The sequence below is a fragment of the Lycium ferocissimum genome, chromosome 10 (genome assembly GCF_029784015.1).
Source record: "Lycium ferocissimum isolate CSIRO_LF1 chromosome 10, AGI_CSIRO_Lferr_CH_V1, whole genome shotgun sequence".
In the NCBI taxonomy this organism is placed as follows: domain Eukaryota; kingdom Viridiplantae; phylum Streptophyta; class Magnoliopsida; order Solanales; family Solanaceae; genus Lycium; species Lycium ferocissimum.
In genome coordinates this window covers 17,856,621-17,917,568 of record NC_081351.1, presented here as the reverse complement: position 1 = coordinate 17,917,568, position 60,948 = coordinate 17,856,621, and the positions used below count along the sequence as shown (strand labels likewise).

General features: G+C 34.5%; 4 protein-coding genes, 1 non-coding gene and 1 pseudogene across 5 annotated transcripts in view; 2 read left to right on the top strand and 4 right to left on the bottom strand.

The window, feature by feature from the left end:
• Positions 1-4,113: 4,113 nt before the first annotated feature.
• Positions 4,114-6,387, bottom strand: LOC132035143 (glutathione S-transferase U17-like). Its single transcript, XM_059425442.1, has 2 exons — positions 5,912-6,387; positions 4,114-5,034 (listed from the first exon to the last, which is right to left on the bottom strand). Exons 1-2 carry the CDS (start codon positions 6,281-6,283, stop codon positions 4,660-4,662), a joined length of 747 nt encoding a protein of 248 aa, XP_059281425.1. The 5' UTR covers positions 6,284-6,387; the 3' UTR covers positions 4,114-4,659.
• A 6,686-nt stretch (positions 6,388-13,073) lies between these two features.
• LOC132035286 (uncharacterized) lies at positions 13,074-14,938 on the bottom strand (annotated as a pseudogene).
• A 7,784-nt stretch (positions 14,939-22,722) lies between these two features.
• Positions 22,723-23,882, top strand: LOC132034673 (uncharacterized). Its single transcript, XM_059425050.1, has 2 exons — positions 22,723-23,124; positions 23,718-23,882. The coding sequence occupies exons 1-2, from the start codon at positions 22,723-22,725 to the stop codon at positions 23,880-23,882; spliced, it is 567 nt and encodes a 188-aa protein (XP_059281033.1).
• Positions 23,883-27,602: 3,720 nt separating this feature from the next.
• LOC132035142 (uncharacterized) lies at positions 27,603-30,421 on the bottom strand. Its single transcript, XM_059425441.1, has one exon. The coding sequence runs from the start codon at positions 29,734-29,736 to the stop codon at positions 28,024-28,026; it is 1,713 nt and encodes a 570-aa protein (XP_059281424.1). The 5' UTR covers positions 29,737-30,421; the 3' UTR covers positions 27,603-28,023.
• A 3,440-nt stretch (positions 30,422-33,861) lies between these two features.
• TRNAE-CUC (transfer RNA glutamic acid (anticodon CUC)) lies at positions 33,862-33,934 on the top strand. Its single transcript has one exon. It is a non-coding gene; the product is annotated as a tRNA-Glu (tRNA).
• Positions 33,935-54,872: 20,938 nt separating this feature from the next.
• The window catches only part of LOC132032639 (beta-glucosidase 40), a 7,961-nt gene continuing 1,885 nt past the window's right edge, over positions 54,873-60,948 (bottom strand). The window contains exons 2-13 of the mRNA XM_059422294.1: positions 59,910-59,976; positions 59,459-59,517; positions 59,257-59,332; positions 57,396-57,467; positions 57,190-57,277; positions 56,848-57,103; positions 56,502-56,617; positions 56,150-56,373; positions 55,981-56,012; positions 55,682-55,784; positions 55,483-55,591; positions 54,873-55,195 (exon numbers count right to left, since the gene is read on the bottom strand). Of these exons, the coding sequence (XP_059278277.1) occupies positions 55,021-55,195; positions 55,483-55,591; positions 55,682-55,784; positions 55,981-56,012; positions 56,150-56,373; positions 56,502-56,617; positions 56,848-57,103; positions 57,190-57,277; positions 57,396-57,467; positions 59,257-59,332; positions 59,459-59,517; positions 59,910-59,976 (1,377 nt within the window). The 3' untranslated portion in view covers positions 54,873-55,020. The remainder of the gene's footprint in view (positions 55,196-55,482; positions 55,592-55,681; positions 55,785-55,980; positions 56,013-56,149; positions 56,374-56,501; positions 56,618-56,847; positions 57,104-57,189; positions 57,278-57,395; positions 57,468-59,256; positions 59,333-59,458; positions 59,518-59,909; positions 59,977-60,948) is intronic.

Below are 60,948 nucleotides of genomic sequence, written 5' to 3'. Positions count from 1 at the left end.
GAATCTTAGAAAAGGTTCAGGTACCTGAAATTAATTAATATAAAGAGATCTCGATAAATTATGTCTATGGAACTGATCCAAAAGATCGTCGACGATGTGTATGATATAGCACTTGATATTATGATGATAATCTTGGTTTAAATTTGTCATGATACAAATAAAGGAAATGATTGGCCAAAAATTAAAGGGTGCAATTGAGGATTAGTGACTTCAAATACGAAATGTGAAGTTTTGGATTTGTAGTCCAATCATCTGAAAGTGAAAAGCCAATGGGGTACATTATCTATGATGCGAAAAAGAAATGATTAAACAAAAACAAAGTCGTTAGATATAAATCACGATTTATCACTAAGGTTTTTCTTTCGCAAAATCCTGGCATTGGTTATATGGAGACATATTCTCCTATGGTGGATGCAATCACTTTCATAGATTTTATTAGTCTAACAATGCATGAAAACTCGATATGCGTATGATGAATTGTTGTCACTATTGACATTGCTAGCTAAACAAGAAAATCTTTATGAAAATTCCTGAAGAATTCAAAGTGCCTGAAGCATAGAATAGTTCTCGGAAAATTAGTTCGATAAAGCTTCGTAAGTTCTTATAAGGATTGAGAAAATCAGGGTACATGTGGTATAATCGCCTTAGCGAGTATGTATTGCAAGAAGGGTACAAAAGCGACCCAATTTGCCCTTATTTTTCTATAAAGAGGTATGGATCTAAAGGTGCTATAATTATTGTGTATGACTGGAATATTATTTGGTACTCTTAAGAGTTTCCAAAAACAGTAGATAATCTACTGAATAATTTAAGATGAATGGCTTTAGAAAGACAATTTTCCTGGGCCTATAAATTGATCATTTGACAAATAGAAAATTTGTCTATCATTCAAGTTACACATAAAAAAATAACGATTCCATTGAATACCCCAGTGGTTGTGAAATCGCTTGATATAAACAAAAAAAATCATTTATACCTCATGAAAATGATGGAATATTTTAGTACACCAGGTACACGTATATATCTTGCTAATGGTATGATTATGAAATAACTTATTATATTAATGTATAGGCAAAATATAACTCCTACACAAATAAAATGTGAAGGAAATCAAATATTGACATGAATTTTGTTTATTATAACAGATATTGTCAAGATTTTGTTGTCTATACAAATGCAGGATATTTGTATGATCTACATGAAGTTTGTACGATCTTAGTCAATTATTTATATACACGTGGGTGTACGTCTTCCATATTATGTTATTCGATAAGACAGTTAATATTTGTCACTTGGGCAAGCCACTAAAAAATTCTAGTGACTCTGATGGAAGCGGAGAATAACTCAACACATTTAGGAAGGAACTGTGGTCTCTCCTTGAAGGCAAAGATTCCAACAATATTGAAAGCTAAGGCTGATGGAGACAGAACAAACACTTTCACCAAAATTCTTTTTCACACATGATCTTCAACAAAATGGTGAAATTGATGTTCAACAAATTCGGTCAAAGCGATAATTTGGCGAATTTATTTATTAAAGGGTTGCCAACATCAATATTCAAGAAATTGATCGGCATGATTGGAATATGTCAAAATGATGCTCCTATCAGGGGAGTAAAATACGCGCTGCACTCTTTTTTCCTTAACCAAGGTTTTGTCCCACTTAGGGTTTGGCATGGTATGGTACGGTATTTGAAACTTCGGTACGGTAATTTCAGTTTTCGGTTTCTAAAAATACTATACCATTACCATACCAAATTAATTCAACATGGTTCTGTATTTTAAAGTCGGTTTCGGTATTTTACGGTATGGTATTAAGGTAAGCCAGCAAGTTCCTCTTACTTTTGATTGGAAATCTCAATTGTGTGAGCTCCATAGGGTGGAATTGGGTGTTAAGGACTTTAAGTGCATAATTTCTCATGTTTTCTATGGGATAAGTCATGAGTTAGATGACGCATAAGTTGTTTTATGAAATGCTCGAACTAGATGTTGCGCCTATTTCATATTTGTTTGCTGACTCCTCTTACGTATCTGAAGGTCAGAATGATGAAACTATTATAGTGTTTGATCCTGGAGGTATTACAACTGATATGTTCTGTATTAGCTCCATGTAGTTTATTACGTCAAATTTTCCTTCGCTATTGACAGCTAGCTCTCAATCATGGTTACTAAGTGGGGATACAAGCATAGTGTTTGACTGGCTAAATCAATTGAAGGAGTTATTCGTTGGAGCCAAAATTGCAGTTAGTGCCTCGCTTCCTTTGTTTGTGTATTCTTTGGATTATTCTAAAATACAACTCGCTAATATTGCTAAGGCTGCGAACCACTGGAATGTGAGACGGTTTAATGGATTGCTTGATGTCTCTTTTGGAAGGACACAAAAATTGTTGTTGGTGAATTGCAGGATAGTTTCTTAGCAATTTTTTTGTTCTGAGGGGGAATCATTAATGGTGTAGTGACTTCCTTTTTACTGTTGATTACACCCTTAAGAACTTGGGCAATGCAAAATAGGCTAATGTTCTATAAGCAAGGAGATCGTGGTGGAAGGATGTTTGATCTTTTTGCAATTGTAATAAAGGATTTTATTCCATAGTATGCTTGGGCATTAAGGTAACATCAAACTTCTCATTATCGATAGAGAGCGGAACCGAGTTCTTTATTGAGTGGATGACCTTATTGAGTTACCAAAGTATAGTTGGTGAGATAATTAAACCTTTGCCTCATATTTCCTTAGTCGTGTGCTCCGTATAGATAAATCCTCTAGCCAAGTGTTTTGACACTAACATCTAAAGGTCATGGTATTCTTTGCAACCTTGTGAAAAATACCTTGATTCTATGGTTAGTAACTCCTAATACGGTCTTTTCTTTGAAGTTCTACTATCCCTCGCTATCATTTTGGTCTTGTCTACACCAAAAATTGGTTGTAATTTGATAGCATCTGATTCTTTCATGTCTCTTATGTTGAGTTCTTAAAGTAGAATCCATACTTGATGGTCTAATTAACCTCATGGTGATGTGCTTCAATGAGTCTTCTGTTGATATTAATAAGATAATAAATTCTCCTGAAGGTGTTACTGCATTTGGACATTATCGAGTGTGCTCTGAACATTCATATAATATTTGTTCAAGTTTGAATTTCAAGAATCTATGTAATTGCTACTGGAAGGGAGTTGCTAGCAACCTGGCTTATGGTGAAAAGCGATGATTCGTTAGTGCTCATGTTTACTTCATTGACTATACTTGTACATGTTTAGTGATTGGTGACAAGATTGCAAAGAAAGGAGGTAAGAGCGGTTAAGGGTTTAATTGATGCTATAGATTGACTCTTGACGGGATGCTTTGTGGATTCAAAACTTCATGAATGGGTATCATGGTTACTAATAGTTTTGATGCATCCTGCTATGGTGTTTGTCCTGAAATATGAGGATAAAATTTATAATGATTTAATGGGGAAGAGTATAGTTTCTTGGTGTGTATTAACCGATTAACTATTATCAAGGAGTGACCTTAAAACGGAGCTTTTTGGGATGATTGTGTTTGGCACCTATGCAAGGATTGAAAAATCTCTTGCTACAATTTCAATGATACAACAGACCGATGCGAGAGTTGATAGGTAGCCTGAGACGACTTCGGTGGACAAGCTCACACATTTGTGTTATAGTCGTTGGCATTGGCACTTTTGTGGGTGTTTAGGGTTACCTGCCATTTGGAAGTAAACAACCGCTAGCAACTAGCCATTGTCTCCTTCAACAACCTTGAGGACAAGGTTGATTTCAAGCGGGATGGATTGTAATGAACCCAAGGCACATGGGAAGCACGTGGCAATTCCCTTTTATATATACACTAGAATTGGCTAAAAAAAGGTTAGGCCTGAAATTGCTATTGCTAATTCTCTCTCTTGGTATCTCTGTTCTCTCTTTCTCTTTTTTCTTCTTCTTATTCCCTACTCCATTCCTCCATTGTTACATAATCCTCATTTGCTATTTGCGAGGGTTTATAGTTAGATTAGATTCATTCAATTGTAACCCTAGTTGTAACAGATTTGATTGTCTAATAAAATTCCCCAATTTCTTGATTCGATCTTCTCTTTTACTTCAAGTACATTACATGTTTATCTCTTGCGCTTATCCTTTGATTTAGATAGATATCTAGCGTAATATGTTACATGTTAGTCTATAGTCATCTCTTAGTATTAGTAGTGTTTTGATTTGAACAAGTTTCCCAGTACAATTAGTATTCTTCAGAAAACTTAGCATTTAAACTCCTCTTGATATTCAATATGACATTCAGTTTTCATCATCACTCAAAATCTATAATGTAAATTTTAAGTTTCTAAATAAAAAAGTATGATAATATCTTGTAGATAAATTAAAAAGGAAAGTACGACACATAAATTAAGACATAAGAAGTATGTCCTATGTATACATAGGTCACTTATAGCGAAGGTAATATTTTTAGATATATAATCCTTATTTTCTCAGTGGATCCAACATCTGATTCATCATTTGGCATAACCCACTACCGCTTCAAGTTACGTGTGCAGGAGCGAAAAGCTAAGTACTAAATAGAGTTACAGATACATTTCGGAATCCACTCTTTCAATTAAAAAACTATGACATTAAATTCTGGATCCACCATTGCTAGTAACATAATGCTCTAGCTAGTTTGCACTAGCACCTTGTTTTTGGGCCTGCAGTAAGCTATAAATCTCAACAAGTTTGTCTGGACTCAAAATGACATCCTTGACAACTTTCTCTGACAAGAACCTCTCAGCCCAACCAGCCAATCCTGGTGTTTGGGCTTCATATATTAAATTGAGGCCCAACATCATCTCCATTGCCCTTATCCACCCTAAGAAGCAGCCCAAAGTAATGTCAATATAACCAATATTGTCTCCACCAAAGAAATCTTTCCCTTTGCTACACTTGACAAATGCCTCTTCTAATAGGCACAACCCTTCTACGATTTTCTGTAATGCTGCTTCCTTTTCATCCTTTCCTACTGCCTCTCTCACTTCCAACATAAAAGGGAACCACTGATAATTGACCATGCATTTATTGTTGTTAGCTTAAATTTATCTCAACATCAAGAAATAAATAAGGCATAATAGTAGAAAAAAGATTTCTAGAGGCGATAACAATTGGTTGGAATTAAGTTTAAAGAGTGTTTCGCTAAAATTATAACTTAGACAAACTAGCTTATAAATACTTTTTAGCTTATCTGCACATTTGATAAACATAAAAAAAACGCATGTAAACTCAAGGTCTTATAAGCCAAAATTGGTCAAAACCCATAAGTTGGTCACCTTAAGCTTATAGTTTCACGGTTTATAAACACTTTTGGTTTGACCAAACCTTTTATAATACTATCCCTAATGTTTTTTGTAATCTTTTCTATGTGTGTTATTCGTCCCCTTTTATATAAAATACTTTAAATAATAAATCTATATTTTACATAAATAGATTTAAGATTAGTTAGTCATTTTACTATTAAAAGTGCTTATCAACAACTTTTTTACCAAACACACTTATTGCGTATTATCAGTTTCAACACTTCTGTTCAAACACGTAACTGCTTATTTATAAAATTAGTTTCAATCAAAAATTATTTTTCAGCACTTCATGCTTATCAGCTATTTTTAATCAGCTAACTCAAACAGGCTCTCTGTCATGTAAGTACGTTAACTGTGAGCCCCGTGTTTTGCTAAGAGTCCTTAAATAGTTTTACCTAAGATTTATATGCTAGTAGTAAATAACATAGAAAACGTCTAGTTCTATAAAACTAATTATCATCATGACTACCATCATCATCATTGACATTATGACACGAGTTTAAATTGAGTAACATAGACTCTGAAGATTCATATAATTCATGATTTCAACTTGTTTGGAATTAAGGCAAAGTTATTTTACCTTGTTTTCTACATAGGTAGCCCAAAATCTAGCAATGGCACGGTCATGGGGATCAGAAGGGAGAATGGATGGGCCATTAGTCCATGTCTCATCAATATATTGGACAATTACAAGGGACTCACAAATAGGCTTATTACCATGGATTAGAACTGGGATTTTCTTATGAGCAGGATTTGAGTTAAGGAGAAGCTCACTTTTATTGAAAATATCCTCTGTAATGAACTCATAATCCACAGATTTAATGTTGAGGGCTATTTCAACTCGATTCACAAATGGACTTGGACGTGTACCAAGAACCTTAATGCTACTTCCTGCCATATTGCTCAATTCAGTTCTTCTTAATGACTCTGATTGTATATTGTAATGAAACATACAAATGTGTAAGTGTACTTATTATGATTGGACAACTTTGGGATCCTCACATGTAATTGATAATTATCCTTCGGTAATTTAACGTATGATTAATACTAGGTTGACTTTGATTAAAACAAGAAGGGAGATTGTTCTATTTCTTTTGTCAACTTGCAAACAGCATATGTCCTATAAGTCCTGTGTTGTCACTTGTCAGACAGATACAAGGTAGAAGATATTATTAACTTTGATTAAAAAAAAAAGACCAAAATGACAAAAAAAAAAAAAATACATACAAAGAACAAGAAGAAAAGAATGAGTAACAGTTATCGCCATTATAATAATGACACCACATGTCACAAACTATGCAACACAAAATTTTCACTCGGAAAATGTTAAATTGTACCGTATTGATCGAGAGAATGAGTTGTTGTGTCAATATTTGACAATTCTCATTTCATGAGCTAACTTTTAAAATGGAGTTCGTCCCACAGTTCATTTTCTTTACAGAAAAGGTTAAATCGTCTATTAGAGTGCAAGGTTGATGAAATATGTTCCACTCATGAGAACAACCTTGTTTTCGCTGGAAACATGTTATGCAAATTCTTTTACAGAAAAAAGACTATATTTCGGAGGTGTGCCAAACAGACTCTGACTGCTACTTTCATTATGGAGGTTGAGTTTGTTTCTTATTTTGAGACTACCTCACATGGTGTATGATTGAAGATCTAGTTTTATTTTTGGGTTCAAAATTGTAGACTCGATCTCTAAGTCATTGAGGATATATTATGATAATGCAATTGTTATCTGAAGGATATTTTGACCATTTTATTATTATTATAATAATAATAATAATTATTATTATTATATTAAAGTGGCTGATTAAAGTGGTACGTTCAAGAGCATTTACCATCTTTCCGTTGTGGCCATAAAGTGGCAGAGAAATGATCTCTTTTGCTCTTACGTTTTGGTGCCTTAATAGGCCATTCTATTCTTTCACTATCTCATTATTCATATGAGTTATGGATGAATGTGGTCTTATTTTCCTTTGTAACCTCCTATTCATTACTCACCCTTATTCATTCTCTTTAGTGTTGTAACTCATGTAACCTTCAAATAATAATTCTTCCATAATCTACCTACTGTACTATCCCATTCATTTCCTATTCAATTCAAGGATGATTTTCCTAGCTATAAATACTTAGTCATCCTTACTTTGTGGGAGTAGAGATAAGAATATAGAGTGCATGAAAAGTGAGTTAGAAAAAAGAGAGTTTTATTCAGTTGAAGGAAGGTGTTCTTTTTGGTGGAGCTTTGGACTCAACATCTTATCCGGAGCTTGTTGAGTTATACGCCATGATCGGGCTGTTGTATCCTGGAGGGGACAAGTCAGAAAGATACTGCTGGACCGGTAGATTTGCTGCAGTGGGCTTGAATCTCCTTAAATAGAGCGAGATATCCGCGCCCCAGCTGAAAATATTTTTATTTCTTCATTTTGTTTTTCAAATGTAATTGTATTTTCAGTTGTAATTTCACCAACATTATCTTATGGCTGAGAATAAAATAAGTAGGAGTTGAAGCAAGCATATCAACATTAAGTATCTAGCCATAAAGAACGCGTTAAAGATAAGATAGTGATCATTGAACATAGCACTGAACTAATGTTAGTTGATCCTTTAACTAAAAGCATGCATATCATCAAAGAAATTTAAGAATCTTGTAGTCACAACTCACAATCGGACTTGGTTCACCGAGGCGGATGGAACACTATAACTTGGGGTTCAATTGAACTCCAAACTTTCGATGCGGGATATAAATTTATGTGTAAAACTTTACTAAAATTACAATAAATAGTATAGATGAACCCATAACTTTAGAAATATAATGGTTCAATGCTAAAATTTTTAAAAGGTTGAACCTCTAGAGATTAAATCCTAGATCCGCCTCTGGGTTCACCTATGTAATTTTTCATTGTAAAACGAATATTGATGAAACTCTATTATGTATAATATTTCTCATATTTGTTATTATGTACAAATTAAGTTACTTTTGAGAAATATCCTTTAAGACCTAGAATAAATGTTGAGTCTATTTACTAAGAAATATGGGGTGAAGTTTAGAGGCATAATGCGTAGTGGTTCATAGAAGATACTAATCACACCTAAAGGAATTATCATCACGTTTCATGTATTATATTTCACTAGTATACGTACCAGCGCGATGCGCGGATCGTTTCAAAGAAAAAAGAGGGAGAGAAGAAATACAAATTAAAGGAAATGTATATGAACCATGTGTGATATATTGCATATTTTATATTCTCATTTTTTGGATTAGTCTCATTACGGACTAACAGTTTCTTATGGGATATGTAGCTGCTACTACTTCATTACTGACCATTTCTTCAAATATTATACAGTCTTCTATACTCCAGCAACCAATAAAATGAAGACACCTCTGGAAAATGATATTGTTCATTGTCTTGCTTCCGAAGGAATTTATGAAAGCAAATAACATTTGTATCTTCTAGATCCCTGTACGCAACATCAAAACTTAGTTCTATCATGCCCTATTTCATAAAAAGTATGAATATTTTTGGCACCAATAATACAATCAAATAACGGTTAACATTTCACCTGTAACATAATAAAGCCACCATCAAAATAACAGATAAGCATAACCATTCCATCACCCACAAGGGGGAAAGAAAAAAATAGAACATAACAAAACAACATGGTTATTGTGACAGATAAATTAAAAAAAAAAGATCAATGTTAAATCATAACTACACCACCTTTAACATAAACAAACTCGGTTACGGAATATATACTGAAGTAGTATAAAATATAAACCTTGTATTCCAATGGCAAAGGTAGGAAGAAATCAACATATAGGAGTAAGACATTAACCCAGTTCACTTCTTTATTTGTGCAAGATTTATATTTTTCATCATAATTGATCCTTTTCTTCCCTTAAAATTTGTTTTTCCAGAGAGTGAAATAACAATTCACTTCTTCATTAGAGTAAGCTAGACTTAGTGATTTTAGTAATTAGTACTCACTATTTAATGTTCGTGCAATTAGAAATTAAATCTTTCTCTTCACATTTCAACATAAAATTTCAAGTTTTAATTTTAAGAATTGAAATTATGTACATGAAGATTATTAGAGTTTTGATCTCAATAATATCATTTAAACGTTCTCTTTTTCATATTGAAGATTAGATATCTCAAAGATGAACCCTGAAAACAAAAGACTATTTGAACCTATATGAAGATTATCTTGACTGGCAGTACACACTTGGCCAGCCAGATAAGATTAAAGGCTTCACAAGTCCAACAACAATATTTGTATAATAGGATTCTACAAAATATTTATTCACAATCTGACAATACCAATTGAAATATTAAGCAATATCAAATGAAAGTATTTTAATAACCTATGACTGCAAAGAAAATAGTTCTTTTATCTATCCTCATCTATTTAAAACTCAAACACTATTTAGTATTGAATTTTGAACCTAAAGGAAAAGAAACTTTTTCTATTCAACTTACATTACACTCTCCAGAACATATAAGCATCAAAAATTACAACTGAGGCTTAACCCAAACACCAACTACAGCTGAAAAAGACTCATTTGCTATTCAGAAACACCTGAAAAATCTTGTAGCCTAATGATCAGAATTAGAATAAAGTCATCAACTCTCAATATTAGATACAATATTATACACATACATTCTCTATAAATATTTACCACTTCACATGAAAGCAATTCCCACTATGTAATGGTCATTTGCAGAACAATGACAAAATTTATTATCGCTCAGTTTTTATATTTATAAAAAGCTAAATCACAATAATGGCATAATTAGATACTTAGAGAACAACATGCTATTATCTATAAATAAATTAAGTATGAACATTGTACCATATATGTACTTAATTCTTTTAGGATTTCTTATACTTGATGTAGACATGCTTACCATATCTTAAGTTAAGGTTGTAACGTTTCTGCTTGAACGAATAAAAATTGTTACATTTTGAAATGCTTTAAATTTTGGAAAACCCTTTGTTATAGCATCATTTTATATACTTCCTACTGATGTTTTCATATTTTGCGTAAATGCTAAAGTGCAATTAGAACACTCGTCTTTATTTAATATCTACAACCTGAAACTAATGCCTATCTTCAATTTAGATTCCAACATTTTATTTAACCTGATGACTATTTGATACTTTAACCCGATAGAAACTTCCTAAATCTCCTTCTCCGTGTCTTTTTTTTTTCTTTCAGTGAACTGATTTGCTGCTGCATATAACTCCTTGTATGCTGATATTTGCTAAGAGTTGCCACTAACACTTATTTTTTTGACCTAAAAAATTCCAATCAATTAACTTTTTACTTATATAACGTTTTAGTTGTGATAAATATTTAAAATACACAAACACAAAAGAAAAAAAGAAAAAAGAAAAAAAAGGATAGAGAAGAAACATAAACGTAAAATAGTGTTGGGTTTGCTTCTATAAATGAAAAATAGGCTATCAAAACATAAGAGCTTTAAAATTTAGTGTGATTCGTATAAAAATATTTCCCAGGCTATGAACAAAGAAAAACTATAATTATTGGATCAAGAAGTTAAATATGAAAAACGCGCACAATTAAACTTATTTAATTGTTGATATAAATCAAAATGGGAGAACCGTGATAAGCGATAAATAGACCACCTACAATCCTGCCGACAATTGTTCCTTCCTGATACTAAAAAAGAATAAACACAAACAATAAAGTTTCTTGAGAAAAGATGAAACATAAACATACCGTCTAATAATTGATGAAGGAGCCTCCCTTATGTACAAATGACTAACAAAAACTGCCAAGTCTCAGGCAGATAAGGAACTGTATCTCCATATCCAGTATAAACCTGCACACAGAAATCATATGAATAATCTATAAACTAAATTAAATAGACTGGAAAAATTAAATAAATTCACATTGACCTTTCAAATGTACAGTAAAATCTATAAGAAAATCTATCTACTGCTATTTTCAATGAAGATAAAGATATCCCCTTATCTGTTGATTTCTTCATTGCCTTCCCACTTCCCCACCTCCGTGTTAATATCTACTTCCCCACCTTCATGTCCCCGTTTGTTTCTCATTTCCCCCTTTTACAGTTGGTTTTGTCTAGAACGTGGCTATATAAATGTTTTAAAAATAAATATTAATTCGGATAGATTTTTTAAGATATTCCAATCAGTTAGTTTAATTTTTACAAAACCAAAAAAATAAATAAAAAAAAATTCAAAGTTTGAAGGAAATGCACAAACGTGGTCTTCAAGACCACTACTTAAAAACCAACTGTTCAGTTTTTTTTCCCCATTTTATCAAGACCACTTTCTTTAAAAAATATAAATATTTATTTAATTATTTTTTAATTCAAAAACACTAACTAAATTAACTAATTAATAACTAATATAACCACTTTTTGTCCTAAAACTATTCTGTTTTTAATAATATATAGATTTATGGGATTAGAGTATTCGGACCAAGTGGGAGAATAAGGCATTATCTAAAATGGTTTATAACTTTCATGGTGTAACTGTCATGTTAGCAGTTTGAACTCCCTCTCCTCATTATGAAAAATTGTCATGGCTTTGAATTGCCCAGAAACTGCTGCCCACCTTAGGTAATTGTTAGAGGATATTCTTGATAGAAGAACATTATAAATAAGGCATTATCGGTTAGAGGTCCCTAAGCACGAACTCTCATTCTAAACTCCACACTTTTAGAGTTAAGTCTTGAGTGGTTAAAAGACCCAACAGAACTGAAAACAGACACCGACGAAGAGGAGGTATGTCGATTACTATTTTCGCTGCGAATTTGCTCGTGTATATACGTTTAGACATGCTTAAATTGTACAAGTGTCGTACATATACAACTACCATTAAGAGCTTCCAAATTTCACGTTAAAACTAACACAGTAATAACAAAGTTTCTTAGGAACTAGCAGTAATTACTAAACCATCACGAGTTTTGAAGTTAATCATTCATAAGCTTTGTCCCAGCTTATTTATGATAACTTAGAATGCAAGATAACTATTCACAAGAGCTTGTTACTAACAAGCTTAATTCTCAAACAGAACCATCCTACAAGAGAAATGCAGCTTCATTACCAAGGTCTTAAAATTTTGATCTTTCCCATTCTCTATATGCGCATGTGCTCATGAAAATGAAATTAAAGTTATACTTAGAACCGTACTCTGAACTCAATTCATAACGTTTAAATTCTAGATTCATAATGGCTGATACTCTGAACTTGAAGCCAACTTAAAGATTTTTCTCATTCCAAAGTTAGAATACATGACATACTACTCTTACAATATGGCTGAAAATCACCACATTTTGACCTTTGTTTAATTAAGCTAAAAAATATGGTATTTGTTTCATTTTATGTAACTGAAACGATCAAATGAATTGAAGTCAATCAAATTAAGCCCACAATTGAGCTAGAAAGCTTAAACCATGGAAACGAAATGTTTCAATGACAAACGGAAGTAAAACTATTAATCTTAATCAGAAGAAGAAATTAAGTTAATCATAGAGACAAGACAAGACTTTGATTTAAGTTTAAATGTCCCAAAACTTGAACGTGGATGAAATTACTAGCAAAAATGGAAGCATGTTCTTGAAACATGCCAAAATCAGAAGGAAATATGAGAGTTATTATAGCTCTATATTGCACTAGGGTTCGTAGCTCTCCAAAAATATTTATCAGCACTCGTTTCATTCAGTCGATCCTCCAAATAGGATCCGACACGCACCCGTCAAAATTATTAGAGAGTCCAAGCAACATAGCTTACAACTAATTAGAAAGGAGGCAAGTCCTACCTGTGTTGCAACATTGATAATAGCAGAAAAAAAAAACATGATAAAAGCACTCGTCGAGCTGTCATTCTTGTTAATAACCAACTACCAAGACATGAATTGGGCATGCTCATCGTCCTCCTCGTCAACTGGAGCAGGAAGATTAAGATCGAGTAAATCAGGAACTTTGCGCTTGACTGCTGAAGGTTGTTGATTGAGATTCTCCTGATCACCACCATGAATAAAATGTGACCTTTTGTGGCCTCCTAAAGCTTGTCCAGACTTAAACATCCTATCGCAAAACGGGCATTTGTGTCCTTTGGATTTCTTCAGTTTAACCTTTTTCTCAGGCTCATAAAGCAGATCTTGAGCAAGAACCATTGTTTTTTTGTCGCGAAAAGCGTCCCTATGCTTGTCAATGTTTATGCATTTAGGATCATTATCAGTACCACCAAGGCTATTCTCACCAGTTTCATATGTTGATTCAGAATGGTCATTGATTTTTTTGTGGCAAGGTCTATGTCCACCAAGAGCCTGATAAGAACCAAATGTCTTCTTGCAGTTCAAACACTCATATTTTCTCTTCTAATTAATATTATCTTTGCAATCCTGAGGACCCTTAAGACCAAGCTTTTTCTCCTCGAATCGTTATATCGATCCGTGTTTACCTTTCTTGATTCACGTATATCCGAATTTGAGGCTAATCCATAACCATCATGTTCAAATTTCTTGCTCAAATCCTTCCTTGACTCTGTTACATATCTTTTAATTCTGTTTTTTCCTTTTTCTCATTGGTCCTATGTTCGTCTAACCAAGCTCCAAGGCTCATTTTAGATGTACTCCATTTGCAATTACCATTCCCTAAGAACCCTCAACAGAGCCATCTGATTCGACTTTCCCATTTTCACCTAAGTAGTAGTCTGAATCAGAGTACTCAGGTTCAGTTTCGGCTTTCCTTTTCTTGGTTCGAGGCTTTTCATCTTGATCGTAGGCACGTTTAAGATTTTTATTCTTTCTAGCATTATTCCGGATATCATTAGACGACAATTTGGTCTCTAAAACAACAGAATTGTTATCAGAAGTCTCCACAAATGAATTGACACCATTATTCCAAATCCAAGAATCCCTTGACAACATCATCAAACACTTGGCTACTTCTTCTTGTTCTTGATCTTGATGATCAATCTCAGACACAGACGACGAACAATTATAATTATTCAAAGACTTAACAACAATCTTTTTGTACCTCTTAGTAGTTTTTGATCTACATTTCTGGGTGATCAACTCATCAGCTTCAGTATCTGAATTGCTATCACTAGTCCATGAGTTATCATCAACATTTTTCAAGCCCCATTTATCTTTTTCTGAGTGACAAGCCATATGACCACACAAAGCTTTCATTGATTGAAACACTTTGCCACATTGCTGACAGACTTTTTCTTGAGGCAAAGGAGAGTACTTAGAATCTATGTTGCTCGGATTCTGTAATGTCGACAAATGCGTGTCAGATCCTCCGAAAGTCGTGAGTGACAGTATTTTTGGAGAGTCCGGGTAATATAACTTGGAATCCTTGGCCCTTCTAGTTTTCTTGGGGTTCTCTCTAAGCTCATAACCTGATTCAACTTTTGATTGATTCTTCCCACTACTACTAGTCCAAGATTCTACCTTTTTCAACTTATTAGCTTCAAGATTTTCCTCAAATTCAGTTGAATTTGCAAGTACATGAGACCTCATGTGACCCCCAAGTGACTTCCCACTTGGACACCTCTTGTTACACAACTTGCACACAAACTTCATATCTTGATCTTCTTCCATTGTGTAGCTTGCTATATATAGCCAAATCAAAATAAAAATAAGACCAGTGTCACTCAGTGAAAAATCCTGCTCCGTCACTAAGAAACCCCCCCCAAAATAGAGAGCAGAATCTTGGATCAAAGAGAGCAAAAAAAGGAACAAAACTTTGAAAAAACTTAAATCTTGATCATGGCGTTTGGCTTGTTGGTCAAGTAAATACAAATGGGATTGAACTATGGTCAACTAAGAAACTTTTTAGGAAGTAAAAGATTAGACTCACAGAACAAAAAAGGAGAGTCTTTGAATTCCATAGCCATGTAATTTTTTTTTATTTTTTTTTTCACAAACAGAAAATAGGGCTTTTAATTTTAAAATTCAAGATTTCAAGAATCCTATTTTGGAAAAAAATTAAATTTTGAACAGATGGGACACCAGCAATGGCCGTAAAACTAGCAAATATTCAGGAGAATAAATGAACAAATCACATCAGAAAACCAAAGACTCTTTCCTCCCCACTTAAAAAAAAAAAAAAAAAAAAAACTTTTTTCTTTAATTATCTCTTTTTGTGTTTTAGTAATCCATGCATGGAATGTTCCTATGTGAAAGAGAAAAAGAGCAAAAATATGAGCAGCACGTGTGTCGTTGCTGCTAAATCAAACGGTCAAGATATGCTGGCTACTGTTATCTGAGGGTTGAGATCAAGTAAAAGAGCACACGTTTCAGTAATTTATGACGTCACTTAAAAGATAATTATAAAATAACTAATTTTTTTGTAATAAGTAAAACTATTACTCATATAAAGTAATACAAACAACTTGTTCGTCTCAAATTATATTGCACGCCTCTTAAAAAATATTTGACTTTCTACTTTTACCCAGTCTTTGTTATAGTATCACTTTATTAAATGTTTATTCTATTTATGCATCTCCACTAATGACAAAATTCCACTGAGGATAAAATAAAGAAAAAATAATTAATTATGTCTTCAACTTATAAAACGACAAATAATTTGAGATAATTATTTTTAGTAATCGCGACAAATAATTTGAAACGGATAGAGTAGTAAGTAGAATTACACAAAACAAAATAAGAAGAATTGTCCTTTAACTATATAGTACAAAAATACTTGGAATTTTATATTGAAACGTATATAGACTGCAATGTTTAGCATGCATTCATTCAATCATTTGTCTTTGTGTATTAGGTCAACGCACATGAAGAGACCGAATCTTTAGCCGTTATTGTTTTCTCATTTCCTCGTATATGCCCCTCTTCCTAACTCTTTAGAATATTCCACTGACTTTATGTTGAGGGCTATTTCAACTCGATTCACAGATGGACTTTGGACGTGTACCAAGAACCTTAATGTTACTTCCTGCCATATTGCTCAATGCAATTTTTCTTAATGACTATGATTGAATATTGTTATGAAACACAAATGTGTAAGTGTACTTATTAAGATTGGACAACTTTGGGATCCTCACATTTTATTGATAAATATTCTTAGGTTATTTAACGTATGATTAATACTAGGTTAGGGAGATTGTTCTATATCTTTGTCAACTTGTAAATAACATATGACCTGTAAGTCCTGTGGTGTCAGACAGATACAAGGTAGAAGATGTTATTAACTTTGATTTTTTTCTTTTCTTTTTCCAAAAATGATCAAAATGAGAAAAAAAGACACATACAAAGAACGAGGGGGGATATCAGTAACAATTATCACCTTGATAATAATGACAACACACAAGTCACATGTAACACCCCGCATCTTGGAACTGAGTTTAAGCTCATATCATTAGAGTTCTAGTGGAAACACTGAAGGTTTGAACGTTTTGCGAAAATGGTTGATAGGCCTAGGGCAGCGATAACTCCTTAATCGGTTTGGAATTTGGGAAATTACCCCTAATGAATTCGTAGTATGTGGAAATACCTTTCTAACGATATAAAGACCAAGCCAATCAGAGATCGGAGCAAGGAGATATGATCGTCTCAATATGGCTAATAGTAAGGCACTTGAAATCCTATCGAATCGGCTAAGTTTTTGATACGTCTGCCTTCCAGCCAACTTTCGTGAAAATCTGTTATGAATTTGGGAAAACTTCCTTGATGAAAATTGTAGATCTTTGAAATAGCTTTCCAATGGTATCTTACGGGGTCAAACGGACATCTGTGCAAAAAGTTATTCCCATTTTACTGAAGCATGTTCGCTGGAAATTCAGCCTGGCGTAACGGTGACGTTACGGACCGTAACTCGTGTTACGGGCCGTAACAGTGGACTGTAACACACCAAAAATTTCCAGAACCTCACTGGAAATTTTCACCAAGGTATTGGTACAAAGTTACGGTCCGTACCTTGTGTTACGGGACCGTAACAGTGACCGTATCTTGGTCCGTATATACGTTTCGGGTCACCCGACTTCGGAGGCCATAACCCTATCATAAATTGGGAATTTGGGAAAACTCAAAGAACAAAAGTTGTAGATAATTGAAATATCTTTCCAACCATAGGTCGTGGGATCATAGGTGACATCGGAATAGGGAGATATGGACGTTTTAAGACAGAAAGGTCCCAACCCGATTTCAAGTTGGGTCAAACCCATTTCCCCTTGGTATTTAAGGGAAATGTTAACCCTAGCAGCCCCATTTCCTCCATATTTTCAGATTTTAGAGAGAGAAAGGGAGAGAGGAGAATTAGAGAGAGAAAGAGAGAATCAACCAAGTTGAAGGCCCCGAATCCCAAGGCTCGTGAAGGATAAAGTGTAGTACAAGTTTGCTGTCGTTTCTAAGCTACAAATCAAACTTGGGGTGTTGATTTCGTGGTGGATGCTCATAAAAGGTAATATTCCTACTCTCAAATCATTTATAGTTGAGAATTGATGAATTCTTGGGAGAATAACAAATGGGTTTGATAAAGGAAATTATATGAATTATGCTAGAGTTTTGGATTTGTTGATTTGGGATTGTTGTATTCATGTGGGTGATGAAGAATGATGTTGATTACACCTAATTGAGATTGTAGAATCACCTAGAAGTAATAGAATGGGAATTGGGTGAAGAAATCACCATTAATGGAGATTATGGAGCTTCATGCCCACAAAGTGTTTGATAAAATGCTTAGATGACCAAAGCATGAATATTATTGCTAATATAGAATCCCTTTGACTTGTATTGATATAGATCAAAGTTGAAAAGGTTGACGAACATTGTATTACGCTCAAAGGCTGGAATTAAGGTATGTGAGGCTAACTATCTACGTTAGGGAATGTTCATGATTCTCCCTACGCCTCATTCTTCATACTTGTCCGCAATTTGACTCAGAATACGGTTTAGCCCCGGTTTTATGATATGTTGTAGGCCCTGTTATCTTCTTGGGTTGCGATTCTGAATTCGTTCATGGTTATCAATTTGAATATCATGAACTCAACACGTAATCTTTATAGACTTATGTATTGTTACCACATGAGTCTCAGTCTAGAAATTCAGTATGCTCAGAAACAGTCAGTGTTTTCAATTTAGTCCAGCATGTCTATTTCAGTTCAGCATTGTTCATTGTTGTTATGGTCTCAGTCCTTATTAATTAACCATAATTATACATATGTGATTTTGCCCGAGGGCACAGCACAGTCTTGTGTATACGTATACATGGCCGAGGCCATTGACTGACGCACTACTAGGCCGAGGCCATAGCGTGCATTTATTATTGGGCCGAGGCCCCACATATACAAACACAGATAATACAGATGATTCAGATATAGAGCAGGGAGTATTCATATCTCTACTTCCTTGCTATTACAGTTACAGTTATCAGTTTCAGTTTCAGTTCCAGTATTTTATTGCTTCAGTTGCTTTACATACCAGTACAATTCAAATGTACTGATGTCCCTTTTTATTGTTTGGGGGCCTGCATCTCGCGATGCAGGTAATGATACACAGGTTGACGATTCAGCTAATTAGGAGTGCACGTATCAGCTACCGGTGAGCCCCACATTCCTTCGGGGCATTGTCAGCTATCCAGTTATTTCAGTTTATAGACAGCTCTATCATTTAGTACTCTTAGAGGCTTCATAGACATAGTTCAGATAGTCAGATATTTATTAAGATTAGCCTTGATGGCAGTTGTTCAGTCGTTTTGGTTTAGCCATGTTGACTACTTTCAGATATATGTTCATATTTTCTATGTATTTCCGCATTATGATTTCAGTCAGACCTTTAGCATATCAGCATGTGTTCAGTTATTTTCACATTCAGTTATGTTTTGATATCACATGTTGATTCAGTCAGCCAGTTGGTTCGCTCGGTCACATGCAGTCAGGCACCGGGTGCCGTGTTACGTCCAGGCCCAGGTTCGGGGCGTGACATCACAAACTATGCAACACAAAATTTTCACTTGGAAAATGTTAAAGTGTACCGTATTTGATTGAGAGAATGAGTTGTTGTGTCCTTATTATATGATATTTGATTCTCATTTCATGAGCTAATTTTTAAGTTGGAGTTAGTCCCGCAGTTCATTTTTTCTTTACAAAAAAACAAAAGGATTAAATCCTTTATTATAGCGCAAGATTGATGAAATATGTTTCATTCAGAACAACATTGTTTTGGCTGGAAACATGTTATGCATATTGTTTTACAGAAAAAAGACTATATTTCGGAGTAGTGCCAAACAGACTCTAACTGCTACTTTCATTATGGGGGTTGAGTTCATTTCTGATTTTGAGACTACCTCACATGGTGTATGGTTGAAGATCTAGTTCTATTTTTGGGTTCAAACTTGTTGACTAGATCTCTAAGTCATTGAGGATATATTATGATAATTCAGTCGTTATCTTTATGGCTAAGAATAAAATAGGGAAAAGTATTCAAAACACACTCAAACTATGGCCAAAATTGCCATAACACACCTCAACTTTGCGGGGGTCCTATGACCACCCTGGACTTATTTTTTGTGTATTATTTACGCTTTCAACCGGAAAAAGTCACTCAAACGAGTTTGAGTGTATGCACGCGCTCATAAAGTTAAAACCAGACGGGTCATTTTCATTATTTTGCTTTCCAAAATTTGAAATCCAAAATTCAGTCTCACGTTCCACTCGATTTCTACCATTTTAATCACTCAAATACCATTTTATTACGCAAATCGGTGTGAATCATAGTTAAACTAAGTTTAGGTGGTAACATCGCGGTGGATTTTGACCCGAAATCGTCGATTCATCTTCAAGGTTGTGTCAAGCTTTTAGTGAACTGAAAAAATACTAGGTTAGTCGTGTTCTTTGTCAGTATTGCACGCGTAAAGTTTATTTTTTTCTATATTAAATAGGATTTGTGACATTGTCGTATGAATTTCTGGGGTTTGTTGAAAAATTATGGGGTTTTCCTAGTTTAAATTGGGGTTATTGGGGTTAAGAGATGTGTAAGCTTATGTTGTGTAGTATTACTATTGTAAGTGCGTCCAATTTATTTTCACCCCAAAATGTGATTTTATACCTTTGTTTGGCCTTGTATTGTCACAAGTCTGAATTTAATTGTTGTTGTTTGATGTCTGTGTGGGGTTGTGATTGTTGTTGACCATCTATTGTTATTTTATATGTGTGGTACTGATTGTTTGTACTATTATTGAATTGTAATTTCAGGTATGAGTGGGTTTGTATTAGTAACATTGAGATGGTATCATGGTGGGGTTTTGGATGTTAGTAGTGGGCAACCAAAGTATGAGGGTGGAAAAATAACAGAGTTTTTGGATATTGATGTGGATAGGATGTCCTTTTTTGAACTAAGGGATCATATTAAAGAACTAGGGTATACTACAAGTTGTTCATTTTGTGTTAGGAGACCTAATAGTGACAGTGTTGTAGAAATCCAACTGATAGGGACATTTTGGAAATTTCACAAAGTTTTGAAAATGGGGATACTATTGAAATCTATGTCTGTCACATGGTTGATAATTTAGATAATGTAGATGGTCCCATTGCTTTTTTGGAATACACTAGCCTCAATGAGGAATCTTTGGCTGCTTTTAATGAAGAAAGGGATGGGGGTATCCAAGAAGGCAGAACCAGCAGCTACTGAAGCTACTGCTTCTGAAGACCCATTAAGTAGTGAATTTCCTATTCTTGAATCTGACAAGTCCACTGATGATAGTTCTGAGTCTGACCAAGCTGAACTATTTAATGAACATAATGCTGAACATGAAAGTGATGATGTTCATGAAGAGTGCATAAATTTGAGGGCTGAAAGGAGGTCATATCAGAGGAGGAAAAGAAGAGAAAGGATACCAAATGACCCTGGAGAAATTCCTGTTGGTGAAGTTGGTCCAGATCTGGGCTTTGATGAAAGCTACTGCTGATACAAGCTTGAAAGGTAAGGTTCTTTGGGGATGAGCCAGTGTATGTCAGTTCTGATGCATATAGTGTTGAATCAGATACAGATGATGAGTCAGGGTCTAGGAGGGCTAGGAGAAGGATAATTTTTGACAAAACTGTTGAAAAAGTGATGTGGGAGTTGGGGATGGTTTTTGAGGATGTGAATGAGTTTAGGGATGCTGTTACAAAATATGCACTTCAAAGGGGTGTGCAGTTAGAGAAATTTGTCAATGAGCCCAAAAAGGTTAGGGTGAGGTGTAGGGATGGCTGCCCATGGCTGCTATATGCAAGTCTTGACAAGAAGACTAATGATTTCATGATCAAAACCTACAATCCTAAACATAGGTGTGTCAAGACTACTAGAAATTACATGTGCAATGCTAAGTTCTTGTCTAAGCATTATAAGAATAGAATTACGGAAACGACCAAACATTAGGATTTTCAAGTTTCGGCGTTGATTAGGGAAGAACTTAACATACATGTTGGAAAAACCCTTTGCCAGGAGAGCTAGAGCTAAAGTACTCCAAGAAATCATGGGTGATCATGTGTTAGAGTTTGAAAGAATATTTGACTATCGGGATGAAATGTTGTGGACTAATCCTGGGAGTACTTGTGTTGTTAAGGTTGATGACTCTGGTGAAAGTGGTAGGTTGGTGTTTGAAAGTTTTTATATTTGCTTTGATGCTTTGAAAAAATGCTTTTTAGGTGGCCGTAGGAAATGTATTGGTTTGGATGGTTGTTTTTAAAGGGAATAACCAAAGGACAACTATTGGTCATAGGTTGCTAAAGATGCTAATAACCAAATGTTGCCTATTGCTTGGGCTATAGTGGAATATGAGAATAAGAACACTTGGACATGGTTTTTGAAATTGTTGATACCGATTTGGGAATGGGAGATTTAAAGAACTACACGGTGATATCGCATACATGCAAAAGGTATGACAATCACTTTTATTTTTCTTCATTTAGTTTCTGTCCATTCATATATAATTGTTTCTCAAAATTGTAGGGGCTTCAATTAGCTATGAAAGAATTGTTACCACTGGTGGAGCACAGGATATATGCAAGACACATCCTAGCTAACTGGGCAAAAGGATGGAGAGGTCTTCAAAGAAGGAACCAATTCTGGAAGTGTGCAAAAAGCACCTTTGAAGGAGAGATGAAGATAAATCTGGACAAAATGAAACAGCTTGGTACGCTAAGGATGGCAAGGATATTGTTGCTTGATTTCTTGTACTACCCACGAAACTTGGTGTAATTGTACTTTAGAAGCGATATTAAGTGTGATAGTGTGGACAATAATATGTACGAGAGCTTGATGCTTGGATTTTAGGACCAAGGCATAAAACCATTATCACTATGCTTGAAGAGATTAGAGTGAAGGTAATGACTAGAATAGGTCAGTTGAGTCAATTTCCAAAAACATGGTTAACCAATATATCTCCAATGGCACTGAGGGTACTAGAAATCAACATAAAGAAGTCAATGGAATGTAATATTGATTTCAATGGTGAGAGAGGGTTTGAAATTAGTGATGGGCCATATCAACATACTGTTGATTTGAGAAATAGAACTTGCAGTTGTAGGGCCTGGATGCTCAAGGGAATACCATGTCAACATGCCCTTGCTGCCATATTATATAAGAAGTATGAACCCATTGAGTTTGTTGATAGTTGCTACAGTAAGGAGACCTACTTGAGGACTTATTGTCATTTTCTTCAACCAGTTACTAATATGAAAATGTGGCCCGAGTCCAATAACCCCTATGTTGCACCACCAGTTGTAAAGCCTATGCCAATGGACCAAAGAAGGTCAGGAGAAGAGAAGCCACTGAGTCAAAAAGATATGGTAAGTTGTCAAGAAAAGGAGTTGACATGACTTGCAGCATTTGTCATGGTAAAAACCATAATAAAAGACGCTGTCCTTTGAAGGTATAGGCTTTTAAAGTAAACTCTGTTTTTTATACTCTTTGTAGTAATGGTTTTGATTTGACACTACTATTTTTGGTACGATTCTGGTAGAACAAGCTATGGTAATGGACCAGATATTGCTGTAGCATCTCAGCCAAGCTTTCTTTGAATCAAGTGTTGCACCTGCAAGAGCTAGGGGAAGAACAAGAAAGGCAACTCCAACTTCTGAAGCACCAACAAGAGCTAGGGGAATGTGAGGAGGGGAAGACCAAGAAAAACCTTTCAAGCTTCTAGTGTAACAGCTGTTGACAATGAAAGAAGAAGAACTACCCCTTATAAAAGGCCTAGGACTGTTGGAAAGGGTATATTTGTCGCAGAAAATGGATTTACAACATACAATATAAGAGCTGAAATATTTGTTGGAATGGGTATATTTGTTGCAAGTGAATTTACTAACTATAAACAATTATTTTGCTTTGTCTACAGCATGGCTTGCCAAGTAGTAGGATAATTGATGCTGCTCCATGAAAGCATATAAGGTCAGCTGATGTTATTGGGGACCTTGGTCACAAAGCAAGGACTGGAGTGAGGTGGAAGGGCCAAGCAGCAATGACATCAAGCCAGCTTGAAGAGATGAGGGTAAAGAAAAGGAAAAAAGTGACAGCAACCCAGAACTCGCAGACAAAGGATCCATAGAAGTAGTGTTAATATGTTGGTAGTTAGTAGAACAAGTTAATGTAGTTGGCAGTTTTTGCAGTTCTTAAACAAACTAAAGTAGCTGTGGTTTAGATGCTTGTTTTGTGACATTATGCTACTGCACTTGGATGTCGCATCATCATGAATGTGATGCACTACTTTTGTACAAACTTATATTGGTGCAATTGTTTATATATACCAAGGTCTGTTTCTATTAGTAAGTTCTGTCTCTTTCAGCAGTTGATTGGTGCACATGTTTAATGTCCAGAATGTCTGTTTCTTTTTGAAATTGTTGGTGCATATTTTTAATGTCCAGAATGTGCAACCTATATTGGTGCATCTGTTTCTTTTTGAAATGTGCAATTTATGGACCAAGTGGAATCTGGTCAGGCAATTGAACCACATTAATGTTGCTCACCAAATCTGGTCAAGCATTTTGAACGAGATTAATGTTGCTCAGTAAATGTGGTCAAGCTTTTGACCGAATTTAAAGGTGGTCAACAACAGCTAAGGTGGTTGGGGGTTAAGTGGTGGGTAATTTATTGCAAAACACATTATTAATATAGGCTTTCACTCACACTCTAATACTATGAAATAGCATTCTACGCAGCCTCTAACATGAGCCTTAATTCGAAAATGGTAGCTTATTTTGAGAAAAAATTGACCAAATCATACGTCGAAAAGGATGATTTCGTAAGTGTTCATCTAATTTATTTGTTATTTTCAATTGTTATTTTAGTTTTAGTAATCACATGTTTTTCCACAGATCCTTCCAAGTAGCATTCTTGAATTTCTCCCAGACGATGACCGTGAAGCTGTTGTAATTTCTGAAAGAGGTGCGTACAAAAATGAAATACAAAGTTGGTGCTCATACGCGCCTCTATCAAGGATAGAAAGAATTTATAAATGCTAACGGATTCAGGACAGGGGATATATTGTGTTTCAAGGCCTGTGACGCTGCTAGGGACCGGATACACTTCCTTGTTGAAAAAAAACAGGAGATCATAGAAATAGATTAGACTAGGTCTCCGTGTTTTCAATTTAAGCAAGGTTTATGTTGGACCACATGTAACACCTTTGCTTTCTAAATTAAAGGGATTTCATTCATCAACTTCCAACTTACATTAAACACAAAACAAAAGAAAACTAAAAAGGATTTCCTAACATACATTAACCACAAGACAAAAGAAAAGGGGAAAGTAGTTCCTAACTAACATTAACCACAACACAAAAGACATTTTTCCAAGCACTGTCTACCTAACATTAAGCACAAAACTAAAGCATTCAACTTCAAAAATACAAGAAACACTAAGGCAATTGGTCATGACAAGTTGAAGCATCTCCTCGCATTAACCAACTGATCCAACTAGCAAAACAAAACAAGATACAAAATGTGAAAATCAAATTAGAGCTAAAGTTGTTGATCCCCTTCTTTTTCGATTTTATCTCTTTTGCATTTTCAATTTCGCCCAGATTAATCACACTTGATTGTTCTTCCATCTCCTTCATTTTCTTATCACTTGAGGCAGATTGTTCTTCCATTTCAATCTCTTTCAACATCTCGGCAATTTTGGAACTTCCACATCCTTCTTCCATCTCCTTAATTTTCTTCTCTTTTGAAGCTAATTCTTCGTGCATCTCCTTCATTTTGTTCACCAACTTTGGAATAATGTATTTCGATCTTTCATCAACTTTGGAAAGATCCCTCCATCGAAAAAATTTACACTTCTTCGAGCCATAGTAGGGGCAAGACCAATATCTTCTTCCGGGATTGTTGTCGGACCAAGAAGTCTTCAATGGGAGCAATACACCATGACTGTATCGCACCTCCGCATTCAACATTGGATCTTCATTGTCCATACAAAGCTTATTCAAATCCAATCTTGTTTCTTCCATAGCTAACCCGAATTTTTAATCAGAAATTTGGGAAAGAAATTGTAAGAATCCAATCTTGGGTAAGAATTGAAACATAAAGAGAAGAAATTTACCACATTGGGGAAGAACTCAATGTGGAAGAAGAGAACAAGATCTAGCCGTTTGTGGGGATTTGATATTGGATTTGGGGAACTAAAAACGTTATTTGGACGGCCATGTGGCAAATATACACTGGTCCATATAGTTTTTATCTTCTCTTACGCGCTGAAGGAGAGTAGCTTCACTTGCTAGTCCAGGTCACCGGTTGAAAGCGTAAATAATACACAAAAAATAAGTCCGGGGGATCATAGGACCCCCGCAAAGTTGAGGTGTGTTATGGCAATTTTCTCCATAGTTTGAGTGTGTTTTGAATACTTTTCCCAATAAAATAAGTAGGAGTTGAATCAATCATATCTAAGTATCTAGCCATAAGAGAATGCATTAAAGATAAGATTGTGATCACTGAACGTAGCACTGAACTAATGTTAGTTGATCCTTTGACTAAAGGCATGCTACCAAACAAATTCAAGAATCTTGTAGTCACAATCGGACTTGGTTCACCTATGTAATTTTTCATTGTAAAATGAATATTGATGAAACTCTATTATGTATAATATTTCTCATATTTGTTATTATGTACAAATTAAGTTACTTTTGAGAAATATCATTAAAGTATAGACCTAGAATAAACGTTGAGTCTATTCACTAAGAAATATGGGGTGAAGTTTAGAGGCGTAATGCGTAGTGATTCATAGAAGATACTAATCGCACCTAAAGGAATTATCATCACGTTTCATGTATTATCTTTCATTTATGGGATTAGAGTATTCGGACCAAGTGGGAGAATAAGGCATTATCTAAAATGGTTTATAACTTTCATGGTGTAACTGTCATGTTAGCAGTTTGAACTCCCTTCCCCCATTATGAAAAATTGTCATGGCTTTGAATTGCCCAGAAACTGCTGCCCACCTTAGGTAATTGTTAGAGGATATTCTTGATAGAAGAACATTATAAATAAGGCATTATCGGTTAGAGGTACTCTCATTCTAAACTCCACACTTTTAGAGTTAAGTCTTGAGTGGTTAAAAGACCCAACAGAACTGAAAACAGACACCGACGAAGAGGAGGTATGTCGATTACTATTTTCGCTGCGAATTTGCTCGTGTATATACGTTTAGACATGCTTAAATTGTACAAGTGTCGTACATATACAACTACCATTAAGAGCTTCCAAATTTCACGTTAAAACTAACACAGTAATAACAAAGTTTCTTAGGAACTAGCAGTAATTACTAAACCATCACGAGTTTTGAAGTTAATCATTCATAAGCTTTGTCCCAGCTTATTTATGATAACTTAGAATGCAAGATAACTATTCACAAGAGCTTGTTACTAACAAGCTTAATTCTCAAACAGAACCATCCTACAAGAGAAATGCAGCTTCATTACCAAGGTCTTAAAATTTTGATCTTTCCCATTCTCTATATGCGCATATGCTCATGAAAATGAAATTAAAGTTATACTTAGAACCGTACTCTGAACTCAATTCATAACGTTTAAATTCTAGATTCATAATGGCTAATACTCTGAACTTGAAGCCAACTTAAAGATTTTTCTCATTCCAAAGTTAGAATACATGACATACTACTCTTACAATATGGCTGAAAATCGCCACATTTTGACCTTTGTTTAATTAAGCTAAAAAATATGGTATTTGTTTCATTTTATGTAACTGAAACGATCAAATGAATTGAAGTCAATCAAATTAAGCCCACAATTGAGCTAGAAAGCTTAAACCATGGAAACGAAATGTTTCAATGACAAACGGAAGTAAAACTATTAATCTTAATCAGAAGAAGAAATTAAGTTAATCATAGAGACAAGACAAGACTTTGATTTAAGTTTAAATGTCCCAAAACTTGAACGTGGATGAAATTACTAGCAAAAATGGAAGCATGTTCTTGAAACATGCCAAAATCAGAAGGAAATGTGAGAGTTATTATAGCTCCTATATTGCTCGGGCTCTCCAAAAATACTGTTGCACTCGTGTCTGATCCTCCAAATAGGATCCGACACGCACCCGTCAAAATTATTAGAGAGTCCGAGCAACATAGCTTACAACTAATTAGAAAGGAGGCAAGTCCTACCTGTGTTGCAACATTGATAATAGCAGAAAAAAAAACATGATAAAAGCACTCGTTGAGCTGTCATTCTTGTTAATAACCAACTACCAAGACATGAATTGGGCATGCTCATCGTCCTCCTCGTCAACTGGAGCAGGAAGATTAAGATCGAGTAAATCAGGAACTTTGCGCTTGACTGCTGAAGGTTGTTGATTGAGATTCTCCTGATCACCACCATGAATAAAATGTGACCTTTTGTGGCCTCCTAAAGCTTGTCCAGACTTAAACATCCTATCGCAAAACGGGCATTTGTGTCCTTTGGATTTCTTCAGTTTAACCTTTTTCTCAGGCTCATAAGGCAGATCTTGAGCAAGAACCATTGTTTTTTTGTCGCGAAAACCGTCCCTATGCTTGTCAATGTTTATGCATTTAGGATCATTATCAGTACCACCAAGGCTATTCTCACCAGTTTCATATGTTGATTCAGAATGGTCATTGATTTTTTTGTGGCAAGGTCTATGTCCACCAAGAGCCTGATAAGAACCAAATGTCTTCTTGCAGTTCAAACACTCATATTTTCTCTTCTTATTAATATTATCTTTGCAATCCTGAGGACCCTTAAGACCAAGCTTTTTCTCCTCGGAATCGTTATATCGATCCGTGTTTACCTTTCTTGATTCACGTATATCCGAATTTGAGGCTAATCCATAACCATCATGTTCAAATTTCTTGCTCAAATCCTTCCTTGACTCTGTTACATATCTTTTAATTCTGTTTTTTCCCTTTTTCTCATTGGTCCTATGTTCGTCTAACCAAGCTCCAAGGCTCATTTTAGATGTACTCCATTTGCAATTACCATTCCCTAAGAACCCCTCAACAGAGCCATCTGATTCGACTTTCCCATTTTCACCTAAGTAGTAGTCTGAATCAGAGTACTCAGGTTCAGTTTCAGCTTTCCTTTTCTTGGTTCGAGGCTTTTCATCTTGATCGTAGGCACGTTTAAGATTTTTATTCTTTCTAGCATTATTCCGGATATCATTAGACGACAATTTGGTCTCTAAAACAACAGAATTGTTATCAGAAGTCTCCACAAATGAATTGACACCATTATTCCAAATCCAAGAATCCCTTGACAACATCATCAAACACTTGGCTACTTCTTCTTGTTCTTGATCTTGATGATCAATCTCAGACACAGACGACGAACAATTATAATTATTCAAAGACTTAACTACAACCTTTTTGTACCTCTTAGTAGTTTTTGATCGGCATTTCTGGCTGATCAACTCATCAGCTTCAGTATCTGAATTGCTATCACTAGTCCATGAGTTATCATCAACATCTTTCAAGCCCCCTCTATCTTTTTCTGAGTGACAAGCCATATGACCACACAAAGCTTTCATTGATTGAAACACTTTGCCACATTGCTGGCAGACTTTTTCTTGAGGCAAAAGAGAGTACTTAGAATCTATATTGCTCTGACTCTGAAATGTCGACGGATGCGTGTCAGATCCTGCAAAATTAGTGTGCGGCAGTATTTTTGGAGAGTCAGAGTAACATAACGTATAATCCTCAGCCCTCCTAGTTTTCTTGGGGTTCTCTCTAAGCCCATAACCAGATTCAAATTTTGATTGATTCTTCCCACTACTACTAGTCCAAGATTCCACCTTTTTCAACTTATTAGCTTCAATTTTTTCATCAAATTCAGTTGAATTTGCAAGTACATGAGACCTCATGTGACCCCCAAGTGACTTCCCACTTGGACACCTCTTGTTACACAACTTGCACACAAATTTCATATCTTGATCTTCTTCCATTGTGTAACTTGCTATATATAGCCAAATCAAGTTCAAAAGAAATCGAGTAAATTCAAGATCGGCTTAACAAACTAGAAGCTTAAATCATGTAACACAGTCCCTCAGTGAAAATCCTGGCTCCGACACCGGGCAGAACCCCAAAAAGCAGAGAAACCCACAAAAACAAGGCAGAAGAAGAACAAAACTTTGAAAAACCTTAAAATCTTGATTTATGGAGTTGGGCTTATTGGTCAAGCAATATAGATGGGATTGAACTATGGTCAAGTAAGACACTTTTTAGGAAGTAAAAGATCAGACTCACAGAACAAAAAAGGAGAGTCTTTGAATTCCATATCCATGTAATCTCTTTCTCATACACATACAAAAAGAAGATATCTTTTTAATTTTAATATTCAAGATTTCAAGAATCCTATTTTGGAAAAATATCAAATTTTGAACAGATGGGACGCCAGCAATGGCCATAAAACTAGCAAATATTCAGGAGACTAAAAGAACAAATCACAACAGAAAACCAAAGACTCTTTCCTCACCACTCAAAAAAAAAAAAAAAAAAAAAAAAACTTATTTCTTTAATTATTTTTGTGTTTTAGTAATGGAAGAATTCCATGCATGGAATGTTCCTATATGAGTGGGTAAAAGAGCAAAAATATGAGCAGCAGGTGTATCACTACTGCTAAATCAAACGGTCAATATCTGCTGGCTGCTGTTATCTGAGGGCTGAGATCAAGTAAAAGAGCACACGTTTATGTAATTTGTCACGTTACTTAAAAAGATAATTATAAAATAACTAATTTTTCGTAATAAGTAAAACTATTACTTCTATAAAATAATACAAACAACTTGTTATACTTTCTCCGTCTCAAATTATATGTCATTTTTTTTTTTTTTTTTGTATTACACACCTCTTAAGAAATATTTGACTTTCTAACTTTACTCTTATTTATGTCTTAATTATAATATCTCTTTATTACATGTTTTTCCTATTTATGCATCTTCACTAATGATAAAATTCTATTAAGTGTAAAATAGAGGAAAAATAATTAATCGTGTTTTGAACTTTTAAAATGATAAATAATTTGCGATAATTATTTTTAGTAACCGCAATAGATAATTTGAAACGGAGGGAACAGTAAGTAGAATTACACAAACAAAATAAGAAGAATTGTCCTGTCACTGTTTATAAATTGAATGCTTGGAATTTTTATCGAAACCAATATAGACTTCGATGGTCTTTGAGTATTAGGTCAACACATATGAAGAGACCGAATCTTCAGCCGTTTTTTTTTTTTTTTTTTTGGGTAAACACTTTATTACTTGTTCTGTCATTTTCCCCTCCCTAACTCCTTGATAGCTGATTGGGAGTAAGCTATTAATGTATTGAAATCCTGTATAAGTAAAATAGTGTTTGGTAGCTAACTATGAGGTGAGTTATTTATGTATAAAATTAATACAGTGTTTGATTTGTAATAGTATAATGTTTGATTTGTAATTTAGAAACTTGCATAACTAATACATGTATAAGTTATGAGGGAATCTATGTATTATTTTATGCAGGCCAAAACGTGGAATAGTTAATACATGAATAACTCAACCCTGCATAACTAATACCTGCATAATACATAGATTCCTTCATAACTAATCCATATATTACTAATACATGCATAACTCTGACCAGGTACCAAACGACCCCTCTGAATATTCTTTTCCCCAACTTTGTGTTATGAATGGGTTCAAACAAGTATTAATAAATGGGCCAGTGGAAATATTGCATAGGAGCCTAGTGCAGAAGCAGTCAAACACTCTATTAAGTACAGTCAAATCTCTCTATAATTGTCATTCATTATAATGCCATTTCACTATAACGGTCTGATTTTCTCCAAAAATTAATTTTTTCATGTTATATTCTACTTCTCTATAAGAACATTCTACCTATAATAGCAGTGACATTTATTATAGTGGTATACTCTTTGTATAATTACCTCCCTATAATAGTTATACTCAAATATTGTGTAATAGTATTTTGTAAGAAATATATTATTTATAAAAATAAAAAATTATTGTTAAGAGTCAACTGTTACGTGGGGTGAGATAGAAGAGTCAATTGTTAAGTCTTAGACAGCCTTCAAGGGAAAGCTTTTGAATTCCCTTTTGCTGAAAGTTTGAACGGACTTCTTCATCAATTCAAGTGTTATACTATCACTAAGAGACTCGAATTTATGAAACAACCTACAATTGTAGAATTCTTAAGTCAAACTTGAAATATTTAAATTCTCAATTATTTTAAATGCATATGTTCCTTAGATTTTAATTCTTTATTGGTATAGTACAACTAGTTATGAATTTATTAGTAATTAATTAGTCTTTTCATTTTTTAATTAATGAGAGATGAAAATCAATGAGATTTAAAATTAACAAGTACAGTATATTGTTTGTGTTTATATGTAACATAAAAAGAACTGAAAAATAATTATTTGTGTACTTTTGTTTGTAAGAGCTAAATAAAATCTAAACATCAAATGTCAGTATACACACATAACAACATCTCACTATAGCAGCCATGGAATTTTCGGATAAACGCTGCCACTGCCAGTATAGAGAGGTTTGACTGTAGTTATGTTTGGGATCCATGGTGATGACTAATTTCGTGTAGGAGTAATTGGGGTTATGCAAATTGTTAAGTAAGGGTCTGATTCCTCTCATCTTCGTTCTTAGTATGAACTTCTCATCTCCCTTCTATCTATCCTGAATTTATAACTCAATCTTTCCATTCCAGTGTTATTCTTTACAGTAGTTTTCATATATTCAAGTGTTGAATTCTAATTTTTTTTTTTCTTTTTTAATTGTAATTCCTTTTCATTGTTGAAGAAGTAATAGAAGTGTTTTCTAAACAGATTCGTCACACTTTGCGTATGTATCTTTTTCCTTTTATTTTTAGTACCAACTTTGTTTTACCTAGTCAACGCATTTTCTACGGACTATGGTAGCAGCAGTTAGTTACCACTAACTACGGCGTTTCAACATTCATGTGTAGTGTGGCATTTTCAGGGATAACATCAAAGAAACATTAAGGGGACATCCGACATTTGGTTTGTGAACATATTATACTGAGATAACAATGCAGTATTTGAAGTTAAGTTGGAAGTTGACGTTGTGTTTAAACATAAATTTCACTATCAAAAAGAGTTAATTCCTCAATGCTCACTCAAATAAATAAAATTATCTAGTAAAACTATTTATTTTCTTTTGTTCCAATAAAGTCACTCAAGTTGGTACATTTATACGATAAAGTAAAAAATGGCTAGAAAGTCACTTAAGAAGTTCAGTAATTTACAATTTGCACCTCTAATATATGTGCTCTTTTAAAAATAAAAAAAAATTGCACCTTAATTTCCTTAAAATTTTCAATTATTACGAGGAAAGCTAGTACAAAAGGCAAAGAAATTGCTATATACTGTAAATTTGCTGCAATGATTTCGACGCAATTTATACAAAGTAAGCACGTTAATTACATCGATTGTGTGGGACATTTCGCTACTGGAATTTAAATCTTGTTCTTGTCTTTTTATTTGAGTATGAATTTAAAAGTTAAATTCGTGTTTCCACGAATGTTGTCACTATTACGACTAAAGATAAGTTTGTAATCCATCATTTATTTTCATACATTGCCAATTGATAAAGTGTTGCTTTGATAATATAAAAAGAAATTTACAAACAAGAGAATAAATATAATGAAAGCATACATATATCATGCCTGCGTCTTTAACGGACGAATCAGTTTTTTTTATCATATCGCGTATAACAGGATGAAACCTCTGACTCTGAGCATTGAGACTCTTTTGCATTTCATCAAAGATCGGAATTACTCCAATGACGAAAATGGAGAAACAGTATTTGGGTATTCCTAGTTTGTATATTACCACATTATATGACATCTCTTTACTGCTTAAAGAAATTGCTTGATGGAAGAGAAGACACAACATAATGTTATTGTTACTTGAGTGGAGTAATGTTGAAAAAGAAACTTGAACTATTGTTCTTTTTCTTTTTCTAATTTCAATAAGGTAATTTCCAGGTCAACAATCTTGAATAATACAATTTAATTGATGAGGTGATTGCTACTGTCAATCCGTTGTAGTCTAGTTGGTTAGGATACTCGGCTCTCACCCGAGAGACCCGGGTTCAAGTCCCGGCAACGGAATTTTGCTTCTCTTTTTATGCCACCTAACTCTTCTTTCTCTTTCTTGAAGTCACTTGTCTTTTTACTAATCGTTTCATGTTGCAATTGCTTGATATAATTTTCAGGTCTCTAATGTTTTTCACAAAAGGATAGGGAACTAAGTTTTCTTGTAAGTAGGCCGTTACCAACAACATTCTTTTTAGGGTCTAAAGGGAGGTTTTTTTTACGAGCAAAGAGGTGCTGATTTGAAACGTCCAAAATGCAGGTTTTAAAAGATAAAAATGCTAGTTTCAAGGACTTCTGAGTGTAAACATAGGAACAAAAACGCAGGTCTCAAGAGGTGAAAATCAAAACATCTTTAGAACTCATTTCTTGATACTAATAGTCGAACATGTCCAATTGACAAGTTGAAAACAGGAAAATCATATTAGGGCCTCAGTATAGTGCCCAAGCTATTTTATAAGGATATAAGGTATATGCTCTATTTTATATACATGTTTACTATTATATTTCTGGAAAAGAACCGAAGTAATAAAAACAGATCTCAAAACAAAAGGGCGGTGTTGAAAAAGTCTTTCCTTTTGGTACACAAGGAAGCTAGTGACTATATCATCTTTTCTCTAAGATCAAACAATCCCAAAACTTTTAGCTGCTATCATGCATTTGATCATCCCAATAAGTCAGCAATTATAGTGTCGGCTTTAGGGTAGAGCTGATAAAGGAAAAGCCTTAGGCCCCAAAATTTTTGGGGCCCCATTTTTCACTATTATAGGTTTATAAAGTAGTTTTTGAAACAAAAATGAGTATTTTAAAGTATAAGGTATAATTTCTTAATTTCAAATATAAAAGAAAATTTCAAAATAGATTTGAACAATTAGAGAAATATAAAAGAAAACTTTAAAATAGATTTGAACAATTCGAGGCATATGAGAAATTATAACTACTGCTATCCAAAAACAAGTTGGTAAAAACAACGATGTGTACATTTTATGCACAAAAAATCGTATTGCCATATTCCAACTAAGTTTATTTCATGGGATGCACATGTAGCGCCCGAGATGCACGTGCGGCGCACGAAATGCACGTGTGTGAGCTAGTTTTATTGAATATACTTGAGACCTCTTATTAAGATTTGGCTTTAGGCCACCAATTTTACTGGGCCGCCCTTGAACAATCATAAGTGAAGTAAATTGGATTCCCACTGTATTTCCCCGAGTCCTTGGCCAACAGAGATTTTGAATGTTGCCACCCAAGAATAACAATGATAAAATAATGAAATCATGTATTTAAAAGTTCATTCTACACAAATAGCGAGCCACTAAATCATTTCTTTCATTTAATTGCAAAACTCATGACATGCAATGAGTAGCTGAAATTAAACCAGACTAGACAGGGGTCATTCAAATTCAACAAAGGACAATTGAAATTGACAACTCTATAAAGCATTCGATTAAACAGCCACATAACATCTCAATTACAAAGCCAAAAGAAAAACAGAAGAAAAAAAGAGCAAATTCCTTTTACAATATGTAATTGAGAAAAAAGGAGCAGAGAATTATTACACATGGAAATCTATATTTTCCAGACGCAAACTACAAGTTAATATCTCTGTAGAGCCGACGACAGATAGGATATGACTGGCTACTCCCCGTTTTCATGCAGCCTCGGATGCACTAATCATGAAATCAATGACGGCATGAGGGAATGACTTGGACTTCTTCTCCAACCTTGAAGAATTCCAAGCATATAGTGCAATCCTCCGCCCCAGAAAATGTTTCGAGGCGGAATGAGCTAACGCTGACCAAACTGTAGTGGTCGACGTCCTCAATGCCCTCACTTGACACTCGGGTTGATAGAAGAGGTGTTGCCTTAGAAGCGTCAGCAGTGCCGTCCCGTGTTTGATCACGTGTAAACCAGAGGAGATACCCGATGATCAAAAAGGTAACTACCCCCTGTGACCAATAAAGGCTTCCATAATAGTTCATATTTGGAGCCTTATCATCTCGATTTGTAAGGGATTGTGCGTCCGCCAGCTGAGACACGAGAAGCAGAAAGATGAAAGCTGCCATGGTATGTATAGCCATAAGAGAGAGCAGCAGGTTTTTTAGCTATAGATTTGGAGACTGGTTTGTGTTACGTTACTCTGGAATGTTGAAAAGATATGGAGACTGGTTTGTATTAAGCTATATATATATATATATATAGAGAGAGAGAGAGAGAGAGAGAAAAAAAACAACTACTTAAACAAAGAAAAAGGTTTGGCTAATATCAAAAAAAAAAATCACATTTTTTCCCTAACGACGTGTCATATAAATATATATTGCTTGTGTTGCTAGTACATTAAGAAAAAAAATGGCAGTTACTGGCTGTTATGCCTATGCCAAGAATGACAGTCTGTTAGAATTAACTTTTTCATAACATTCCATATTAATGAAATTATAATCTTTCATAATCCATTTTTATGGAGAATAACGTGTCCCATTCACCGATTCTGTTATTAATTTATGTAAGTTGGACACATATACTGAGAACAACAACAAGGAACAACTATCCTGGTAATTTTATTCTTAGTGTCTTTTTACAAATTTTACCATTTCTACACTTTGCGTTTAAAACCAACCATTTGGCTATAGCTATAGAGAAGAAAAAGTAAAACAAAAATAATCCAAGTCCTGTGTTGAGAGTTGAGGGAAATCAGAGTGTGAACTTGTGGATTTGAGTGCATGCATGCGCAACTTATATAGTTATACAACTACTTAAACAAAGAAAAAAGTTCGGCTAATATCAAAAAAAAAAAAAAAAAAAAAAAAAATCACATTTTTTCCCTAACGAGTGCTAACTGAATTTTTTGTTTTGTTGTAATCTTTATTACTAAGCGTATTAAACTATAAGACACTACTCTCTTTTTGTTTTGTTTTATGGTTTTTTTTACTGTATACGACTTACTTGCACAGTCCGCTGATATAAATTAAATAGACATAAGAACGAAAGTAGGCTGCCAATAATTGGAAACAAAAAAAGCAATGAGAGTTTATGTGTGTAAAGTTTGAATTAGCCTATTTTTATAGAACTCTTGAGAACTGCGAAATATTGTGTAACAAAAAGTTTTGCAGATTTGCAGTTTAAGGTTTATTTTATATATATATTTTTGCAGTATTTGAGGGTTTAAATTTTAGTTAAACAAACTGATACTCAATTGTTTTTAGAGAAAAACTGGACGAAATTGATCCAATAATTTAAGAAAAACTGATCTGATTTTTATTTAAACAAACTGATTAAACAAAAAGTGAATATTTAGATTTTAATAAAAAGGAATACTGATTTTATTTTTTAAAGAAACACGAGAGGGAAACTCGTTTTTCCTTTACAAAAAGAACTGATTTTCCAACGAGATAGTATTTAAAGGCAGAAAATATAAAATAGTAACTTATCGCATTCCAAACGACTGGTGGTGATTAATTTATTTTCCAAAAAAAGTTTACACAAAACACATGTAAAATAGAGGGCAACTTACATAAACAACTACCTTTTATAAGCTCCTAACAATATATAGCTACAAGTTTGCAATTTACAAATCGTAGCTACCTTTGCAATTTCGGCTGTATTTCCGTGTATTTCTGTGTTTTTAAATACAGCAGTAAGGTTGCTATCCGAAATACAGCTGAATACACCAAATACATGTGACATACATCTCCCAAGTTCGAATCCCGCTGACCAAATACAGTCCAATACAACGAAATGTTAGGTTGCTATTCGAAATACAACCCAATACATCAAACATGTACATATGACGTGAATGTGGTGCAACCAATTTTGTTAATACAGTCAGATACAAGTGTATTTGATTGTAAGCACATGACCAGTGACCACTCCAGCTATAGCGCCTCGTGTATAGTAGCTACGAAATGTAAAATGTAGCTACGAAATATAATTATTGTAAAAAGTAGTTATAATCCATAAATAGCTCTTAAATGGACACATTCTACAGCTTTTAAACTTTAAATAAATGAAAACTTGAAAGAAATACTACTACTGATTTCTATTACCTTTCAGCCCCTTTAAAACATCAAAACCTAGCCCCGCCCCCCCACCCCCCAGCCCCCCGCAACCAAAATAATCCCAACACAGGAATGGAACAAAGACTTTACAATTTACAAAGAACAAAGCTATTAAATACCTCAACTTAACACAAAAGGTTTATGGGATCAAGTTCAAATAAGCAGAATCCTACACCATTGATTAAAGGAATAAGAATGAGAGGTTTAAAGTGTCAAACACACTTAAACTCTTCTCATTTAAAGTCCGACAACCAGACCAGCATCAGTCTTATGAAAATATGTATTGACAGTAAAAAAGAAAAGAAGTTTTGGGATACTTAAACTCCTTAACAGGTGCAATATTTTAATGTGGATGGAGGATGAAACATTGGGAATTAAACTAGCTATAAAGAGAAGAAATCAGTTTCATCTTTGTCTAGTACTCAAAACCAAACTCACTTCCCTCCACAAAAGGGTCTAGATGAAAAAAAGAAAAAAAGAAAAAAAGAAAAAAGGGAAAGCAGTAGCCTGTTTTTAAAGCAAGAAAAGAGAAAACAAAAGTTGATTTCATGTTTATTTGAACAAGTTTATTAAAAAAAAAAAAAAAAAATAGCACAGAACTTTAGCAAACAAATTAAAAAGTAGAGGGAGAAATATTTGTGAGTTTCAAACTAGTCACTGTTGGATTTTTGTCTGGATCGTGTGTCGCTCCAGGCTAACCCGATCCAGTCAGAAGAGATAGGGGAAAGAGGTTAAAAGATAAAACTTGCAGAGAAGTTACCCCACACATTTCCGAATTAACTTTATCCCATATAAAAGGTGGAATATCCCACCATTATACCAAACACGTCTTGTGTCCACCTTTAAGTCTTCCAAAGAAACAAAGAACAAAGGGTGCATTTAGAGGTTTATCCTAAATTGCAACTAGGGTGGCTCATGTGTTAAGCTAAAATGACCCAAAGATACTCTTAACATGATGTGATATTGTCCGCTTTGGGCTAAATCCGCACGGTTTTCCCCAAAATGCCTCACATCATTAAGAGTATCCAACTCGTTATAAGTAGCTCCTTTTTCTTTTCATCTACCAATGTGGTACTTTGTTCGCACACTCAACAATCTCCCCCTCGAACTAAGTTCCACATGACTCATTACGGGTCAGAGATTCAACGTGTCAATGTGCCACCCATATCGTCAGAGTATTTACGATCACCGAAGCCTAAAGGTTGTGTATGCGTCTTCAAAGCTACAGGTAAAGGTTGCAAACCGGCCCATAGACGGGCAAAGGCACTAAGCCGGGCCCCACGCCACACTCCACCATCTTCATACTCATCCGGCCAAACCATTGGCTCTGATACCAGTTGTTGGGCTAAAACAGCCCAAAGATACTCTTAACATGATGTGATATTGTCCGTTTTGGGCCAAGCCCGCACAGTTTTTTCTCCAAAAGGCCTTACATCATTAAGAGTATCCAACTCCTTATAAGTAGCTCCTTTTTCTTTTCAGCTACTAACGTGGTACTTTGTTCGCACACCTAACATTATGTTCTTTCAATGGATAGTCAAAATTAACGTAAAAAAAATCGGCACATTAAAGAGCTGTTTAGGAAAATATATGGAACACATATTTTTTTATAAATTAAAAACAAAAAATGGATATTTGTTCTTCTTTTATGACTTACGAGTGTTTTGTGAGTGTGAGAAGATTTTTTGTTTGAGCGGTAATTTATAGCCTGTTTGGCAAGGTGTTTGGGAGGCTAAAAGTGCTAAAAAAATTTTAAAAAGTACTTATTTTGAAAAAGTGAGGTGTTTCACCAAACTTTTGGGAGAAAATAAGTGCTTCTGGCGAGTAGCAAAAGCTGTAAAAGAAAAAAAAAAGATTTCCCCCCAAAAACACTTTTTTTGAAAAGCACTTTTGTGAAATACATTTAGAACTACTTTTTAAAAGTTTGGTCAAACACCAATTGCTGTGTAAAAGTGCTTTTTAAATTTCTTGGCCAAACACAAACTGCTTCTCACCAAAAATACTTTTTTGAAACACATTTTTCAAAATAAGCTGATTGTAGAAGTTTAGCCAAACAAGCTAGTAGCTGGTATCAAGTCATTTTACTTATTAACAGTTAGCTAATCTACACCACTTATATGATCTCTTCATTCTTTCGTGTCAATATAATTTTGATCAATAATCGTTGTGGTGGAGTGATAAGTACTCTTTTATTCTTAATCAGAGGTCTCGAGTTAGAGTTCCCCTGGGTACGGAGTCGCTTTTATTAGGGAGTGCTTTACCTCTCAAAGTGGGATTTTCCGCACGAATTTAAATTTAGTCGGACTCCAATACGGATACCGAACAACAGGTGGGAAACTAAAAAGAAAAAAATGGACAATATAATTTTGAATAAGCCTAGTAGATAGAAATTTTAAGGAATCAATCATTTCATTGGTTGAACTTGTACCGTTGCTTATCTAAGTGGTCTTATTGATATATCTTTTAATTTGCTTTCGGTGTAATCATGTGTTCTTGAGGATTCTTATCAATTTGAAACTCATGAAGTTTCGCCATTGGTCGAATTGTTACCTTAGAAATGTATAGGGTCTAGGATTATTTTATTCAACCCTTTTTTTTTTTTTTCAAAATTATTTGTTTCAATAAATTGTTTTATTATCTAATTATTCGTTCGCGCATGTACCTATTCGTAAATCGTATCATATGATATTTTGAAGAGACTTATTTTGTTTTGACGATTTTTTCAGGTCGTTTTATAGGTTTCGTCATATGTATAGCAAGATGGTGACTGCTTGGAGTCTCGTTGTAAGAAACATTAAATTATGACAAATATTACGGATAAAGCAAAATAAAAAATGTGCAAAAAGAAAGTGAATTAAAGAAAAGTCTTTTAAAGAAAAATTAGTATATCGTTTGTGGTGCTATTATAACTATAATTGCATATATGTATTTATTTGCAACTAATTTCTATGAATGTACTAACGTGCCAGCCATTTTATAGTATAATTGGATCGTAGATGATTTTGTTGCACCCCTCAACAGCAATCGATGCATAAGCCTTTATAGCAAGTGCAACATCTAAATCTACTGCATGTTTGTGATCCAGTGCAATCTGAAACATATTTTTTTTATATAAGACATAAAAAAAATATTAGAAAGGCCACGACCTATTAGAAGCAAGCAAAAATCTAAGTATTTTAAAATCGTATATATAGAGCGATTTAAATTTATTAATCTCAAAATCGTAATTTCAAAAACAAAAAAACTTATCTTGAAATTCCAACATGAAAAGCCAATTCTAAACATTCCAAACAAAAATTTTACTATGAGTTTTTTGATGTCTCTGAAAATGTATCTATTCTTATACAAACTTTTAATTTCAAATTAAACATATTCTTAGTCAACGAGAGAAATAAGAAAATGAAAAGATAAAAAGTAAGAAATTTGGAAAAGTAAGCTTACCTAAAACAATTACACGAGTGCTACGACTTGCAGTGGATAGTTTAAGTGGCATTACTGGAGATGTTGCTTCTAGCAACTAGCGGAGGCTAAAACCTCCACGAATTGCAACTTTCAACCTCCGAAAATTACCTTTTTTTTTTTTGCACATCCTATCATTGCTTGATTTTTCCATCTTAAACAACTACTTGTGATATTTAGAGGTGCTCTCTTCCTCCCCTTACCCCCCCCCCCCCCCCCCCCCCCCCCCGCCCTCTACACTTTGATGAAGTGGTTGTAGGTACTTGATAATTGCTCGTTTATAGTGAAAATAGAAGGGGTTTTCAAGTAAGTAGATACATATATTAATTAGTATGTCTTATAGGAGATCTCAATACAATAGCAAAGAAAAAGAAATTATTTTATAGGATGGACCAAAAAAAAATAGTATTCTCTCTGTCCCAATTTATGTGATACACTTTTCTTTTTAGTCTATCCAAAAAAGAATGATACATTTCTATATTTAGAAATAATTTAACTTAAAACTTCTCCTTTTACCCTTAATGCAATGATTTGACCACGCATATATTTAAGGTCTGTTTTAGACCACAAATTTCAAAAGTCTTATTTTCTTTTTAAACTTCGTGCCTAGTCAAATTATATCACATATATTGGGACGGGGGGAGTATGTCTTATCAGAGGCGGATCCAAGATTTAAATTTTATGGGTTCAATCTTAAGATTTTTAACATTGAACCCATTATATTTTTAAAGTTAGGGGTTCATGTCTACTATTTATTGTAATTTTAATAATTTTTTACATATAAATTTAGATTCCGCATCGAAAGTTTGGGGTTTAGTTGAACCCCTACCTTATAGGCTAGATACCCCTCTGTGTCTTATAGGAGATCTCAATACAATAGCAAAAACTATTTATGGTACATGGAATATTACTATTCATTAAGATATTCTTTAATAAAATTTGAAATCATCATCATACTATATTTTACAGAATGCAAGTTTGCAATTTAAATTCCCATACATGAGAAAGTACTTTTTAAGAAGAAACAAATAGATGTGAACTTTTTTTTTTTTTTTTTTTTTTTTTTTAACCTTCGAACTGAGTTACGATTTTATTGCCACTTGAGAATAATCATGTAAAAGTGGGGTCGGACCTGACCTTTTACTACAAGATAAGAAGTTGAAGAACCAAGTTTACAAGCTAAAAAGCCAATCGCAAAAGGAAGTAGCAAAGTGACAATAAAGCTGGAAAACATTCAAGGTGGATCATAGGTGAGCATCCTTGCATTTTTCTTCTTGACTCTAATTGAAGGTAAGTTTCATCTATCTGTGTTTAAAAGGCCCCTAATCTGTCCAGGTAGGCCAGCAAAAGTATTGTATATACATATTCCATTTTGGCTGTGAAACTTTACGTTGTAGTCTTCTTAGTAGGCGTTTGCACATGCGGTTTGAAACTATGAGATGAAACCAGCGTTTGGACATGCATTTCATCTCATGAGTTCAAACCCCAAATCATCCAAAAAGGCATGATTTGGGGTTTCAAACCATGGTTTCAAAAATTTTGAATATAAAACTTGACCCATAAGTTTATATTTTTAAAAAAAAAGACCCATAAGTTGGTAAATATTTTTAACAATTACTCCCACCAACCATTTACCAACCTCATTAACTTACACCAACCTTTATTTATGTCTACCATGTGGGAGGATTATATTAAAGAGTAGTTACATTACTATTCATGTTAAATTTTTGTTTTTATTGAACTAAAGTTTGATCAATTGATGTTGTATGTTTTAGAAAGACCTTCTAGTGGCGTATTAATTTTGTTATGAACTATGACTTGCTCATTTGGTAAAATTGTATAAGAAGTGAGAATGTTTTGATAGTTTTCACAACTTATGGGGGTTTTATATCTATAAGAGAAAATACAACTTAAGATATCCAAATTATATGTCCAAACATGGTTTGAAACCATGATTTGAAACCGTGATTTCAAACCATGACCAAACGGCTCCTTATATTTAGTGTTCCGAGGTAAAAGAATATGCCGGCTTTATCAAACGGCAAATAACTGATAGCTAAGCTTGAACCAGCACCAAGAAAATTAGTTAGAATATTTATTAATTAGTTACAATAAAAAAAATCAACCAAAAAATATATTATCTCCAGAAGATTATATAAGTGCTCCAAATAAATTAAAATCAATGTCTGGAATGATGCACAAGGAAAGCTAATTCCACTGTTCTTGATATTTCAGAGTAACAAATATATTTTGCTAACTAGTAGAATTGTTATTTAATAAAATACAACTCTGTTCAGGAGCAATCATTTTAGTACGAAGGATAAAGCTTTAGAATCAACGCCAACATAATACCGACCAATTTATTTAAATGATTTATTCAAGTCATATTTTTTAATTATGCGAAACACATGAATGGTGAACATAAAAGCTGGGACAAGTTATTTTATCTATTCGTCTAATTTCTTTTGGACAAATTAACTGATGTATTTAATAAAATAGTCGAGATACACGTAAATTGAGACGGATACTACTGTCATCAAAAGATAAAGGGGATGAAAAGGAAAGTTTTGTAGGTAGTGCTATGAGACCCTTTTTAAAAAAAAATCATCTGGCAATCTTAGAAATTTATTGAAGTTTCGTGAGGGAAACATTTTTTTTATTTGAATTTTTCTTTTCAAGTTTGGAGGGGAAAATTAACACAATATATAACCAAACAGTTTCTGAAAGAAAAAAAAAAAACTTGAAAAAAAGGCTTTAATCTCTCTCAAAAAGACACCAAGATCGCGGACTCGAGTGCATACAAACAAAGGGATTGTTGGTTAGAGTTATGCAGGTATTAGTAATATAGAAATTAGTTGTGCAAAGTGTTAGTGTTATGATTTTAATGATGACAAATTGTTGTATAGGTACCAATACTCAAAGGATAAATCAAATGGATCGGACAAACAAGCCCAATGGACAGCAAGGAGTTCAGTCGGCTGAATAGAAGGGCAAGCCCAAGTCGGCTGCATAAGGAAAGGAATTAAAGATAGGCTACTGCGTATTTTTGGAACAAAATTAGTTTTACTTAAGCATTTAAATCAGCACAATCATGGTGAGTCAAGCATCAAATCAGATCTGTTATACAAGGAAACAAGTACCACTCCAACAAGGCAAATGACGCACAAGGAAAACAACTGTACAATCTTTATTGTTCATCAACAACGTACAAGGAAAGTAGGATCTGCCAACCAGGCTGGTACCACAGAAGGAAAACAACGTTACAAGACTTAATGAGCTTTTTCTTTATTCTTGGAAATTAGGATCCTCAATATTCCTAATTTACAAGGATCAATTCTCTTGGGTTGACATCTCTGCTGAAAAAGAGTCTAACGGCTAGTTGATTTGAAAACTATAAATTCAAGACTCTAGAAACGAAGAAAGATATACAATCGTCTCATACTCTCAAGTTCTCTGCTTTACTTTTCACAAACATTGTATTCTTGAGTGATATAGTGTAAACAAAAAAAAAGGAGAGATAGAATAGTTTGTGAGGCATTGTATCAAAAAGAATTCGAGTGTTTGAGTGTAGACGTAGGAGCTCCATTCAAACAACCCATTGTACCCAAAACATTTACAAAGAGCTGCAGAGAACACCCTTGCAACCCAAGGGGACTGGACTAGGATTCACATTGAATCTGAACCAGTATAAAATATCTGTGTCAATTTTATTTCTGCATTTTTATTACTGCATTATAATATAGTCGACTAGTGTTCTCAGTTAGTCGACTATCTGAACGAAAAAGTTACAATTCACCCCCCCTCTTGCACTTTCAATTGGTATCAGAGCAAGGTATCACACTTTATTGCTTAATAGCAAGTGAGAAAAGATCAAATGGTTGCATATCAGATCCCTAGTGCAATCCTACAAGATGGTCACTCCACAACGAGGGCACCCTACTTTAATGGTGAACACTACTGGCATTGGAAAGAAAGGTTCAAGATCTTTGTACAATCAACGGATTATCAAGCATGGATTGTAATCAAGAAAGGACCTAAACCTATTCCAAATATGGATGCAAAAGATCCAAATACAAAAATTGATTGGAGTCACATGATGTAACTAAAGAACAACGAGGAGACACTATCGACAAATGCTAGAGCAATAGCCTTATTGCATCCTATGTGCGATCAGTGGAGGGAATATGCCAAAATATCAAAGCTGAGACTGCAAAAGAAATGTGAGATAAACTTGAGGTCACATACGAAGGAACATCAAAAGTTAGAGAAACCAAAATCGATGATTTGAGGCACGACTATGAAGCTTTCAGCATGAAGGATGATGAGAATATTGAATCAATGTTCACCAGATTTAGCAAAATCATTGGTGAACTCAAATCTCTTGGTGTGACTTACACTAACTCTCAACAAGTGAGAAAACTTGTCGAAGCACCTTTGCCCAAAACTTGGGAAACAAAGGCAATTGTTTTAGAAGATGGAAAACGGATAATTTTACATATGATGAACTAAGAGGAAATTTGATGGCCTTTGAAAAGAATCATATTCAAAGATATCAGAAGGATGAAAAGAAGAAAATGGTTGCTTTCAAGTCACAGGCTGAAGAATCTGATGATGAGTTCAAGGAATAAGAAGTGGCTATGATCTCTAGGCATGTAATTGAAGCTACGAGAAGATCAAGAAGCAATAGAAGAGGAAATTCAAATTTCAGGAAAGGTAAATCCTCTGTTGTTCAAAGAAATGATGGAAAATGCTATGAATGTGGAAAATATGGCCATATTGCATCTGAATGCCCTGATGCAAAGAGGAAACCATCGAAAAATTATCAAAAACAACGAGCATTCAGCAGTTGGAGTGAAGATGAAGTCTCTGAAGATGATGCGGAAGATATGGAAAACATCTGCTTCATGGCAATTGGTGAAACTAGCGAGGTAAGACCCTATCCTTCGTTCCAACTATAGCGAAACTCAAGAGTTGCTTGACCAAACTCTCGAGGATTTAAATAGGGTGTTTAATGAATATAAAAAGCTTAAGAGGGAACGAAGGGACTGGGAACTTAAACTAGAAGTAGTTGAAATAGAAAGGGATCTTCTTCAAGAAGAAGTTGATGACTTGAAACTGCAACTTAATGGTTTGCGCAAGTCCACCAGTCATAGCTCTGTTAAATCTAACAAATCGACTCATAACAACAAGTCCACTGGGAAAAGACCTATCAATAGTAGAAATGCCTTCTATAATTCTAAAGATGTGTCAATTAATTATGAGGAGACAGATCAGTCTAACAAAAGTTTTCAAACCACTGAAAGGAAGTCTCCAAGAAACTTTCATAAGTTGACTGCTCAGTCATCTTCTGAAAATCACTCTTCATAAAAATATTTTTGCTGTGGAAAAACGGGTCATAAATATTTTCAGTGTAGGTTTCGTTATACACCTTCTCCAAGTTAGATATAGAAACCCAAGAATGACCAACAAAGCACTAACCCTCAAGGACCCAAGGAAGCTTGGGTACCTAAAAGAAAGTAACTACCTTGTTTTGCGCAGAACACCACAAGAAGAAATCAAAAAGGAAATTGTATCTATACAGTGCGTGTTCCAGTCACATGACAGGCGACAAAAGCTTGCTCAAATCAGCTGCTGACTTTGATGGAGGACTAGTCACTTTTGGTGATAACTCAACAGGAACGGTAATCGATACAAGAACTATTTCGTTTAATAATTTATGTGATATCTCTAACGTTTACCGGGTTGAAGGACTCAAATATAATCTCTTGAGTATCAGTCAATTGTGTGTTTCTGACTTAGAGGTAAGATTCAAAAGACTGGCTGTGTTATAGAAGACAAAACTGGAAAAGAAATTCTTCCTGGCAGCAGAATAAGAAATGTGTATGTGCTCGACTCTGTTAAAAGTCCAGCTGGACATATTTGCTTAGCATTTATGGGAGAAGATCCTTGGGTTTGGCACAAGAGACTTGGACATGCTAGCATGAGGCTAATTGAAAAATTAGCCAATCACGATTTGGTCCTAGGCCTGCCTAAAATAGACTATTCAAAAGATCATATTTGCGATGCTTGTCAGAAAGGTAAGCAAACAAGAAGCTCTTTCAATTGCAGCTTCTACACATGGACCTTGTTGGTCCTACTAGAACTGCTAGTAGTGGAGGAAAAAGGTATGCCTTCGTTATTGTTGATGACTTCTCTCGTTTTACCTGGGTTATATTTCCTTGCTCATAAGGATGATACTCTAAAGAATTTAAAGTTTTTCTGTGGGAAAGTACAGCGTGACAAGGCTACTACATTACTTCCATAAGAAGTGATCATGGAGGAGAATTTGAGAACAAAGCCTTTGAGGATTTCTGCAATGAACAAGGTTATGCGCATAATTTTTCGTCACCAAGATTTCCTCAGCAATATAGCGTTGTTGAAAGAAAGAATAAAACTTTACAAGACATGGCCAGAACAATGATTTTAGAACATAATCTGCCACATCACTTCTAGGCGTGTCGTAATCACGACATGTCATGTATTAAACAGTGCTTGATTCGACCCATTCTAAAGAAAACTCCTTACGAGCTATGGAATGGTAAGAAACCTAATATTAGCTATTTTCACTCGTTTGGGTGCAAATGTTTTGTGCACAACAATGGAAAGGACAACATTGGTAAGTTTGATCTTAGAAGTGATGAAGGTATTTTTGTTGGTTACTCAAATAATAGCAGATCCTATAGAGTTTTCAATAAACGCACTAAATCTATTGAAGAATCTGTTCATGTTATTTTTGATGATACTAACCGTTTGGTCGAGAAAGAAAAAATTGCAGATGATGATGTCCACCAGTCTTCAATCACTACGACTACTACCTCAACTGATCAAAGTCTCTTATTAAAAGAAACTACTCTCGCCGACGAGTCGACTAACCTTACGATTGGACCTATTCCAAATGAATGGAGAAGTGAGCCTGATTATCCTAAAAAGTTTGTTATTGGTGATATAAATGAAGGAATGAAAACTCGAGCTTCCCGCAAAAATAGTGCAAATTTAGTACTCATATCTCAGCTCGAGCCTAAGAAAGTAGATGAGGCTTTAAAGGATGATCATTGGATCAAGGCGATGAAAGAAGAATTGGATCAGTTTGACAAAAATAAAGTATGGAATCTAGCTCCCAGGCCTAAAAAAGGATCAGTAATAGGGACTAATTGGGTATTCAGAAATAAGTTGAATGAAGCAGGTGAAGTTGTGAGAAATAAAGCTCGACTGGTTGCCCAAGGCTACTCTCAACAGGAAGGAGTCGACTATGATGAAACTTTCGCTCCTGTTGCACGGTTAGAATCTATTCGAATTTTACTTGATTATGCTGCTTTTAAAGGTTTTAAACTATTTCAAATGGATGTTAAAGGTGCTTTCTTAAATGGATTTATTGAAGAGGAAGTTTTTGTTAAACAACCACCTGGTTTTGAAAATCCTAAATTCCCATATCATGTGTTCAAACTAAGTAAGGCGTTATATGGTCTTAAATAAGCTCCTAGAGCTTGGTATGATCGACTTAGCACCTTTTTATTAGAACATGGATTCTCTAGGGGGAAGATCGATACAACTCTTTTCATTAAAAGATCTTCATCTGGAAATTTAATCATACAGATTTATGTAGATGACATTAGTTTTGGAAGTACTAACCCATCTCTGTGTAAGGAATTTTCTGATCTCATGCAAAGTGAATTCAAAATGAGTATGATGGGAGAACTAACATTTTTCTTGGGGCTTCAAATCCATCAATCGGACAAAGGAATATTCATCTTTCAAAGTAAGTATACAAAGGAGCTTGTTCACAAATTTGGTCTAAATGATGCTAAAGCTATAAAAACTCCTATGAGTCCTACATGTTCAATTGACAGAGATGACTCAGGTAAGACAGTTGATAAAACTAAGTATAGGGGAATGATAGGCTCTCTACTATATCTTACTGCTAGTCGACCAGACATCATGTTTAGTGTTTGCAAATGTGCCCGCTTTCAGTCAGCTCCTAAGGAATCTCATCTTAGTGCTGTAAAACGAATAATTAGATATTTGCTTGGAACCATCTCCTATGGATTATGGTATCCCAAAACTAATCCCTTCAATTTAGAAGGATTTGCTAATGCTGATTTTGCAGCAGATAAGGATGATAGAAAAAGCACAAGTGGTTCATGCCAACTACTTGGAAGATCATTAATTTCCTAGCATAGCAAAAAACAGGGATGTGTTTCTCTCTCTACTACTGAAGCTGAATATATAGCCGTTGGGCAATGTAGTGCTCAACTACTATGAATGGTGCATCAACTAAGTGATTATGATTTATTATTTAAGCCTGTTAAAATTTTCTGTGATAATTCTAGTGCTATATGTTTATCAAAAAATCCTGTGCATCATTTTAGAGCAAAGCATACAGATATTAAACACCATTTTATTAGAGATCATATTATCAAGGGGTTGATTGAATTACAGTTTGTTTCCACTGAAAATCAACTTGCTGATATTTTTACAAAACCCTTACTTGAGGAAAGATTTTGCATGCTTAGAGAATCTCTAGGAATTATTGATAAACCTGTATAATTACGTTATTTTTGGTAAATTGACTAATTTTCCTTCTCTGAAACTCCCTCTGTCCTTTCATTGATTACCGCACCATACTTCCTCCCTAATTCTCGCCTTTCAATAAATATCATCATCATCTCTGCCGTCTTCTCACTTCTCCCACTATCTTCTCCACTTCCCCATAAAACCCTTTCAATTCCATGACTCTTCCATCTCATCACAATCACCATTAAAACCATCCATTCATCTTTGATTCTTCACCCAACAATCTTTCTTTGTTCCAATCTATGGCTAAAACTCCGAAACCATCCTCTCTCTCCACTCGCAAAAGCACGAGAAACAAAAACAAAGGTAAAGCATCATTCCCTGTTCATGTCGAATCTGATGGCTTTGATTCTTCCCCTCACAACTCTACAAATTCGTTGTCTCTTCGCTCTTCTAGCAAACGTGACCATGCAGCGAAGTGTGCGAGTCTTCCAAGAAATTTAAATTCGACTATGAAAATGCCTTTTTTGACCGTCGCCATTTCTGGTCCACCCCAAACTCTGATCTATTTCACTCCCTTAAAGGTAAATCTTTTGCTCATGGTCGAATAGTGGATTTTGATGTAATCTCGTCACTACATTGTAATATCCAGCAGTTCTTTGACTTTCAAGGTTGGGTAAATCTTTTCTCATATGCTCCTACTCGTGTTTATGAACATTATATTCACATGTTTTATGCTAATCTTAGAGCTACGAAAGATGATGAACTTGAAACCCTTGTTTTTGGCACTCGTATTCTGTTTGATAACTCTGGTTTTGATGAAATGTTCAATATCAAAAGCTCTGGTTTTTCTGCCTTGTCCCGTAACTCCTGGCAATCTGACTTTGAGGTCAATTATGAAGAAGCTAAACGGTCCATTTCTCTTGACTCAACTGGCTCCCTTCCTCCTCACCTAGGCCCCAAACACCTGTCTTTTGAGACCCGTGTGATTGCTCACATTGTTGCTACTACTATACTGCCTCGTGTAGGCTCTTTGTCGACCCTCACTCAGCGTGACACTTTTCTCACTTACTGTCTGGTTAAGAAGCGTAAGGTCCACCTTTCCTCCCTTGTCATGAACCATATGTTAGACTCTGCTTCTGATCCTACCAACCTGCCCTATGGTATGCTCATTACTCGCATTATGGAAGCCCATCATGTTAATCTTGATGACCACCCCCCTATTTTTACTAAACAATGTTATGACTCTAGAGCATTTGTTAGCATGGGTTATATATGTATGGATGATGTATGGGTTCTCAAAAAGGATGTAGATAAGGAACCTGACCAACCCTATCCTTCTGTCTTCCAATCATCCAAACCTTCCTCCTCCAATCTCTCATCCGATCATCCCTCTGATATTCTTACTAAGCTCTCAGTCCTTGATGACAAAATTGACTTTCTCAAAGATCTCCTTGTGTCCACTCATTTTCATATGGAAAAAGTGTGGGGCTGTCTCTAAAGAAATCAATGTTGCTCGACCGCGTCTCGGATGGTGGTTTGAGGGAAGCAGACAAGTTGGCTACCAAATTGCAAGGTAGTGTTGATGGTCTTCCTGCTAAGTTCACTACAACTCTGGATGCCATGAAGGAAGCTATGGTTAACACCTTAGTGTACTTTCTTCGACCCTTTGCTCAACAGCAGCAGGAGCACCAGCAATCTGATGGGGAGCAGGATTAATGATGTTTTGTCCTGTTTTATTAAGACAATCTTTTTGTTTTGGGCATTAGTCCAACTTGACTATGTTTTTTTTTTTTTTTTTTTTTTTTTTTGCTTAACTATCCGTAGACTCCAACGTGTGGCTGATCGCTCAGCCTTATAATCTAACCCCTTATAGTTTGTACTTTTGTTATATTGTTATTATAGCCTGTGCTGTGTGTCTTTCTTTTTGATTGATGCCAAAGGGGGAGAAAAAGAGTCCGGGCCTCCGGGACTGGACCAACTATTATTTGGGAGAAGTCTCTGGACCAGTCAACTACTTAGGGGGAGAAGTATTCTACTCCATCATTCAGGGGGAGCATGAAATCAAACAGGACAGGGAAGTTGACTACACTTACACTCACTTTGAGTATTTTTTTGTCATCATCAAAAAGGGGGAGATTGTTAGTGTTATGATTTTAATGATGACAAATTGTTGTGTAGGTACCAATACTCAAAGGATAAATCAAATGGATCGGACAAACAAGCCCAATGGACAGCAAGGAGTTCAGTCGGCTGAATAGAAGGGCAAGCCCGAGTCGGCTGCATAAGGAAAGGAATTAAAGATAGGCTACTGCGTATTTTTGGAACAAAATTAGTTTTACTCAAGCATTTAAATCAGCACAATCATGGTGAGTCAAGCATCAAATCAGATCTGCTATACAAGGAAACAAGTACCACTCCAACAAAGCAAATGACGCACAAGGAAAACAGCTGTACAATCTGTATTGTTCATCAACAACGTACAAGGAAAGTAGGATCTGCCAACCAGGCTGGTACCACAGAAGGAAAACAACGTTACAAGACTTAATGAGCTTGTTTTTATTCTTGGAAATTAGGATCCTCAATATTCCTAATTTACAAGGATCAATCTCTTGGGTTGACATCTCTGCCGAAAAAAGAGTCTAACGGCTAATTGATTTGAAGACTATAAATTCAAGACTCTAGAAACGAAGAAAAAATATACAATCGTCTCATACTCTCAAGTTCTCTCGCTTTACTTTTCACAAACATTGTATTCTTGAGTGATATAGTGTAAACAACAAAAAAGAAAGGAGAGATATAGAATAGTTTGTGAGGCATTGTATCAAAAAGAATTCGAGTGTTTGAGTGTAGACGTAGGAGCTCCATTCAAACAACCCATTGTACCCAAAACATTTACAAAGAGCTGCAGAGAACACCCTTGTAACCCAAGGGGACTGGACTAGGATTCACATTGAATCTGAACCAGTATAAAATATCTGTGTCAATTTTATTTCTGCATTATAATATAGTCGACTAGTGTTCTCAGTTAGTCGACTATCTGAACAAAAAAGTTACAATTCCCCCCCCCCCCCCCCCTTGCACTTTCACAAAGTTTAGTTATTCATCATTAGTTATTCAGTTATTCCATCTTCTTCCTGCATAAAATAAAACATGATTTCCCTCATAACTTATATATGTATTTTTGATGCGGGATTCTAAATACCTAACCAAAGTTGAATTTTACATAGCAAAAAAATGTTACCAAATATAGTACAAGTTATGCAGAATTAATACATGAATAAATCATCTCCTAACCGGCAACCAAACGAGCCCAAACTACTGATTAAAATGATAGAGGTTGAACTTGAGATAGCTTCAATATTCCAGAATTATACTAGTTGGATTAATTAGAGAACTTTGGACACTAATGAAACTGAAATGCACACCAGTACAATTAGTAATGTACAAGGTAAACATCGAATCTTATGGTTTCTGTGTACTAGTGTAAGTTCAGAAATGTCCAACTGAATCAAGACTAGCTTTAGTCTATTTTTTTTATTGAACTAATGAAAGAGTAAGAAGAGTATCCCAACAAATATCTAGCTAGACTGATTATTTATTTCTTTAATTTTCTGGATTAACAAAAATTGATTAATGAAATACATTATTTTAGTAGATTTCATATAATATACTATGACCTTTTATTCGTCTTAACGCTACATCAGTAGCGGAGCTTACCCTTTTCCAAGAAGAGTCAATTGACCCATTCATCAAAATACTACATTGTATAGATATATAAGGTCAAAGTCAATTTTATGTATATGTAGTAGATATTGAATTCCCTTGATTCTTTGTATAATTACTTCTTTATACCTTGAATCTTCTTAGTGAAACTTCTGGCTTCGTCCTGGTTCTAAGCATGCCAAACATTATGGATATTAACAACAACAACATACCCAATATAATTCATAGCTAATGAAATAGCAACTTATCAACTATAATTGTTTTGCTGAAGGCTAAATAATAAGCAGCATGGAGTTTCTAAGCTATCAAACAGAACTAATTGTCCGTAATGAAGCCATCAAGCACGAAAGCAGCGTGCCAGAGATCTAGTCACAAGTAAAGGAAAAGGGAAGGATATGAGAGCCATAGAGAGAAAGCAGCGTGCCAGAGATCTAGTCACAAGTAAAGGAAAAAGGAAGGATATGAGAGCCATAGAGAGAACTCAGCGACACACAATTTTGACTCAGATAAATGAGATCCTCATTGCTAGGCAACCCCATGGGCGGAGCCACCTTAAGCGAAGGGTGGTCAGGTGCACACCCTTCGCCGGAAAATTACGCGGTGTACATAATTTAAATGTTAGCTATTATGAGTATATATTTAATTTTGCACACCTTAACACAATTGATAAGAAAATTTGCACACCCTTCGCTAAATTCCTAGCTCCGTCACTGGGCAACCCTTTTGTCGAGTCTTAGAACTCCTAAAACTCAAAACTGGCAGGAAATAGCCATTTTGAGCTTGTTCAAACGTATGTTCCCGCTGATTTCGAATACAAATCAATCACTTATTAGTAGAAATGGAAATGATCGAGCAATGACAACCAGAAGGGGGTTCTAGATGGTAAGGCCAACATATATTTTAATTTTCGACCTTAATAGAGCCATTGAATACACAGGCAACTTTCACTTGTCATCAGCTACTCAATGTATCTGACCACTTCAAAAAATACCATAAGAAATTTATCCTGGATTTGGGTTGATTTCAAGAGGTTTACTGCTAATTTCTAATTAAGTTAGCCCAAAATTTTAGGTGTCATAGTTGAATGCCAAACTTGATGTTTGCTAAAAGTAGTATTGAACTAGAAAACTATTGTGAATGTACTTTGCAAGACATAATAAACAACCTTTGTATGAGCAAACTCAGTGAAATCTATTGAATAACATTAAGGTACTTTAATTTGAAAGAATTAATGTTGTATACATTGTGTTATGCCTTTTACGAGTGGAAGCTATGTATATCTGTGCTTGTAACTTTTAAGAAATACCTATCAATTTAAGCAGAGCCTAAGAAATTCTTGAACCAGTTCACAGAATCCTTGGGATATCTCTTGAGGTTGTCCTTGTAATCCACATAATAAAGACCAAACCTTGATGAAAATCCAGCTGCCCATTCCCAGTTATCCATTAGAGACCACACAAAGTAGCCTTTCACATTGCAGCCATCTTCTCTGCATATTCAGCAAAATAAAATCGAATGAATAAGTCGTTTTGAATTTGAAGAATTAACTTAAATAGATGTCCACCCAATCGCTTAAACAAAAAATAGTTGGCAGATGTATAATATCTGTATAATTCATGTTATAATCAGTGTATAACCATGTATAATTAATGTATGTCGGCTAGAAAAAAGTAAACAGTAAATCCATTCAGCTATTTATATAAAAATTCCGATAAATTTATTGAACAAGTTGGAATATAGATGTAAAAAGTTGGTGAGTCCATTTGAATAACTTACTTGATAGCAGCTAACAGGTTAGTAAGATAGTCATTGTGATAATTGATCCTTTTTGTATCCTTGAGAGCATCTTTTCGCGATATTAATGCGTTATTTGAATCATCCATTCCTGTAGCAGTTGCAAACAAATGACTCTTGTTTCATGATAATAAAAAAAAGGGAAATGACATAATCTGTACATTGCAGATTTAGAGACTACCATTTTCAGTGATGATGATTAGAGGGTTCCCATACTTTTGCTTGATGTAGTTCATTAAGCTTCTAATACCATGAGGCACTATGTACAGCCATATTGAACCTGCCTGCAAAGTAAGGATCATGAATATTGTCATCAATTCACAAAGCTGCAATAACGAAATGCAGTCTTTAAATTGTGGTACGGTCAAACTTCTCTGTAACGACGTCGTTTGTCCAGATATTTGGTTGTTATAGTGAAATGTTGTTATAGAGGATGATTGTTATTGAGAGTTTAACTTAATATTGAATCAAATTACATACCCTGTTTGCTATTGGCTTCAAACCTTTGAATGCTGCAAGACACAAAATCATAGCGAAATCACTTAGTTCTTAATGCACTATGAGTTTCACTATTAGTAGAATGAACAATATATATCTAAGAGGATGTAAATTCAACCATGTAATTAGAATAGAGTTGTCAACGACATACGGAGGGTAATGGCACCAGAGTCCGCGAGGGAATCATTGAGCAGAACACCGATTATGTTGGATTTATTCTTGCTGGCATACCATGTAGTGTAGTGATTTATGCCTATGAAATCATAGGAACCTTTCACGAGTGCAGACTGATCTGGTGAAAATTTTGGCAACCGGCTTCCCACTCTTTCTATCATTGAACTCGGATACCTTCCAAGCATCACAGGCTCAAGATACCTGAGAGTTCAGTTACAAACCATTTGACCATCAATAAGTCTTAGTTTGAATAACTCCAAGTGTTTGTATAGATGTATGTTTGAAGCAAAAAATGAGGAGAATTTTGATTACTTCAACAAAATTCTTACCAGTCTAAATTGAACTCAATGGCCCTTTGTGTTGCTTCAATGTCATCTTTGGAGTTTGTCAAAGGCTCATACCAAAAGCTATCTAGTGATATCCCAATTGATCCATGTTGTCCTGGCTGCAACAGTAATTGATCACAAAGATTAATCTCTTTTAAGCACAATGAATTTACAGGAAGATATAACTTAAATAGCCGCCCACCCAACCGTTTAAACAAAAAATAGCCAGCTGATGTATAATGTATGTATACTCTATGTATAATATGGTATAACTTAGTATAATCAGTGTATACTGGCCAAGAAAAGTCCTAATTTATTGCTTGTTCTTATCTTTTCAAAAATATTTTACCTTGTACTTCTTTTTGTAAATGTCAACAACAGTGGCATGAGCAAGGAGTAGATTGTGAGTAACAATGTAAGGCTCAGTTGCAGAGTTTCCAGCCCTGCAAAGAGCTTTTAGGAGGATTGAACATCGGCCGGGTGCTTGTAGCCCTACATCAAAACCTTGGATGGCAACAGTGTGCGGCTCATTGATAGTGATCCAGTTCTTCACCCTATCACCAAATTTCTTGAAGCATGTCTCCGCGTATATCGCGAAATCTTTTCTGTTAAAATGACCAAAATGTTACATGACATAAATCCAGAAAAGTTCAAAAATTAAGTTGGAACAATTAACTTATGGTGAACTTACATGATTTGTGGGCTTAGCCATCCATTGTACCTGTCTTGTAGAGCTTGAGGAAGGTCCCAATGGTATAGTGTTACATATGGTTGAATTCCTAAGGATTCATAGAAATTGTAACACACAACTTATTTTTGTTTAATGTAATAAATTGACATAAATGCTGAAAGAAATGATATATAGTAGGTAAAGGAGAGTAATAATGTGAATTGTACCATTAGCTAGAAGAGCATTGATCAACTTATTGTAGTGATCAACTCCAGCCTGATTGATTTCTCCAGTTCCATCTGATAATGATTAGAAATTCAAAGTTAATTATGTTAGAATTTGGACTTACATTAATTGGTGTTTTAGCCTGAAAAACGACAGTGGCTTGACACAAGTCCTAAATAAAAATGTTTTTTTTTTCCGAGGAAATAAGATCTCTTAACCTCTTACAATTCGAGTAGAAGAAAGTGTTTTTTTCATATCTCTTATGTGTTTTTTTCCAGATCTCTTATGTGTAAAAAATGAATATCTCTTGAAAAAAGGTCATAAAACTAAAAAAAAGTTTGTAAAGGGCTAAAAATCCATTTCTCTTTTTTTTTTTTGCCCGCTGCCCTTTTTGCGACAAATGTTTTAGTAAATAAGCTTCTTTCATTTTTCTGCAACTTATGGACCTTTTAGGCCTCGGTTTAAAGATCCCTTTAGAGCGAACTGAAAATCTTGTAAGAAACTATTAGACCACGGTTATAAGTTATTGCAAACGTTAGACGACAATCTAATGTTTTTTGGTTTGAGCAATACACTAGCAAACATTATACTAAAGTCTAAGTAGCATTGTCCGGAAGGCTATTTGTCAAAAACTATATTTGCACAACTTTTAGAAATACAGACAATGTCTAAGTAGTGACCTGAAAAGGGGACATTTGCATAAATCAGCCTAAATAAAACATAAGGCATTATCCTAAATTTATTATGTGATGGTTAAATAAAAGGTCACTTTACATATTTTTCCGATCAACCAAAAGCAATTACATTTGCTAGTCAAAATACAGAAAGATATATATTTGCTGGCTATTATTTTGGTGGACGGTTATTTTATGTCAATTTCCTTAAGGGTGAATGACATATAAATACATAATACAATTCGCTCACATATACAAATTTCATACATTTTTCATTCAGCTTTCATACACAAAAAATTGAGTTAATATTTTAAGCCTCAAGCAAAATAATAATAATAATAATAAAATAAAATAAAAAAAGATTAATAATTTTTTTTTTTAAATAAAAATTAAAAAGAAGACGAAAAAATATGAAGATCCCTCATGTTTTGTAAAATATCATTATGTTTTGTAAATAAAGAAAACTATCTATATAGTTTGTAATAAAGAGTCTTAAGTGGGTACCCTATGTCCATTTTTTTGTGCAAAGTGCCCTTCAAATGCACTGGTCTTTAATTTTTTCCCCTCAAATAGTTGGTCTTTAATTTTTGCCCTTCGCCTAAAACTCCTAGGTTCCAGATTCGAACCCTGCTTAGTAAAAAAATTCGCCAGGTAGAACTTAGATTCCCAAGGTAGAGTTTTGCCTGCGAAACTCTGTCTTAAGGTATATTTTTGCCCAAAACTCTACCTTAAGGTAGAGTTTGAAACTCTGCCTGAAGCAGGCAAAATTCTGCATGCAGGCCTAACTTTTGCCCGAATATGCCTAAGTTTGCTATAAAACTCTGCCTTGCAATTTTTTGTTTGTTTGATTGAGCCGGAATTCGAACCCTAAACCTCATATTATTAAGCAAAGGATGAAAATTAAAGACCACCATTTTAAGGACAAAAATTAAAGACCACCCGAAAATAAGGCATTCCTGTGAATTGCCCATGTCATTTTCCCTTTCCTTAAATCGAAGTCATATTCTAGTTATGTATAAGGCCCATTAGCTACTGGCCTCGTTACTTTGTTAACATAAGCTTAAAATATAGGAAGTGTTTTAGAGTCTTATTTAACTGGTTTAAATACACATTAATATTATGCTTATTTAACCAGTACTATCCCACCACCCACTAAGGAACTAAGCAGGAAAAAGAAAAGAAGTTTTACTAGGGAAAATTCTGGCCCAAGCAATAGAAAATCTATAGGCATCCATTCCCATATGCTTCATAAGCTGTATATCTTCCTGTAAAAAAAAAGAAAATGAAAAAAAAAACAGAACATGGAATTATTTGATGGTTAATTTCGGTTTAAAGAATTGAAGTGTAGGAAAAATTAGTGAGGTGTTTATAAAGTATGATAATGTATTTACCGGGTACCGGTGATACTGATCAACGGCTACATCGCCGTTGCTAAAATCAATTATTTTACCTGCAAAATCCATCCAATTTAGCAGTATTAATTAGTTATGTTGCTCAGAATCTCTAAAAATATTAATGTAGATCCTTAAAAAATTGCACTATTTTTGAAAAATTTCACTCATCTATCGTACTTTTGAAATATAGTTAGACCACTTAACTCTTACTATAAACTTTTTCTCTTTTTTATTTTAATTTTTTTCCTAAAAAAGTTGTCAGAAAATTGCTTTGATTGAGGCACTTTCTAAGAAACTTATTGGGAATATTCACAATAACCCACATTTTTTTTTAAAAAAAGCCGCTAATATAAAAAACGGCTTAGTTAGTCTAACCTCAAAATAGATACCAAACATGAAAAGCCAAAAAGATAGACAACATTAGTGGGGAAGTGCACATAGTATTTACCAAAAGAATGAGAAAATTTGTCCCATATAGTTGGACCTCTTCCATCCTCTTTCACAGCTCCTTCAAACTGCAACCAACATTCCATTTGATGTCATGAATAATAAGTTAAATGTGTGAAATTAGGAGGGTTATAACAGAAATAAAATGCCATAACAAGTTTAACAATATGTACAGATAAATTATAAAGTACAAACTAATAATATAATGAGAAAACTAAATATATTAGCGTTGTACTTTTTGGCTCCTCAACCTTGTCAGTTTGAATAAATATTCTTTCTTACATAAATTATATGTGATACTATATATTAGTTTCGCAGAAATATATAACTTTTCTTTTGCTATAATTCATTTAACATATTCTCAGATATCTCATGTTGTAAGAAATTGTGATTTATATTGCCTTTAATAATTTCTATACATTTAAATTTCTTTTTTCAAAAGTTGACGTCCGAATTTACACAAATGATTTAACACGTTAGCCCACATACTATTCCCTTTTAGGCTTTTATCTTATAGCGGAGACATATTTGATGGCAATAGTGATGGGAACATGGCAAAATCACCACAAATAGCCACTTTTTAGTTCTACTAGTTGAAATAAAGTTCTTGTCCTGAAGTTATAAATTCCACTTGTAAAATTGTCCTGAAGTTATAAATTCCACTTATAAAATTTTAGGATAATGTCTGATGAAATAGGCAAGGTGTGCACAAATTGATCTGAACATAACCTTTTTAACGGAAATTTTTTGTTTGATATGTAAAATTAATAAAGATAAATTAATCACTGAGAAAAAAATTCTGAAAAAATGTGTGGTAAAAACTCTTACTTCCCTAACGCAATTTGAGGCTCCTATAGTACCCCATCAAAAAGGATTCTGTTGAATTATTGACCAAACAAACTTCAATCTAATGTGGGGAAGGAAATTCAATTGATGGTTTACTTTAAAGTTTTTGTTTTATTTTTTTGTTTAATTAGGCATATCTATCTTCTTCTTCTTCTTCTTCTTTTTTTTTTTTTTTTTTTTTTTTTTTTTTTTGG

What these genes read in the sequence shown, in the direction of transcription:
- LOC132035143 (XM_059425442.1), bottom strand. Translation starts at nt 6,283, where the DNA reads ATGTTTCATTACAATATACAATCAGAGTCATTAAGAAGAACTGAATTG. An exon ending in CTACCTATGTAGAAAACAAG is followed by an intron (nt 5,035 to 5,911) that starts GTAAAATAACTT and finishes GTCAATTATCAG; the next exon opens with TGGTTCCCTTTTATGTTGGA.
- LOC132034673 (XM_059425050.1), top strand. Translation starts at nt 22,723, where the DNA reads ATGGCACTGAGGGTACTAGAAATCAACATAAAGAAGTCAATGGAATGT. An exon ending in CACTGAGTCAAAAAGATATG is followed by an intron (nt 23,125 to 23,717) that starts GTAAGTTGTCAA and finishes GCTCCATGAAAG; the next exon opens with CATATAAGGTCAGCTGATGT.
- LOC132035142 (XM_059425441.1), bottom strand. Translation starts at nt 29,736, where the DNA reads ATGGAAGAAGATCAAGATATGAAATTTGTGTGCAAGTTGTGTAACAAG.